The sequence below is a fragment of the Pyrus communis genome, chromosome 16 (assembly GCF_041283825.1).
Source record: "Pyrus communis isolate YQ-2024b chromosome 16, ASM4128382v1, whole genome shotgun sequence".
In the NCBI taxonomy this organism is placed as follows: Eukaryota; Viridiplantae; Streptophyta; class Magnoliopsida; order Rosales; family Rosaceae; genus Pyrus; species Pyrus communis.
Window position 1 is genome coordinate 18,507,802 of NC_142580.1, and position 72,089 is coordinate 18,579,890.

The window sequence follows — 72,089 nt, forward strand, 5'->3', positions numbered from 1 at the left end:
TAATTTCCCAGAAAATAGAATATACACATATAAAGAAAACATGCTCAGAAATATGCCATGTCGAATGCCTCTACATAAAATGTAAGTACTCAGATAATGTCAATCAATGCCATGTAATCTGTCAGCCGGAGTCACTTAACGTGACCTATACAGCTGAATCTAGAGCTCAAATCTCTAACTCACTAACTATACCTGCACAATAGTCGAAACCACCTATAGTGGTCTGTACAATAGGATTGGGTGTAAATAAATACGCTCAAGTGCAACTATCACGTGAAGACTGAGCGAATAATCGCAGGTCACCTACGAGTCGGAACCACCTATAGTGGTCTGTACGACAGGACTGTGCACCTAACTTGGATCCAAGATAAGCATGTGGTGCAGGAGGTGAACATCACGTGAAAGACTATGCCCTACTCTGGAAAGGAGCACTAACACCGGGGGTGCAGGTTATGAGATCTCTATGCATCACATATCACTACTAGTCACAAACATAACCATAACTTACCTGGCACTTACCTGTGCGTCCGCATCACCAAACATACATATATGCAACTACTAATGCATAATTAAATAGGCAAACGCAATGCATGGCATTTAAAACATATAAACATTTCATTTCATTTTCTGGGAAAATCCATAAGTATATAGGTATATACGGAAAACCTAAAGCCCACTCACTGGTATGTGGAAGGGTCGTAACCCCCTGCCTCGAGTGACTATGCTCGTCCTCGAGATAGCTCTAACCTATATGCGAAACAACTATAAAAACGTTAATTTAAAGCACATAACCAAAACTAGGTAATAACTTCTCATACAATGCTCAAATGGGGTGTATGAATACACCAACATGATCTACTCAACCTCACGAACATCCTCATATTTTTAAAATTATTTTTCAACGTCTCACTCGCCCCCACGCACCGGCCAAGGCACGACCACACGCGCCGCCCACGTGCAGGCGCGTGCCTGGCACACTGACAGCGTCAGTTAACGCCGTTAGGAATATTCCGTTAAAAGTAACAGATTCTGTTAAAGTTAACCTAATGCCGTTAGGAATATTCCGTCCAAACTGACGGAAAATTCTGTCGTCTTTTCTGGCCAACCTCCGGCTTTGTCGCCATCGCCGAAAACCTGGAAAATTTTCTAATCCTTGTTTCTCACTCGCTTTTCAACCACATTTCATGAAATTGGTATCAAAATGAAGCTTACAACTAGTAGAACAAAACCTTACCACTTTGGAGCCCTAAAACCAACGGAATCTCACTGGAAAAACTTCACAAAATTTGGCCAAACCTACAACTCACGATCCCGACGTCCAAAACCTTCAAACGAACCACCTTGAGCTTCCTAAGGACCTCACCAAGCTTCCTACAAGCTTCAAATTCCCTGAAACGCAACAATTCACGTGTGCATAAACAATGACCAAATCGAGGATCTCGAGTTCGACGTGAAATCATAGGATTCTTTACCTGAAATGGGTATGGTTGAACTCGTATGAACCTCACGAACATAGAGGTATAATTTTCAACTTCGATCTGTAACGTTTTCGAGTGTTTTGGTCTTGGTCCGTACGAAGAAGAAGAAGAGAAAGAGAGAGAGAAAGAGAGAGAAAGACTTGGGACAGGGCAGAAGATGAGAATGAGAGTGTGGGTGTGTGTGTGGTCCAGATACAGCCAACCAAATCCCCAAAACAACCCCACAACGAAACAAAAACACTAGGGGCAAAATCGTCATTTTACACCTACGATACGAATAATCCGGGACGGGCTGTCACAAATTTGATGTGGGTCCCCTTACTTTTTGGGCTAGATGTAGCCTTAAATTTGATAGAGACTCCCATTGGAGATGCTCTAAGTTATCCTCTCCACCACTGCCTTCGTATTTGAACGGTCAAGATTAAGTCGCGACAACTACTTGTATTGACTTCTTTCTAGAGAGAGAAAGAAAAAAAGGAAAGTGAGACTAAAGGGGACTGGAGGGAGAGACAAAACACTCTTTATCAACCAAAAGATGATGAAAAGACAATCTGATCTTATATCAGAAATTAAAATTATAAGCAGTTACATAATTTTAAACAAACCAAATTTTTGCTTTTTTCTTTCATCATTCACATGTCATTATAGCATATGACCCACAGCTCTCACACATCTCCAAAGGGGATATCGAAACTGCCACATAAACATACAACAATAAAAAAATAGCGACAAGACTCTCTCCAGCCGAGCCATCAGTTTCTTATATGGAGTTAAGTCAATTGAAGGCCAACCCTCTTATGTTATTTTTGACAGCTGCTGCCATCTATTTAAACCATATTTTATAAATTATATGTTGTGGTTATTGATGATTAGATTATTACCTAATTGTTAATTAACATACTTATTTTCTATTGATAAGATATCACATGATTTATAAAGTTGGTCTAAAAATTGTTCTACCTAGCATTACCCTTTTTTATTAGCGGTAATGCAATTCATAATAAATGGTGCTCAGTATTCCAAGTACTTGATTGGTGGTCTAAATAATTGGACCCAACAAAGAGATAAAACAATTATAGAATGAAATTTTCATTTAAATTTTCGGGTGGAGAAAAAATTGTACAAAATATCAAATTGCCACATAAGCCATCAAATATTATTTTTATGTTTTACATTTGACATCTTATGTAGAGATGCTCTTAGGCTACTATATTTTATTTTTCTTTTTTGTTCAAGTAGTCAACAGCCGGCACTCCATTTTCACTTCAAATCCCTATGATAATGAATCATAAATGAAATTGCACAAAAGGTAGGTCGTCTCCCAGAAGTGACGCGCTGCGTGGCCCGACCACAGTGATATGTGAGCATGGGTAGCTGTTTCTCAATCAGCACGGATGTAGTATTAAATATTAACGGTGTTGTAGAAACTTCTTATTGAACGACTCCACTCAAAGTTGTTTGGAAGCATCTGTTGACATCAACTTTAATCAGGACACGCAAAAGAAGCATTTTGACCTTACTATACAAGTCAGGTTAAAGAAGTTAGGGAATGAGGGTAGAGTTTAAAAGTAGGGGTGGGTTCGGTTTTTTGCCAAAACCGGAAACTGAACCGAAATTACTATTCAGTTTGGTTTTAGGTCGGTTTGTATTTAGTCAGGTTGTTTTTAATTCGATTTCAGCCCGATTCAATTTTTTTTTTTTTTTTTTTTGTCTATAAATAAATTCAAAGTTCAATTCCAACATAATCGATATAATAAGCATTCCAAATTTCCAATAGAATCATAGACAATGAAAATAAACATTCAAAGTTTAATTACAATCAAGTCTTCCAAAGTCCAAAACTTTAAATAAACATCATCAAAAGTCCAAAGCTTAAAACAAACATCAAAGTTCAAATATTCCAAAAGTCCAAACTTAAGATAAACATCAAAGTTCAAGTCTTCCACACCTAAAATAAACATTCCAAAGTCCAAACTTTAAAGAAATATTCGACTTAAAATAAACATTACAACTAAGATCATAAATTCAAGTAAACATCCAAAGTTCCATGTCTTGCACACACTTCTTCAAGTTCTCAAGTTCCTAAAATAAGCACTATTTAAAACAAGTATTCAGAGGGAGATGACTAAATACCCTATGGCTAACTTATGCCTTAACAATGCATGCTTGTTTCTAAAGGGATTTAATGCCAAAAATAAAACAAATGCATATGGCACTGAACTTATGAATCATGATCACGAAGTAAAATCCCACTTTCGAAATTTGCGATTCAATGCAAATGGGGATTTTTCAAAAGATATTAGTGTTGTACTGTGAGTGCGACCACACTGCGAGGACAGCTCAAAGAGTAACCCAAGGCCCGAACCCAAATCGTCCACTCCATTCTTACATGTCCTTTTGAAAACGGTGAAGGGGGAGAGGGACCATTTTCTACATCATGGTTGTTCGACTTTGAGATGGTGTACATGCCCCTCAACATCGATCACCATTGGGTTGCTATCAAGATGAACTTCAATGCTTCGAGAATCATTGTTTATGACTCCTTGAGATCAACAACCCACACCCGAAAATCGACGATGAAATTGGCTTCAATCTTTTATGTGTTGCCCAATGTCCTTTGAAGCATGTCTAGGGAGGTGAAGGAGGGACCTTGGCCCATCATTGTAAGTCAAAGGGCTCCACAACAAAACTACGGGTAAGTTCAAAATTTATTGAATTGTTAGTCAAGTAAGTTAAATGATTGAATTGTGTGTGAATTGTTTCTGAAAATTGTTGGTGGCACAAGGGGGACCGCGGGATTTTCACTTTAAAAGTGATAGAGTTCTTGTATGCTAGCCTTCCTCTCGATATTATTAAGTCGATTAACATCCTTGCATTCCGGATGAGGATGGCAGTCGACATATTGCATGGGGTGCACAATGTCTAGGGAGCGTTGGATGATTCACTGGTTGTCCAAGTAATTTGTTTAGTGTAGAGTGACTGGTGAAGAACAATGGTAGTCGATAAAACAATATGTGGTGGTGTATATATTTTTATTTTGTTCAAACAAGTTCCTTTAGTTCGGATGAATATAATTTGTCGTCCAATTGTTTAAGTTGAAAAAAAAAATTAACTGTTGTTGGGCACCATCTTTGATTTAATAACGCGTCATTTGTGACCCGATTTCACCCTAAGCTTGTTTTGATTGATTTGTTTTCCGCTATTTAGATTTGATCCAACCGATCATATTTGGTCCACACCTTGAAAAATGCGAAAAGAACAAGGGTAGACTATTTTTTTAAGGGTGGTGCTAGTCACACACTTATTTTTACTTCTCACATACCTATTTTAATTTTTAGCCATCGAATCAAATGAACTGAAGAATATCATTGACAAAAATTAACAAGGGTGTGTGAGAGGTAAAAATGATTGTAAGTAACACTACCCTTTTTTAACTACAATACGAATATACTTGAAGAATAGTAGCCTAGATTTTTGTCAGAAGCTTAATTGTTTTAAAAAATAGTCATGTGGAGAACAGTGCCCTTGAGATCATCTCTAAAGGATAAGTCAAAATGTCCAAATCAGCAATAACGATAACAAAAGACAGCATTAATATTTTCCAACCGAGAAGCCAAATCTGATGTGGCATGACATGGATTGACATCACTCCCCCTTGCTGCCAAATTTGACAACACCTTCAAATTTTTTTAATTAATTATTAAATGCTTTTTATTAATTTTTTATTGGTTTAAACCATTATCCTTTTGTTTCTTTTCATTCTCAATGCAAAGAAAATACATATGAATTATTATTTTATGTTTAAATTTTGACATATCAGTTGGAGATCAAAAGTTTAAAAAAATGTCAAAGTGCCACGTAAGCCTTCAAATTTAAATTTTAGGTTTAAAATTTGAGATGGTCTGATTACAATAGCTATTAATTTTATGTCTAATTTCTTTAATGAATGTCTTAATGATTTGAATTTGTTTAATTATGTACAAAAATATGAATGATACAATAAATTAATATTAAAAGTTTGGGTCGTTAAAATTTTTTGAATAAGCGCCACAATGCTTCCCTCAAATAAAATTATTTAGAATGTCCCTCAACAAAGGGGCACTATATATATGTACACACACAAAATGGGCACATGATACAGATGACGATCAGGATGTCAATTTGCTGGTAATGACGCGCATATATGACGACTATGTTTCAGGGTAGTTGCTCGGCATTTTTCATGTTCCTATGTTGATGTAGTTTGGATGCATGCATACAAGTCAAAAGGACCGTTATGTGTAAGTCAAACATCTAAACAAAAATACCACTGGTCATTCACGACTAATTGTACCAATGCATTTAAAAAATAAATAAAAAATCACAAACTATGGAGTCCATTAGATATTTTATCATCCATCTAGGATATTGAAAATGATCGATTAAGTTGGAGACAATATATCGGAACATAATGCGCAGTTAGTAGCGGCTACATACAGAAGAGGAAGCGCTTCTTTCATATAGTCTGTTGGTACAAAAAGGCCACACAAAACACATTCATCATGAGGTGCTAATAACGGTAACGAGGTGTTCATATTAGTTGTTAATTTCGGAGTAATTTCCTTGTCATAAAGAGGCATGTGGTGCTCAAGGTCGAAGGTCAAATTAATGATTTAAACGCGACAAGTTTGGTGTGAGAAAAACAGATAAAAATGGATGCATTGGCAAGAAAAACAGAAAGAAAAAAAAAACTGTTAAATTGCGTATTAGACGCTATGGGATGACTGATGCTGCATATGACTGATACTGCATATGGATATTAGATGATATGAGATTACTAATGCTGCCAAATTTTATGTTCCCTTTTTCCATGGGATTTTCTATTAAGTCTAATCCCTTAATTTGAGGAAGATTGACATCTAGATGACTTGTTGATAGTTGTGTGCTAGCTACTTGCTGCACTCCTTTAATTTAAGGAGTGACAGCTTTAGGGTTTACCGGGTTAGTAGGATTTTCCAAGGTAGGGTTGCTTGTAACCTTCTACCTCATTATATATCCCCCTTGTACATTCAATCAATCTATGAAAAATAAATTCAAACAAACTTAAAATTTCCACATGAGGGCTTCTAGGTGATCCCTGCTCATTCCCATTTGTTCTTCTATTTTCACCAAACAAAAAATTAGTTAATTATTGTAAGCATCGTGTATGAAGCATGTTGCTCCTTAGTTTCTTAAACATGAAATGCCATAGGTTTAACCATGCTTTTTTGAATTCTAGTCGTGGTGTAGAATTATGACTACTTGAATTAATATGTGGAAAATATTACAACATATATAAGGATATATTAATTCTTGGATATATAGAAATCCTACATTAATTACATGAGCAATTATATTCTTATAATACATAATATAGTCACGAAGAGGATCCCAGATTAATTAAGGAGTCCATGATGAGGCTAATGAAGGGCTGTAGTGAGAAGATCGGGCGGTTGATCAGCAGAGGGAATATAACAAACATGATGACTACCAAAAGTAGCTTTTTCACAAACAAAGTAATAATCAAGTTTAATTTGACGTGTGCGAGCATGACAGATCGGATTTGCAACAAGATAAGCGGCACTCAAATTATCACAATGCAATAAAATCAGAGAAAGCAATCAAACCCTAAGCCCACCAAGAAGAAAGAAAATACAAGTGGTCTTAACACACGCATGAGCAAGTGAACGATATCCAAACTCAGCATTGGAGCGAGAAACAGTATGCTACTTTTTGGAGCACCAGATGAGATTGGAACCCAAATAGTACCTGGACAACCAGCCCAAATCAGCATCCTAATAAGCAAATAAAGTAGTAGAAGTAGTCTGAGAACGCAAATGAATACCAAAATCTAAAGTATCTTATAGAGGATCATCTTAGTAGCAACCAAGTGAGTAGTATGAGAGAACTCATGTACTGAGCAACCATTTTAACAGCAAATGAGATATCAGGATGAGAGAGAGTAAGATACTGCAGATAGTCAACTAACTCGCGGAAAGATGTGGGAGACACGAGTAAAGTGTTGGAAATGTGCCCTAAAACCAATCATATGATGATACTTTACGGACATTTCACAAAGTTAAACTAATGTAGTTTAAATGTAAAGGGCAAAGATTATTATTTGAGCCGTCTCATATAAATGTTATATGCTTAAACGATAAGTCCAAGGAATATGTGATTGGAAGAATGCGATCTAAAGAAGTTAGATTCATGAGACCATTCTTTCATTGACACATCCTAAACGTTCCTGATCATAGGATTGTCAATTGGGCATTGACAGTCCATTAAGATCAGTACGTGCTATGTCTTCTCTCAGGGAGAGTGACTAGTCTCGAGTCATTGGTGTGTGTGACATCAAGACAAGTACGTAGGTGCTCAATAGAGAATGAGTTCACTGAACACGATCAACGAAGAGTTCTCATATTCATGTCACATGAGAACTCATGGTTGGGATAATGCAAATTAGTCTTTTGACCTGAGGCATCACAGTTGTCTTGTGGTTAGGTCCTTAATCTTTGATTATGTCAAAGTCACTCCATCAGGAGGGTGTCCACGGCATCGTTGGGGTTAAGCCACTTAGCCATGGAGGCAAGTGAATGCGCAACAAGGGATCTCTAACCTTCAAACTGTTTGAGGGAGAATACTCTATGATATGATTAAGAATCTTTGGCCAAAGTATGAATGAGATTTAGGAATGTGTTCCAAATCACATTCAAGGTAATCATATAAGCACAAGACTCACATTGGATAGTAGACATGAATAAACTATCAAACCAAACAATGTGGTCAAGAGTATTGTATTAGAGAAAGACCGTATTGCATTTGTAATCCTAAAACTGAATAGGTTCTCCACCTCTTCTGATTAGCTTGGTTAACCATGACATGCTGCTAGGCGTCAACCATGGTTTGTGGAAGCCCTAAAAGTGTATTATCACTAACGGGAGAATTGAAAGTAAGTTTCAATTGACAATCGATTTGAAAGAGTTTGAATCACCCACTGCCTCGCTAAAAGGAACCTAATGGATCGTACACCGTGTAAGGTAAAGATTGAAGATTCAACGGAGATGAGTAAGAATAATTAAATGGTTTAATTATTTATGGCAAGGATTAATTAATATGTTAATTAATCAAACGAATAAGTTCGTTAAAGACCTCGGGATAGTTTTGGACCTTAAGGCCCAATGGGCTTCGAACGTCAAGTCCATTGACTTAAGTTGTGTGACAACTTAATGAATAATGATTCACAAAGGCCCAAATAGCCCAATGAATACCTAAGGCCGGCCATTTAGAGAAAGAGTGGGTTTTGGACTTATTTACAAGTTTGCCACTCAAATGAATTAAGGTATAAGTGTGACTTTATAGCCAAAATTCATTAAGGGTAGTTTTTGGGGAAATTGGAGAAACACAAACTCTCCTTTCTCTCTAGAAATGGCCGGCCACACTTGAGGAAAACATCTAGCAATCTTACTTCTTCAAGGTCACTCATTTCTTCTCCAATCTTACCTTGGTGTGGAGACTTAGAGGTTCTCAATTTTGGGAACTTGGAGAAACCTTTTCATCCATCCAAATCCATGGATCTAAGATGCAAGGAATGAAGGCCCTCTCTTTGGGTGATTAGCCTTTGCTTATGCAAAGAGGAATCTACAAAGGTATTGATTTCTCAACTCACTTTGTTTTGAGTTGAGTCTTGGTTCACCTATCTACTAGGCTTTGAAGTTCATGGGTTAAGTTTTGTTTTTGAGTGCATATAAACATGATTCCGCCTTTTAATTGTTAATTGCATGTTGTTGATGTTGCTCAAATGAACTTGTTTTTCACAAATCTTCCTTCATAAAGAACTATCAGTAGCAGTGAGAGCAACCTTGGCAGCAAGAGGGGTCGAGGCCGGCTTGTAGGAAATCGTATCAAATTTCATAAGCAGATCATGAGCATATTTAAGTTGGTGAATATGTAGGTCAGTGATGTCATGATTAACCTGTAAGCTCAAAAAGTAATTGACATGACCTAAAATCCTTAATGTTAAACCACTTACCAAGTAGATCAACAAATTAGGTAACCAGATTGGAAGAGCTACTAGTGACAACAATACCCTCCACATAAAGAAGCAAAAAGATAGTGTGAGTGAGGTGCATAAATATAACAAGAGATAAGGCAACAGTACTGGTTGAACAAAACACGAGGAGCTTGTTTGAGACCATAGAGAGATTTATGAAGGTGACCGAAATGGTGAGGACGAGTATGGTCAACAAAGCCACGGGGCTGAGCTATGTAGACAAATTCCTGAAGAAAGCCATGAAGAAATTCATTTTTTACATTCAGTTGGAAGAAAGGCCAATCTTGAGAAACAACCAAACTGAGAGCATGCAAATAATGGTATGTTTAACAGCATGGCTAAATATCTTGACATACCTAGTTGCCGATGAAATCTCTAGGCCACGAGACGAGCTTTATATCTTTCAACAAGTCATTAGGGTTACGTTTCATATGCAATACCTTTTTACATCTAACAGTGTTCTGACTGGATGAAAATGGACAAGAGACCATGTGTCATTATGCAAGAGAGCATCCTCCATCATGGCTAGGCGTTATTGATGATGTTTAGAGGCCTGTGAAAAACATGTAGTTCGTTAATTTCAAGAAAAGCTAAAAAAGCATGAAAAAAAAATACCACACATTGCCATCAGTACGAGTTTTTGGTTGGATAATGTCATCACAAAGCCACGTAAGCATAAGATAAGTGTAGGTTGTAGTCAAGGGAGTTGCTGAGGAAGGAGTGGGCGCAAGTCTAATAGCATCTAAGGAAGGATTGGGCATGGACCCAGTCTGATCTGTCATTTAATGAAGTGCGGGCCCATAGCTTAGGGGAATACAGAAAAAGACAACGCAAGCCCTGATGGAGTCATAAGATGCCCACAAGACCCTAGTTTAATCCAATATTGCTTTTGTTGATAGCAATGTTGGAGATGGATTGGTGTTAGATTAAACTAGGAAAAATGATGAAAATTAAAATAAAAAATAAGGAAAGAAAGAAACTTGTTGCCAGACCAACCTGAATCAACCAGCCGAACCCACGACTCGCTCTAAGTAGTGACCCTGCTTCCTCGCCAACTGGTGCGCTGCACTAGCCAACTCTCTCACATGCTTTAGCCCTTCACCGCAAGCATCATCAAAGCAAGCCCGTATGCCTAACCATGTTCCAACCCAGTGGAGTAGTACCTGCTGCTCTTTGAGCAGCCCAACAACACCTCTGTGAAGCCAAAAATAATCAAGAGGCGACACGTGGATTTTTGAGCAAAAAGAACAAAATTACCCTTGAGGAGCACCAGAATTCCTACGCGCGAGCAGTGGACAAACATCCCACAATCAAGTCAAAAGTAATAGGTATTTATTTTTAAACCTATTTCATCCATCCTCATCAAATCCTCTCCACAAGGTAACCCCCAAAACATTTCTTTTAAATTATGTTAATTGGCTAATTAATGGATTTATTACCTAATTAATCTATTAATGGCCAATTAAATCACCAATCACACCCAAAAATACAGAAAAGGCCGGTCACCTTCTCTCCCAAAGAGACCGGCCATGCACTATATATTCAACCTCATTTCCTCTAAAAACCCAGGTCTTGACTCTTGCTAAACACTAAAAAATTCCCCAAACACTTTTCTCTCAAAATTCTAACTTTGGCATCGGAGGATCTTCGGCCAAAGCCCCCCCCCCCCAAAAAAAAAATAAAAAATCATCGTGGGCACGTGAAACTCTTGGCCTTGACGAAAGGTGTTATTTGTTTTGTAGGTGGAATTTTGTCCAAGATCAAGCAGGAAGAAATTTGCATCCATAACCTCGCGTGGTGCCAGATGAAGATGAGATAGGGGGCCTCCCCCGCTACCCCGTTATATGTGATAAAATTAAGGAAGGCATAAGAATAAGGAAAATTTTCATACCTGGAATTTTTCTCTTTTAATGCTTTACTCAAACCTGAACTTTTTTAGGTATTCAAACAAGGTTATCTCCTATTAATATTAAGTTCTTGTGGGAGAGAAAAAGGAAACATTTTACTATTAGGACTTTAAAACCTACCTTTTCTTAAAAGAAAATTCCTACGCAATTAGGAAGTACATCTCCGTTTTGTTTCCTAATTAAACAAAAGCAAATGTGGGGGCATTTGTGGAACCATAAATTAACCAAATCCAATAGAAGAATGACACGTGGACAATATGCTCGCTATGACAATTCTACCCTTGACGTCATGAGCAAACCACAAAGGCATCTACTTGCCTTTTATGAAGGACTGTAACACATGTATGTCCTGACTCCTATAAGTATTAGGCCTTTGGATGACCATATATCAAAGGTGCTTCAAGCCCATGATATTGCCTGGCACTAGGCTATAGTCGGTCAAATGGTGGTGGAAAGCCGACTCTTCAAAGTCTCCCATTGGGTGTTCGGCTCGTCTACGCTCTTACCAACAAGGACCTTCATGCCTAATAGTTGGCAGGACTGTGGATACTGGTATGCACCAATCACTAACAGAACATTAAGATTTACCAAGTATGGCATGCAACTTCCCCTCACAATTGCTTGTTAGGGTTCAAGTCTATAAATAGGCAAGTCAGACGAGAAAATCGGTAATCGACACTTACTTCTTAGAACTCTCTCAAGTTCTTATTTTCTCTCAAACTGCTTTTCTGACTCAAGCATGGTGGACACCCTCTCCCTTCTTCTGGTGTTCGTTAATTAGGCTAATAACATTTGTTCTCTTGTAGGTAGAAATTTGGCAATTCAACTGCGTACAAAATTTTCATCTACATAGGTTTCTTTTCAAACTTGCTTTCATAAAAGTAGAGCTAATCTTGTAATAAATATTTTTAATTCCTGTAATCTCTTTATTAGATTTTTAAAATGACATTATTATCCTTGTACACACACATTTTTTCTCTTGAGGAACAAAGTAACCACTACCAGCATCCTTACACGACTACTGCCATCACCACCATGATCGTTATCAGCACCACCACCACCACCACAATCACTGCCACATATTGCTACCACTATTGTTACCTCTACAGCCCCAATCACCAACACCACCATCATGCCACTGATAGGAGCATATTTAGGCGACTTACTTAGCTTGTTTTCATGCATTTATGTTATTAATTCATAGTTGTTTTAGTCTTTTAAAGTATTTTCGTGTGTTTTTAGGTTCTAATGGCAAAGGGAGCAATAAAGTGCATTTTGAGGCTATTTGGAGCATTTTTGGGCATGGATTGGATAGCTTAACCATGGAGCAAAGAGGATGGACGAAATTGAAGACTAGAAGAGTTAGGAAAGGCTACAAATCTGGTGGAAGAAGTCCTAATACAATGAAGATAAGGAAGAAGCAAGAAACAAGGAACCTTATCCAACCTTATCTTATCCTATCCTATCTCTAACATTATCCTATTCTATCCTATCCAAATCAGTTGGGGGCTTAAACCTAGCTAATTAGGGGGAATCAATTACACATTTAAACACCTAATTCAGTTCTAGAACACTTATCCATACCAATGCCGCAAGACACCCCTCCTAGTAGGTTTAGGAATTGAAAACCTTTTCCTACTCTTATATCACATGTCCTACGCCCTTTAGGTTTAGGAATCTGCCCTAAACCTTCTATTCTAGAAACCTTATCTCATCCCTACATGTGTGCCGCACCTTCCCTTCTAGAATCCCTAAATCCTAGCCGAAATTCCTATTCCAAATCCCACTTGATTTCTGCCTTGAGTTAACCTTTTTCCAATGGGATTAGGCAATCCTTTTCCTTCACTAAGTGTGCCAAACTAGCCTATATAAACTCCTTTGCCGTGCCATTTAATCACCACCACCCCTTCACACAACATTCATACACTCATTCATCCACCCTTTGCCGTGACCTTGCAACCACCCATCCATCATTCCCCTACTTCCATACCTCCATCCCAACCTCCATACACCACCATCTACCCTTGCCGCACCACCATACATACCTAAATCCATCCAAAAACCCAGAAAATCATCCACAAACCCACCATAGACCCTTTGCCGTGACTTAGCAAGGAGGAGGAGAAGGAAGACCAAGCCTTGGGCGTTTGTGCATTCGAGTTGGAGTGTTGGACGTTTCTAGGTGTAATCTATCCTTTATTGTTAACGTTTAAATCTATGTTGCTTTGTTTTGTCATGAACATGAGAGGCTAAACTCGTTTTAGCCTAGGATGCTTTGAAACCATGATTACATTTATAATATGAGTTGATTAAGTCCAGTTGTGATTTCATAAATTGTGAACGCAATTTACTTAACCGTTTGACGGATAACTTATTCTTGTATGTTTATTAGGGAGGCCTACTTAATTTGCATGCTTGAATTTAGGGCTAGAATATTAGGGTGTTTCACATAATCATCACAAACTAATATTCACAAGTAGTTAAGGTTGTTTTCACAATCATGTTAAGTAAATTCTTGGCATAAGTTTCATGCAATTCATAGTAACGAGTGCTTCGTCAATGCTTATGGTTTTCAAAGAACTTAATGATTCTTGCTTGTATCTCTATTATGCAATTCATGTAGGGAACTTGTGGGGAATGCTTTGGGTTGTCGTATGCAATCATCCAATTCAATAACGTGAGGAAAATCTGAGGGTTAATTAGTGCAATTCACGGTTAATCTGGGGTGTTGAGGTTCATGGTTTATCGGAAAAGCAACTGGAAATCAATTTATGTTAGAAAGTATCATGTGTGGAGAAGTATCCCTTGGCTATCCCATCATCCATTAGTTTTTCTTATTTTCGTCCAAAATCTGTTTTAAAGTTTTAAGTTACTTGTTTTCTTTTAAATTCGTCCAAAATCAAAACCCCCTTTCTTATTTGTTCCAAATCTGTCCAAAAGAGTCTTTTTGAGTCTTTAGAGTCAAAACCAAGTGTATTTTCGTCCAAATTAAGTCCTAGAGTCTAAATTGAGTCTTTTTGGTTGTTTTGAGTTGTTTTGAGTCTTTTAAATTTGTTTTTGGTCATATAAGTTAGTAAGAGTCTTGTGAGGTCATTTAAAGTGTTTTAAAGCATATTTTCACATCCTTGAGTCAATTTTCATTAGATTAGCAATCCCTCCTAATCCCCAGCCTAAAACGATCCCTACTTATATCTATACTACAATTGTCAAAAAGAGGGTTTAATTTGAGTGCTATCTTTTATCACATCAACCACCATCACTATTGTTGTCATCACCATCACCATAACCACCTTCACCACCTTTGTCACCATAATTTTGCCTATGAAACTACCAACCTTACACCACCACCACTATAACCGCTGCCACCACCATTGCTACCGTACCAAACACTTGTACACAATTTTTCGTACTTACATGAGGTTTAAAAGTAAAGACCATCAAACACTCAACTTCCTTATTAATGCATATTTCTCCCGTTGTGCGATAGGCGTGTGGACATTCTCCTCGATCTCACTCAAGGAACAAAAATTTGGAAGTTCCCATCCCAGCCGAATTGTTAGGAAAATTCAAAGCACACGCCAAGTCTTGGTACCAGCCTTATCTTTTTGTTTATTATTTGTTTGTCGTAACCTCAAGAGAGAAAGTTAGGTACGTAGTTTTCAGCCTTTTTATTTGCAGTGCTGTCCTTATTACGCGGCCTTGTAGACCACATTTTCAATTTCAGACTTACAGTGATGACTCACTCATTCGACGGTGTAGATCTTTTCTAGGAAGAAGCATCAGAGCTTCCTCTGTCCCCACGTGTGTAAAATACAATTCCCTCCACCTATAAAATTCATTCACCGTCTCCCAAAATAATACCTCTCTCTCTCTCTCTCTCTCTCTCTCTCTCTACAGTCCGCCATGGACAACATTGGAGATGAGTACAAAAATTACTGGGAAACCAATATGTTCCTCCAAACCGAAGAGCTTGACAGGTATTTACTATAAAAAAAAACAAAAAAAAAGCTTGAAAAATATTACTGTTTTAAGTTTTTTTTTCTTCTCTTCCCAGAATTAAGGAAGTACATGGTATGAATTGTTACATGTATGCTACTTTTGACACCAAATTTTCAGCAGTTGGGGTTTGGATGAGGCGTTTTCGGGGTACTACGATTCGAGCTCGCCGGACGGAGCAGCTTCCTTCATGGCCTCCAAGAATATTGTGTCTGAGAGGAACAGGAGGAAAAAGCTCAATGAAAGGCTGTTTGCACTTAGAGCAGTGGTCCCCAACATTAGCAAGGTAGCCATAGAATAATAAGCACTCCAAACTTTCTATAATTAGAAAGAAAAAGATATTTGTGAAGAGTGTAGAATGAAATTTTTGGAATACTAATAACAATTCTCTAATTAAATTGTTAATCTTAATAATTCATGCACAATATTCTCTCTCCTTAATTATTGCAAGGTTAGCAGTTGATTACTATTCTTTAATTAATTTGCTTCCTCGTATTATAATATGACAATCAAATAACAACATGACCCTATATTTTACTTTATTTTTAAAGAGAATTGTGTTCATGATTTGGGTTTTATATCTCTTTATTTTTATATATTTTTTTACAAATTTGGTTTTGTTGTTGGGTTTGGAGGACAGATGGACAAGGCCTCTATAATCAAAGACGCCATTGACTATATCCAAGAGCTGCATGAACAAGAAAGAAGAATTCAAACAGAGATAGTTGAGCTTGAATCTGGAAAATCAAATAAAAAGTTGGGTTCCGATTTCGAACAAGACCTACCGGTCCTGTTGAGGTCAAAGAAGAAGAAAATCGAGCACCTCTATGACTGTGGAGAATCAAGAATTTCCACAATCGAAATCCTCGAGGTGATTATTAATTAACTCAGTCATTCATCTAAACACAACTTTACAAAAAATGGCTATCGACACCTTAGAAAAGCTTCGTCATTGGGACAATGGCGTTTGAACATTAAAAAAGAGCGAACGATACACATGTTAATTAATTAATTAATTAGTGATGTAATATTATATCATCATATGCAATAATCTATTAGTTAATCATGTGTGACTTTGTTTACAGCTTAGGGTTACATACATGGGTGAAAAGACGTTGGTGGTGAGCTTGACATGCAGTAAAAGAACGGACACAATGGTAAAATTGTGCGAGGTGTTCGAATCTTTGAAGCTCAAAATCATTACCGCGAATATTACTGCTTTCTCCGGAAGGGTCTCGAAGACGGTCATCGTTGAGGTAAATTACTTGTTCCTTACTACTTTTTAATTAATTTACTTAGTCACTTGCAATTTGTTTGGTAATTAACATGAATAGAAAATTCAGTACGTGTTGGCCAGCTTGTTTTTTTTAAGGAGCGATAGTGTCATTGTGACATCAGTTTTTTTTTTCTTTAGAGTGACATCAGTTTTTTTTTTCTTTAGAAACGATAATGTCACTATGACAGCATATGATTGGTGAGTAACATTGAAATTATGGGATACTTGCTAATTAACAAATAATTTGTTTCTATGCGATAGTGACTCAATTAAATTTCTCAACTTTTGAAAAGAAAAAAAAAATTAAATTTCTTAACTATTTAAAAATCTTTTGACCATCCATAAAAAAAAAAAAATAAGAATAAAAATAATATTTAACCCTAAAGATATTTGTAATTTTAACCATATTATTCAACTTATGATATTAATTAGTATAATTAAATGTTTATTGACATATTAGCTTTTACATATATGACATGGTGAAACAAGATGTTAGATCACAAGAATTAGTCGTATACAAATAAGTAATATTATATTTAAATAAAAGGAAAAGAGATAAAGAAAGTGATTAGATGTTAGATTACAGAGTCAGTGGAGTTTGAACACAAACCGTGATGCAATGATAACATTCTTCTTCATTATTGTGGTAAACGATCACTTGCAATATGAAAATAGTGATAAAATGTCATATTTTAATCCAAATAATAGCCAAGATAATAGTAATGAAAGAGGTAAATTTGAGGGTCCACCAGAAGCACAAGCATTGTAAACCAACAGAGAGCACTTTGAATAAAGTGACTGATCTCCATTATGAGATGTGGCTGGTTAGAGCAATCCAGAGTGCCCGAATACAACCAGTCGATGAACAAAAGTGATCAAACGACCCCATTTTGATTTTCCACTTTAACATGTCTTCCACTTTCGCTCTAACTTCATTAATTTCGTGGATAAGTTTTTATTTAAAGTTGAAACAATAATATAGTTTAATTAAATTTATGGACTGGTACACTTAAAAGATCTTTTAAATCATGTGAGTACGATATTCAGTCCAAATCACATAACGATCTATAAATAAAGCAAACTTATCTAAACGATGGATTGCACTATTATTGTGACATGAAATATGAGATCACTTTTTTTATTTCCTCTTTTTCTATTTTTACTCAATTTTATTTTATCGTTTCCTTTTTATGCGTCTTTAAGGAGTTCAAACCTCGTTAGGGCTTAAAACTTTACAATTTTTTACCATATTGTTATGGTTTTATAACTAAGTGACTTCACTCCATTCATTTCAAAACCATAAGAACTCAAAATTAATTATTCAAATTTCTTGGTGATATGAATTGTGTGATGGAGGTGATACGTAATGGGAGGATACATTTTCTCATTCGCTAATTAAGAGAGATATAATATGTTAGTATAGAAGTTGCTTGTATTGGATAAATTTGTGATGTCAAGGGATCAATATATAAATAAATTTTTACTTCTCAAGTTTACATATCTTCATTAAAAGATGCTCTGATAGGCGTGAAATCGAATTAACCAATAGTTTGCGAATGATTTGCATGCATGCACGCAAACAACTTATGAAAGTAAACCACATGAAGTGCTTCAGTGGTAAGGTCACGGATTGTGACTTCCCAATAAACAAAAAAATGTGGACGGATTCGGATTCTATGTTTCTTCGAGCTGGTGAGTCTGTTTGACTGTGGTCCCGGTCAAGGTAAAATTCCTCATAGCCTCTCCAGGCTCGAAAGGGATTGATAACCGTGGTTTGCCAAAAATGTTAAATGGCCGAAGTAGGTTGCCCTAAAAATAGGAAAAAAGGACTTGTGTGGGATAGTGTTTCTCAATCCTTTAGTCTCAACCAAATAAAAACTTCGTTTATGGTCCCAATTTGTACCATCTCTGCTGCAATTTCTTTTTCTTGTTTTGTTTTGTCATATCTCCAAGGAAGAATACAAGACACGACCTGAAAGCTCGATTGTTACATCTTCTTTTGTTTTGTTTTGTTTTGTTTTGTTTGGTTATTTCACTTTTATTTTTTTTATTTTTTTATTTTTATTTTTAAACCTTTCCACCATTTGCTCCTTCCTTTTCAATAAATTTAATTTTAATATTTCGGAGTACTGTTCTGTTTTATTAACAAATTAAATCTCCTTTTCTTCCTTCTTTATTCATAAATTGGTTCTTCTTTTATTTCAACTCCATGAAGTGGTGGTTACTGTCCAAAATTATCAAAACACATTTCCACTAATTTATAATTTATGTTTTTGGTTACGCCATCGTAAAGATTTTCGTTCTATATTATTTATGCAAGTAGTCATGGTTTGTCCACTACGCATTAGGTTAGAACTATCCCATGCATCTCATCATATGCATCATCATCATACTATCTCGACAGCATTCGGAGTCGATGCTTCACATATTGAATTAGTGAATCAAGTTGGAACATCTAATTCGGTTTTATATATTACAATGGATATTATTATTCTAAATTTGTAAGGCACTAGTTAATAATAGTTAATTTTCAATTGATTTTGCAGGCAGACGAAGAAGAAAAGGATCATTTGAAGATAAAAATTGAAACAGCCATTGCAGCTTTGAATGATCCACAAAGCCCCATGAGCATATGATCATGATGAAGTTCCATTTTTCAAATGATCACTGCTGTTTTAGGGTTTGACCTTTAATTTGTCGATCTTGTTTCTGTTGGAAATGTCTTTTCTTTGCTGGGTTTTTTCCTCTGCTTTTTCCTTGATGAAGAAGATCCTTCCCTTAAATCATTTGGTCTTGTTTTTTATGTGGAAAGTAGTTAACTAGTACATGTTAATAATTGCATCATGTTGTAGACTGTAGTAAAACATGTCTATGAATAATTGGTTACCCATATTGCTCGAGAAACCCCACTTTGTCGGAATACTTAGAATTATTCAGATTATGGTGTGGGTGGAGCCAGCAAAACATGAAAGCTACACGACCCATAACAAAAACAACTAAACAAAAATAATACGTGAAGGGTAAAAAGAAAGCAAAGTGTTATTTTAATGAACCCAAAAATTTATTTAATGTTGAAGGAAGATTTAATTAGAGAGTGGAGAGGGACGGCAAAGAAAGAGAAAAAGGGGATCAAATTTTTTTAATGTGTTTTTTTCTCCGCTTTGTATCTCTATTTATACTAATTTTTGGTACGGTTTTACTTGTCCTCTAATTTCTACTTCTAATTTACATATTACCGTGGTAGCAAAAATCCGTCATCTTCGGTCTTGATGAATTTGTACCTGCAAAACAAATTAACACCTTTGATCAAAGGTCAAATCCACATGCCTAAGGAGTTTTTTTTGGGGAGGGGGTGGGTTTGGCCAATGAATCAATGCCTAAATCAGTTTCTTTTGAAAGAGAGAGAGTTTTAGGACTTAATTGCGTAGCTAAAGCTTACCAAAATGTGGGGAGAAAGGGTATTAGTAGGAAGATGGCCGGCCATAGGGAGAGAGGTTCTTGAGCCATGTGTCGTCTTCCAGTTGGCCAAGGTGTGTAATTCGTAGGATGGAGAAGGAAAGAATTATCCCGAATGTTGGAACCGAATTCATGCACCGCCATAGGAGCACAAATCTGTGTAACCTATAAAAGAATAAACAACCATGAGCTAGGCAAAGATCGGAGGGTGTGCCAGTCAAAGGCTTTCAGACGGTCAAGTCAGTAAGTTATATTAAGACTCAAGCAGTGGGCAAGAGAATAAGTATGCAACAATTATGTTACCAGAGATGAGCCCTAGAAGGGTGTATTTATACCAGTCGAGAATGAGACCTTTTAGGATAGTAAAATCCTTATTAAACCAAAAGAATCCCAAAGGATATCTAGGAAGCAGATATTGCATTCGCTTAGGAGTGTGATTACTTACGGCACACTCCAATCCTTATATTGGAAGGATTCCAAAGTTATAGGAAACCTGCTGATTCCTTACTGGATTAGATTTACATATCTTGCGTAACAAGTATGGTCAATATTAGCAAAGTCGTCGAACTTCGCCCACTGATTCTGGAACATGATGATTGTGGCATTGTTGCTCCGTTGGATTAAATGTCGACATCACCCCCCCCCCCCCCCACCCCTTTAGGTTAAACTAATACTCATCCTAGAACTTTCAATTGGCACCAAAGCAAGTCATGAGACATAATTGTGAGATTTGTTGGATAACTAGGATGATTCGTTATGTGGGTTAAGTTTCTCATTCACCACACTTTGATGGTGACAACTATGTTGCGTGGAAGCGAAAATGAAATATTTTCTATGGGCGCAAGAAGATAAGGTGTGGCTTACTATTGAAGAATGTTGGGAACTTCTGACGATTGAAGAAACTAAAGGTGAAGGAGAGTCCTCTATGTCTATAACTAAGCTTAAGCCTATGAAAAAATGGAGTAATCATGAGCGCAGCTTTAGAACTTTTAACCAAAAGGCTCTGAATGCTTTATTCACAGCCATTTCACCTGAACAATTCAATTACATAAGCAAATGTACAACAATGAAAGAAGCTTGGGACATTCTTGAAGTTGCTCATGGGGGTAACTTAACTGTTAAAGAATCCAAGCTTCAACATCTCTTCACAAAATTTGAAAATATCAAAATGTCTAACGATGAGAGTTTCTTTGACTTTTATGCTAAGCTTAGTGTAATTGTCAATGGCTACCATAATCTTGGCGAAAATATTCCAGAGCATAGTATTATGAATCTTGAGATCACTTCATGTGAGATTTTATGCTAAGAGAACATTGATTTGAGGAATCAAAAGATCTAAACACCTACAAGCTTAAGCAAATGATTGGGTCTCTCCAAACATATGAGTTAGAGCTTCCTAATTCCAAAGAGGTGAAAAGAATTACTCTCAAAGTTGTCAAAGAAGAAAACAGCAAGGACTAGTTGAAGTCTTATCTGAAGATGAATTGGTTGAACTCTCTAAGAAAATTAGAAGGTTTCTCAGTATCAAGAATTCCAAGGGTCATGACCAACAAACCAACTTAGGTACAAACTCAATAAGTATTCGTTCTTAAGACGTCTCACATGATAAAGCATCTAGGCCATCTCAAACTAGTGAACGTAGGAGTTCAAACCATTGAGTTCAGTGCCATGAGTGCCATGGACATAGTGCTTCTGAGTGTGCAAACCCTATCAAGAGAAAAGAGAGAAGAAGAATAAGGCAATGAATGTTACTTGGAGCAATAGTGATTCTGGTGATGCATCTGCTAGGAAAACGAAAAGGATACAATTGCTTTCATAGGAACTGTCAATTGATTTGATATAGAAGGCTCATTTGTTGAAGAACCTGACATGGAGGAAGCCTTGAAAAAATATTCTGATCTCTATGACACCACTGTGCAAGTCAAGAAAGATAACTCTATCTTGAGAAAGAAACTGGCACTAGTTGAAAGTGAAAAGAAGGAAGCTAAAGTTGAGCATCAATTTTAGTTGGACAATGGAGAGAAACTGCGAGAATCATTGTTAGAAAAGATTCATATTCTTTAAACCACAATAAACACTCTCACGTCTTGTGAGAAAGCTCTTAAGGATAAACTGGTTGAGGTAAAAGGAAAAGTTCAAGAACTAAGCATAGGTTCGGGAAAATTTGACAACATGCTTAGCTATGCAAAAGAGTTTTGGAGACAAAAGAAGTCTAGGATTCGAGTCTGAAATTACTACTAATTCTTCTTCCATTACAAGGTTTGTCTAAGCCTCTTATATTCTTAGCTTGAAGGTAGGTGATGATCAAGGTTTAGGTCTTACTTCCGAAACACCTATAAGTCAATACTTTAGCTAACCCAATTCCAAAAGGTCTAGAAGTTTCATTCCTATTTGTCATATTTGTGGGATTCATGGTCACATAAGCAAGTCTTAAGAAACAATTTGTAACTCATTTTAAGGAGGTTAATAGGATCACAAGGATTATATATGTTTCAAGTTTGACTGTTCCAAAAATGAGACAAGTTTGTAAAAGAAAATATTATCATAGTGGTGTACTTGTCAAATACTCTCCACCTCTGAGTCATTTATATTAACTAAACTCTCTCTTTGCAAATGTTTTCAGTCATGTATGTTTGCATTTTCATATAGGCTAGATATTGCAATTTTTTCTTCTTATTAAGAAAAATTTGTGTGAGACGAAATGAAAAACTATGTTTTCATGAGTTTTGTTACAACCCGTATCTTAGAATATTGTATTTTATTCTTGAACCTTGTGAAATGATTAAAATACCCTAAGTTGGATGCCTCGAGTAAATATCGAGCCTTGAGCTTAAATTTCAATTTCTCATATTTTCTTGGTTTCTTTAATTGTTTTCGTACTCATGAGCGTGAGCGAAGATCGGAGTTACGAGGGTTGAATGGTAAAACTCAAAGCGATGGAGGGCACTTTTGTAATTTCACATAGGAAATTACTAAGTGGGATTAAACCCACTCTTGGTCCCTCTCTTCCTCTCATTCATGTTAGTCTCCTTCTCGCTCTGAACTCTTTTCTCTGCAACACTCACTCTCTCGAAGTTCACCGAGAGCCATCACTCACAACCACCCTTCTCCGTTCAACAACCCAACCCCAAACCATCATTCTAGCATCCCCGTGACCTCAGGATCCCAATAGTATGCTTGCATGTGTGATCGATGGTCGGGAAGGGACTCAACCCTAGCGTCCTCTCTGCATGCATGCCTAGCTCCGGTGACGAACTCCAATGAGAACCGTCGAGCTCGAAGCCAGCTGGGGGTGTTCTTTCTGTGGATTTGAGTAGTTTTCGTCCGGAGAAGAAATGTGGAGGTTCCAAGTCCAGTTTTTGTGGCTCTAACCCCTGCATGCACCCTGTTTTCTTTTTCTAGAATCCGATGAGCCTTCTCGAATGAAATTCGGCGAATCCGATGAACCTGAAATCGTTGTGCGTAAGCTCCTGCATGATACTAGCGTGTTATTCGTTGAGTTTTGAGTTGTTTTGCACGAAAAAAAAATCTTTGTACGCCAGGCGCAAAGGTTTTAGAAACATAAAGGTGGAAGGGGACGCTGGTTTGGGTTCAGGTTCGATTAACTCCGGATCCATTACATACAAAAGAGACAACCCTAACGCAGAAATCAATTTACCAATCCTTTAGCAGCTCACTAGCAATATCCTTGTAGCTAACTTTCTTTTTCTTTGAAGGTCCTGCATTCGGTATCGGATCCGGTGCTGGTTTCTCATCTCGAGTACTCGTATATGTAGTTTCAGCTTTTTTCATACCAAGACTTGGAATCATGTCAAGCAACATGGCTTCAACAGGATCAGCCGTAGCTTCAAGTTCCTCCCGTTTTTTACTCTCTTGGACGTTTTGTTTCTCCTTCATTTTGATTTCAGCAATCTTGTAAGGCTCTTCAATTCTAATGTCCTCGGCGACATCTTGCTCAACTGCTTTGCCTCTTCGTAACGATTCAGAATCTTTCATTGCTTCATTTTCTTGGATGTCTCTACTTTCCTGACCTACCGTTCCGTGAATTCTTTCTCCCAGATCAACCTCTTCCCCAAGTGATGTACTGTCATGAGAGCCACCTTCTTCAGACTCGTTGCCAGATATTTTAGCTGGCTTCCTTCCAATACGCGCCCGTGCTCTTCTAGCTTGGTTGACAGTTGATTTTCCTTTGTTCAAGCTTGTGCGAGCAGGTCTTCCCCTTTTCCTTTTGCTTCCCCTCTCGGGTGACTCCAACATCTTACAGTTTTCTGGAGCCGCTTTTACTTCAATCTCTTTTCCTTTCCGGTTAGGAAAAGAAGAATTGTGGTTTTCCACCGCATCCACATCGCAGGGTGCTTCTTCTAGACCCATGTCATGTTTCCTACACAAAACAGAAGCAGAACTGAAATGTTATCCACCGTAAAACTTGTTCCTCGTGCTGTGTTCACGGTAGGAACCAAATAAAAAAAAAACAAATACGATTCCCCGTGTATAACTCAAATCAACTAACTTGACTTTCTATGTTTATTATGACAACACTTATAGCCCAATATCCCATAAGTGAAACTGAAACAGCGGAATGCCACACGCAAAATGCAATCATATTTTAAAATAATCGAACTCACCATTCTTCAACGTTGGATTCTTCCAACCCATTGGGTTTTAAGCTATATGTTTCCTCTTGCAATCTTTGGTCCCTTTCCAAGCAGTCTTCCAACCATTGAGATCCAACAATATGCAACCTTTTGGTATGCAGATATCGTTTGTCTCCTTCAGTGAAACTGTAACAGAGAGAGCAATTCAAAAGATAGAGGAGAAAAGGTCGCGGACTGTAAACAGAACAGAACAAACAATTCATGCTCTTACAAAGGTAATATCAAAATCTCATTAACAAAGCCTTATAGTATCATTGAAAAAGATGTAATAGATCATCGGTAGATTTAAAGAAAGAATTAAAACCATAATCTTCCTGTTTCTTAACATGATATTTTGTTTTACTGCCACATTAGCTATTAAGCCTATTATAAGAGAACATGCATATGGCTGTGTTGAGAAAGAAATGACACCACTCAATTGATTATAAATAAATCCTAATACACAAACATTACTTATATTAAAATGGAGACACCATTACTGTATGAATCTTGATTAATTAGTAATGCCAGAAAAAAGCACATCTGACGACTTTTCAGGGAAAGCAAATGAATGAACACATTAATTGATGTGAATATCCTTACACATGATATAGCAACGAGAACCGAAACTATATTGACTGCACACCCATATTTGAATAATAATAAATAAATAAAAGGGAAAACTGGAGGTACCGAGCCTCCAAAATTGATGAAAATAAACATTCAACAGATTCGACAAAGAATCATAAAATAGGTTAATAATGCTTCGATTGCGAGTAATGATCCACATATCTTATTATCAGGAAATGCCAGCAATTATCCTGAACTAAAGAATACTTCCTTTCAGTCACGACTCACAACATTATGAACCATAGTTACCTTCGTAATAAAGTTTCAAATATATCAGGACCCTGCACAGACAAGACTACCAAATGGGTCGCCTGAACAAGACCGTCAGTGACTCTGCCACCACCCCTGAGAACTTCAATCCTCAACCTTCTCAGTGTGAGTCCTAAGACAACTTCCCAATCCGGCTTCCTTCAACCAAAGATTAATCAGAAAGCAATTAACAAAAAAATTTGATTACAAAGGAAATAAAAGAAAAACCTAGTAAAGAAAGCTTAATGTATCCAACAGATCTTACGAGGAATGAATTGAGGATTTAAAGTAAATGCAGCAGTCGTGAAAGCGAGACCATCTATCCACCGGACAGTATTTTTTCTTGTAATAGTCAACAACTTTGGAGTCCTCTGATCTATGAATGTTGCTTAAAAGCTGAAAAAATTAAATAAATAATTACCACGTTGTCTGTTAAAAACTCTATCTGTTAACTCCATCAGAACCAGTACTAAATAAATTAGACATAATACAGCCAATTCACTGTTATGAGAGAAACTAAAAATTCTATGTATATACCTGCTTTATCTCCGCAAGGTCAAGATCCCAGTAGTACGAGTCAGAAAAATCATCAATCTCTTCTTGTAACTTCTTCTTAGAAGAGTCAGATAAGAAGAGATAGTACCTACACGAGTAAAAGAAGAGTAAATAAAAGCATTTACAGTCGGAAAAGGAGGCAGATTTTACAATGTCTTTTCAATACAAATAGATTAGATACTGTCACTAACTTTGGCTGTAATGGAAGGAGTTTCTTTTGAGAACAACAATCCAACACCCAAGAGATATGAATGATATCTCCATGACGCTTTGCTGCCTGATACCTGATCCCTGTCAAACTAACTTAGGATCAATAAAACTAATAGAAATTGTCCTTGTGTGTGCATGTAACTAAGTCATGAAATATATATATATATATATATATATATAGAGAGAGAGAGAGAGAGAGAGAGAGAGAGAGAGATACCTTTGCCATCAGCTGCAACACAGTGTGTAACTGCATTATTTAAATTCATAGAGAAAGTACCCCCATTCTCAACAACTAGCTTGTGCAAGGAATCAAGAGAATGAGTGGGTGGCACATTAACAAAGTCTGGGAAGTTAAGAACAAAACGGCAGAAAAGATGGAACATTTTTAGAAGTCACTGAATAAATGGATGCAATCATATGGCATGCTCAAAATAGCCAATGTTAAGCCTATATAGATTCCAAATGCATACAAATAGTATTCGCCGTTTCTTTTATTAAATTTTTGTCTACAGGTTACTAAACACATGTACATCATCTCTCATCCAGTTAATACACGACCCAAACCCCTTAATGGAAATAAGAGTTAAGTACAAAATGGAGAAAGTATCATCACAAGAAAAAAAAACAGTTGACAACATATACAATAAGAAAAAAAATAATAAAAATTACGTGATGAAAATAAAGACAGAGAAAGATCAGGAAACGTTTTTCAATCACTTGACTCAGATATAAAGCAAATAACTCAGCGATAATCTCACAGGATACAAAACATCATATTTGAAAATAGTAATGTGTCCTCCTTCACGCCCGAAACATCAGTCTGAACAAAATGAGAGGGGACAATAGACAGATTTCTTTTCTCTTCCTTTCTAGGGGACTTCTTGCTTCTCTTTTTAGTATCCTGCAGACCACCATAATCCGTCCCCCTTTGTGTGGTCCCATTGCCTGCTTGTACAAGCTCTATAAATGCTGCAAGAGGAAAATCAAACAACCAAAAATTTAAAGTTTGTGTCCATTAAGAGCTTACTGAATCCTTGAATACTGAAATTAAGAATATAGAGAGGAATCCTAGTACTGAAAATTGAAAATATACTGGTGGCCGAAGTAAAGCTAGAATCCTAAGATGCATTTGGAATAAATTGGATCCTCTTACACTGCACGTCAAGGCATTCATGCCAAGGTTTATCATATCTAACACGATCAATACGTGGAAATCTCAGGCTGTACGGTGCAGCAAAAACCTGCAAGAATGCCACAGCTAATAGATCAATAAAATCACCAAACTCAAAATAGAACCTAAACATATACGGTGGCCTTCCTAGATCTATATGTAGTATCTGATTAATAAATGAATCACAAATGTTACTATAGCTGTTAGGACCCACCTCAGACTTTATAGTTCTGATGTCACTCGTTATAGAAAGTATTATTGATCTGCAATACAAAGGGGGAAAAGAAAAAGATGATTGATATATAAGCTGACAATGAATACATCACAGACCTATTCAGAAAATCATACTAACTTCTCAGGGCTTTCAACCCAAACATCTGGTCTCTCTTTAGAATTGTCTGTTACTTGATAAAAACTTGGTGGTGCCTTTTTTGGGTACTCATATTTCCTGACAGAAGAGAGAGAATCAAAATTTATTTGCAATTTTGCACAGATAAGGAAAGAATAGCACTTAACACCTAGTATTTGTCAACACAAGATCTAGTATTTTCTTTTCTTTACCAAAAAAATAAAAACGATATTTAACAATTGAAAGAATAGATCCCTTGACGTATCACAATGATCCTAACCCATTTCCCCACCCTCCCTCACTACTTTGGGCTAAACCCAAGGGCTTAATAAGGTATTGTATTTCACCATATAAATTTCCCTGTACCAGTAATTAGCCAAAAAAGTCCTATTGGTGTTGGCTCCAAGCCTTATCTCAACTTCTTAACAGAATTCCTGATAAATGAAATTAAACTGATCTGACCTAAACTTACAAAACTACACTAAACAATCACCAAAGATATCAATTTTACAAGCTTCATGGCCATCAATGCAATAGTCACAGCACATAGTGTTCTGGTTGCTTCAATGGCCATTTCATCTTGCTCGTTGGATATTTTTTCGAATAATCCCCTGCAGAGCTATCACAGCGTTTTTAAGTCATATAACAAAATAAAATACCTCAAATACGGCTTTAATTTTGTTGCAACAGCTTCTATCTCTTCATCAGAAAGTCCAGTGCCCACTCTGCAAAAGGATACAAACCTGCGATATGAAAACCTAGTTAGAAACATTCGATTACCCAGAGTGCAAACAAGCATAATAAGCACAATGATTTAGGCAACAATGTGAGACACTTACACAACCTATTGCTTGTTAGTTGTTTTAAGTATCAATATAGTTTAAAATCAATTCCTCTTGATTATGTTATTCTCCAAATTGGAGGATATATATAGCAATACAAACTATCTAGATCAAGTGTGAAACCAAATATAATAAGTCGAATATGACTGCTATGAATCTACAGCCTACAATCTACATTACTCTTTAGAATCAACTCTATTAATTACATGGGATTACTTGTCTGATCTTTAGTCAAGATTGCTTCTTCAATTAATATCAGCCAACAAATATATTAGCAAAAAGCCAACCCTAAGTCAGCTAAATTCATATTCAAGATCAACTCTAAAACAAGCCAGGTAAAATTCCAACCAGATATATAAAGGTCAACCAAAAGAAAGAAACATTGTACCAGCAAACACATTTAAATTAACTCGTAGATGCTCCTCTTTTATACTTTCTCAAGTTGCCAAAATATTAATTTACACCGCAACAGATACATGTTGGCACTGTATAAACATGCATGCAGGTGCGTGTATGAGAGAGAGAGAGAGAGAGAGAGAGAGAGAGAGAGAGGAAAATATGATAATCGCTAATGATGAGAGAATGCTTGGTAAACATTCTCATAAGCATCATTAACAAATCAAGAAAAATTAGATGCTAAACAATATTTTCATATATTGAAGCTAATCATTCTCTGAAAATCAACTAACCAATGAATAATTCTTACCTTCTAGGATATGTATTTGAAACCGGACGCTCAGCAAGACCCACCAAGAACTGAGCTACCTGCAATATATGAGAAATTTATCAAATGAACTAAAATTCAAACACATATATTGGTGCACCCGGTTCTTCTCTCCTAGGGTCCTTAAAATAACATCTTGTTTCATAGCCCTCATGGCAATACATCTCAGTCGTCTGCATATGATCTCAAGGGTCGAAGAATATAAACTTATTTGAGGACCCTAAGATAGTACATGATATACACAGGTGCACAATGTTTATTGGGTGGGAAGGGAAAAGACTAGTATATTAGCAAGGATTGCAAACTGACCACCCCTCCACGACGTCCAGAGCCATAGTATCCTCCTAAACACAGGCATGCAAACATTTAACTAAAAAGCATGGCAGATACAATAATCCAATAAATTTCTTCGTGTATAAGAATTTAAGAAAAAGAAAGTACAGACCTATGATAAGAACGTCCAGATCAGAACCTGCACGAATGTAGTCAGGCTTTAATTTTAACCATTTTCCACTACGATCACTAGGTTCCCATTTCGAACCAAGGTCCTTCAAAACAATCCCCTCATCTCTAACAGGAAGAAAAAATGATAAATAAGCATTAGAAATATCCATGAATAACTCAATTTGGAACAAAACGCAACATTGATTCTGGAATGAAGAATTTAGACGCTATAAGAATATGGGGAAAAGGGCTTAGTTTCATATTTTTCTCATGTGCAACACCATCGATATGAAGGTTTCTATGATTTTAAAGGTATTTACAAGAAGCGTACGAAAAATCACTTTTAACCTTAGCTGCTAAGATTAAGTTCTTGTTGTTTATGTCCAGGGAAACAATTGGAACTCCACAACTTGGTCCAGTCTCACTTTTACAAATCTAAAAATCTGGAGCTAGTGGTAAAATTTCTTCTATTAAATGGAGAAAGATTATAAAATTTATAGAAACTGAAAAACAACGTACAAGAAAAGATGGCCAAATCTCCATTTATGCTTAGGAAACATGATGGAAATTACGAGAAAAGCATTATGAACCTAAGATTAATGCCTAATGGTCCTAATTAAACTCAAATACAATAAAAGGAATATCCCTAAATCTATTTTCCATTGATGCCCATAAACACGCCAAAAATCTGCTTTACCATAGGAAATCCACTTCCACTCTAACGTCTACAAAGATTTTGCTCTCTCTCCATCCAACAATCTAAAGAAATACCAACTGCATCAGAATAGTGTAATCCTCTCTTTATAGGCTTCTACCTCCAAATAGTTTCAAAACTAATTCACATAAAATACTCCGAAAGGCCTGAACCAAGGGCATTAATGCTGCATATTGTAATTTTACTGGGCTTAATGCAATAATGACATGGTCAAATTAAGAACGAGCTAACAGATAACGATCAAACATCAGACATTGCACTTCCAAAACGAAAGAAACAACGTTTCAAAGAGCTGAAAGGAAAATGCATTGATGTCCCTATGTCTTAAGAACATACCAAAAAGATCTTGTCAACGGGACCAAATTACCATCTTTATGCAATTAGATAATAGTATTATATTTACAGTCTTCACATGAGTGGTCCAATATCTACATGCAAGTGAGTTATAAACCAATGTTACCACAACCCACAAAACTTGGCTGGGGAACATAGGTGTAAAGTGTCTTATCTTTTGCACCAATGAAGCCAGAGACATCTAACTATGTGGAAGGATGTATGGATAATGTATCCAGCCTTTACCCACAACTCAATAGATTTTATGAGAAAGCCTAAATAGCATGTAGGATCGACTGCAGATAATGTATATAACTACTACAACTCAGTAGACATTTACAAGAAGGCCACATGTTTCTACCTACCCATTAATGTATATGACAAGATGCTATTAAGGCCTTCTCATAAATGTCATTCACGTTATTCCTATTGAGGCCTTCTCATAAATGTCCTTCACATTATTCCTATTGTTCCACCACATAGATTATTTGATTTTTGCATTTAAAGACACATGATACATCAGAACAATCATTGCATGTTTCTATAAATAGTTCCTAATGCACCCTCATGTTACTCCTATACGAGCTACAATAGTTAACACTCGTACAATAGTTAACCTGAGTCACTTTACTCGGACCTTTTTTTAATCAGCATAGCAATACAAAAGAGAAGAAAAGAAAATGGAACAAGGAATTTGACAGTAGAGGAAATTAAAATCAATCTTATATGATAAAAAGAAACCACTTGCTATTCAGTTGGCCTTATAATACTTGGAAATCTGACCTATTTTCGATGGTATCTTTGAAAAACTTCTCAACATCATCCACATTACTAGCAATAAGCGACCAGCAAGGTTCCCCTGCATTCCCATCACAAGAGACTGATCGAGTGGTAAATATATTAAACTATTTTGCAGGAATGATTAGCTTTCCAGAAGAAAAAAAATATACTATGTTTCTATGCAAAGAATTACCAGTAGTGGAGAGAAGAACCTACTAAATCAGCATTATAATATCAGACAACAATGACGGGCATCTAGTCATTAATTGTGTATTTCATCTTTCTTTTGTTACATATTTCGTAGAAAATACCTTTTACATGAATGAAAATTTTCCAAACCCAGATGAATCACATAGCAAGTTTATGTACATAAATCAACTCAGTAGCAAGCAAATGAAAATATAAAAATGCCAATTAAACTTGCAAAATCCACTGATTTGTACTGGCTTGAAAAACAAACATATAAACAAATTCTGAAATCTCTAAAAGCATTTTTACCTTCATTACGGTGAGCGTTAAGACCACGATTGGGTACTAAAATCTCTAAACAACCCTTCAATGGATTCACAACTTTCTGGAGAAGCTCATGTCGTTCCTTCAAGCTCTGGTGAATCACACTAGTATCTCCAACATAGAGGATATCGAATGCAACATCTAGATAATCTCATGTCAAGGTACACATAATTAACATTTTCATAATTGTCCTCCACATTTTTTATTTGTGGATTCAGTGATATCTTGTTAGGAATTGGTTCGTCAATATTAGTGTCCTATTTTCTTTAGAATTGTATTAGGAAAGCTAAAGGCACACATTATGAAAAAATTAAGTTTTCTTGTACAATTAGATTGGGAATCCTAAAAGTATAAATGGCATAGGAACGTAAATATACTTTCCTATCCCAAATAGCATAGGAGACTTAATCAGAAAATAGGCGTGTAAACCACATCCTATACTTATAAATAGGGTGTGGCAAGGAGCAGAGAATAAGAGACAGTCGAGAGAAGTCGGAGGGATTAGTCCTAGGGTTTACAAAAGCATTGCATGCTCTATTATTGATTCAAAGAGAAATCACGATTAGACGTAGGCAAACGTTCTGCCGAACCAAAATATATCTTGTGCATTCTAATTATTCTCTATTTTTGCTAAGTTTAGTCGATTGTCGGATACATCAAAGAACAAGTTCCATAGTGGAGACGAAAATCTTACAATTGGTATCAAGAGCTTGGTTCGAGGTGTTTTGCGATGTCAAAAGAAAGGAGTTCGCGGACCTAGGAAGCTTAAGGCCTGCATTACAACCTTTTGATGGCAAGGATGATTTCACATACTAACAAAGGATGATGAGAAATTAGCAAGAGTTGGATGATGCACTCCTCAATGAGAAGCCTTCGACCATGATAGAAGCGGCATCGACCATGACTTTCAGGAAGGCCAAGAGTTCCATCAAGATCATCTCACAAAATCAATCAACTCCCACATTTCAGAAACGATGACTGCTAAATGCTAAGCAAGCATGGGACAAGTTGTTGCAGGTTTATATGGGCAAAACCGTGTCCAACAAACTGTTTCTCGAGGATGAAATTCGGGCTTCGACCGGAAGGAGGTGAAATTGAATATCTCGCATGCAAGTTCCAAAATTGCATAGTCAATCTTCAAAAGGTCGAAGAAACTTAGAAAGATGATGATATGGCTACCATCTTGAGGTCTCTACCCTCATCTTTCAAGCACTTTCGTACAACTCTAAGGAGAGCCTGCAGCTTGAGGACACAATTCAAGCCTTTCAGTTATATGCTAAACTAGATGATATAACTTAAAGCTCTCAAGGCCTTTATGCAAAGGCAAGGAGAGGGGTGGCAAATGACAAAGGAAGAGAAGAACAGCAACAAGGGTGGATCGAAATCCATGAAGAAAAAGGAAAAGAAGGAAGGTTCCTTCTTGCCGATCATTGGAACAGAACTGCAAAATTAGGAAGAAGAAGGAAGCTTAGGTTCAGCTATTGCAATCACTTAAACATTGAGTGATGGGGAACTGCAAGGTTTGTACATTCCATATGTGTTCAGTAAAAGAATTTGATAACTACAAGGAGCTCAGCAGTGGAGAAGTTTTAATGGGGGATGATTCACCATGTTTTATAAGGGGGATGATTCACTGTCAAGATCAATATGTTTCATGGGGGTGATACAAACTTTAAGGAATGTCACATATGTTCTTAGATTCAAGCAGAATTTGATATCCTTGGGTACTTTAGACAAAGCCAGGTATGGGTTTGGCTCTGAAGCATGAAAACTCAAGGTTACCAAAGGTCACTGGTGGTAATGAAGGCTGACATACAACACAATGTGTTATAAAAGCTTATCAAGACTACCATAGTTGGGGGAGCAGCCGTTTGTACCAAGCAGAGTACAGAAGACAAGACTAAACTCTGGCATCACAAGCTAGGGCACATCAGGTTTGCAAGAATTACATAAGCGAGGCCTGCTAAAAGGCGTGTCACTTTGCAAACTGGAATTTTATAAGTACTGCATTCTCGAAAAGCAAAGGAAGGTATCGTTCGCAAGTATCAGTGCAGATAACTGAAGCATGGAGCAACTCAACTATATTCACTCAGACATCTAGGCCCTTGCGCCGACAAACTCTAAGGGTGGATGTAGGTATTATGTTACTTTTATGGGTGATTTTTTCTAAAAAAGTTTGGGTTTATTTCATGGAGCATAAATCCACAGTTTTTGCAAAGTTCAAGGAATGGAAGACACAAACCAAGCATCAAACTGGAAGAAACATCAAGTACATGAGAAGTGACAACGGAGGTGGGCATACAAGCAAGGAATTTGTGACTACTGTAAGCCGGAAGGCATCACGAGACACTTCACAGTAAAGAAGAATCAACAACAACAACAAAGCCTTTTCCCACTAAGTGGGGACAGTAAAGAAGAATCCCCAATAAAATAAGATCTGTTGAGAGAGTGAACAGAACTCACATAGAAAGAGATAGAAACATGTGTTATCATGCAGGATTGCCTGATGGTTATTGGGCAGAGACTGTTAATCATGCAAGTTATTTGATTAATAGGTCACCATCTACAATTCTCGGTTTTGGGAGTGCAGAAGAGGTGTGGACAACTCCCAACTCAGGGTGTTCGGTTACAATGTTTATGCACACATCCCAAGTGATGAAAGTCCCAAGCTAAAGAACAAGTTCCATAGGGAAGTCAAAAATCTTACAAATTCTCACCACCAATCAAGCAGAAAAGCTTGGAAAAGCTGGACCTGGACTTCAACTTTGAGTAAGGTCAGACCAAAAAGGATACAGCACAACTGCATGAGGATGGGAGGCAGCATAAGCTGGACTTGAACTTCATAGTTTACGAAAATAAAAAAAGAATATTATAAAGAAAACCTGTCTATCACTGTCAATCCCGTCCCTTGCTGCCTTGGCTGTAAAGTAAAACAAGGAGAAAAAAAAAATATTAAAGCCAATCCAAGCAAGGCAAAAAGAGTCAAAAGATAATAACAAGAAAAATTTAATCACGAAAAAGAAAAAAAGAATAAAAAGAAAACCTATTTCTTGATTTGAACCAAACTCAGCAAAACGATTAGAAGATGTGTCCCAGACCAACATCTCACCATCAAGAATACACCTGCCAATATTGCCAGGGAAGAATGTATAATGGCTTAAGGTAATACAAAAGATTAAACAAAACACTAACTGTGTGCGTTTTCTCATACAAATATGTATGGGGTTAGACTCTAAATGATACATAGCTTGTTAAACCAAACGCCTATGTTAATACCTAGTTTTCACGCAAATATTGCAAAAGATAGTGCTCACACATATTGATTGGTTAACAAATTAGGGTACAAATAAAGGTGCCACTTCGGGCATCTTTTGGTGCTCGCTAACAAGGAACAGTAAAGCCTTTGAGAGAATGTAGCTTTCTAAAATTGAGATGAATCCCAATCCTTGTGATGGAAGAAAAGGGGAGGTTTTCCATTTGACTGATTTAAGTATAGTTATCCCACAAAAACAGACAAAGACACCTTCAATCACAATTGAAAGACAAAAGTTGGTATTACCTATATGCCTGACCAGATTATTACAAATTAGTACAACCTATATGCATAACTAGTTGTTTATTAATGGTATACTAAAGCAACTTGAAGGGTGAGGTTTGAGGGTCTTTCTTTGTTTTTTCCTTCTGCTAAGGATTACTGCAAGCATAAGGGGTTTGTACATCTTTCCAGTGCACATCTGTTTTTTCATAACAAATGTGTCTCTTAACTAATCACTCCAGCCCATTTTTCCCACAAATTTTTTTCTTCTCGCTCCTTCTCCAATTCATTCTGTCCATTCACACAAAATCTATGCAGACATACGAAAGAAGATTATCTGTATTACAGAGAACTTTATCAAGATACCTCACATCGACAAACAAAGCAATAAAAGAACAGCCGAGCTCTCTCACGTGAGCTTGTAACCCGAGTGGGGGCATTAAGATGGTTTTGGTAATAGTGGATAAAAGAGGGCCCTTACCAGGCCTTATGCGGTGGCTTATCCTTTAAAAACTACTAAAAAAAAAAAAAAAAAAAAAAAAAAAAAAAAAAAAGCAATAAAGAACAGAAAAGGGCAACAGAGCAAGACATGTCATATTTAGTGTATATTTATATTAGGGACACAAGAAAATAAGACAAATGCAGCCAAAAAATATCAAGGCTCTTGACAATTTGACATAGATATTACCTATCAGCCAGCACATTTTCTACGATAATGTCTGACATTGCATGTGCGTATTCAGAGTGCTCAAGAAAATTCCTGCGCAAGGGAAACATATTGAGTTAAGTTCTCAAATACTTTTGCTTAAGGAATCACTGATATGACAACGACCCAAGCTTTGCATAATTTCAGAAGGAAAACCAAATTCTCTTATTTGAGTAATCCTACCATATTTTGAGCCTAAACTTTGCAATCAAATAAAGTAATTTGTAATTACAATTAAAGAATGCCCATGAGAATAAAATAAAACATTTCCAAAATAAAGATTGAAGAGATAAGTAAATAAGAAAGAAATTGATAGTAAGGTTTGGGATTACAGGTTAAATTTTCCTCTACCTTGAGAAGTAATGTACTTCACTTCCGTTCTTATGAATTTGGATGCGATCGCCATCAAATTTACACTCAACAACCACTTCCTTACCATGAAACTGTGGATGCAGGGGAAGAAAATAAGAAAGATATGAAACAGAATCACCATTTATGCAAACATGTACATGTGAGTAATTTGTGTTTCTATTATATGAAACCTTTTTCCATGCAATATTTGCATCACCAACTCTCATAGCTAGTTGTGGGCGCACAGCTTTTCCAACTTCAATGTCCTGCAGTTTGATACAAAGTACTGTTCTTAATTCATAAGCTGTATCTTTTGGATACATATGAACATTTTGGTGGAAAGAAAAAAAACTAAAAAGCATTTTGACATTTATAAGATCAGAAAGAGCTTCGTAAGACATGTCTTCACAAGCAACTCCCAAAATGAAAAGCCGTTTTTATATCTTTGGCATGCAACAATAGCTTCAAATAATTTTGTCATAGTAGCTTCAACTAGTGAGTAGTAAATACTAGGAACATGCCTAAATAATGTTGCTAAACCATGAAATGTTCAAAGAGATATAAAAAATTGTTTCAGATTTAATTAGAGACCTGGCGTTTATGGCGCTGATTTCTATCACTGAGCTTTTCACAGACCAATTTCAAGTCGCATGTGACATTAAACAAATCTTCAGCATCCGGATGAAATTCGTGAAAGATGCTCTTTTCACTAGTTCCCAGCTTCAGATCTACAGGAGATATAAGAACATAAAAAATTGGAAACTTAAATGAATAGATACCCAAAAAAACATATCATGAAATTTGTAGACAATACCTTTAAGAATGATCATGACAATCCACTTCATTTCCTGTGCATTTGTCTTGTTTATCAGGGTCGAAAGAACTGAAGTCTTCTCTGCCCTGTTGACATGGTTGTGTCATTTAAGTTGCACCAGACAGATTGCGAAAAAATACTGTCTTCATACAATAAACGTAAAGCGAGCAGGGAATATGGTAAGTTGCAACCACAGACTTGCTATATTAATGTTTATCTCATATCTATACAAACTTGCTCACTTGATGCCTTGTAATTGATATTAAGCATTTACAAGGTCCTATTACAAATTCGGAAAGAAGCATTGTAGTAGTATACCTGTTTTCACTCGAAGCTAAACGATCAAGCAAGTCATTTAACTCCTTGATTGTTAGTCCACCTGAACTCAAACCCTGTCTACGTTGCAACACCTGATTCACAAATAGCGAATGGAAAACAAGTTATAAACATAAAACTCCGGAACCATGCACCAAGGTAAACTACAATGAACCACCAAGGTGGAAAATCAACTCATAATAATTTACTGCATGTAAAATTTACTGCAAGTCATTTGGAAAATCATTCTTGTAGGTTTCATTTCTTCAACTTCATACATATTAACTCATATGAACATCAAACCATCAGAAAATTCAGAAATTATATAAAAAAACATACCTCGCCAAACCCCAAATACAAGAAACACAAAATTCCACCGACCCAGGAGCCAAAATCCCAAAATGAAACGAAACAAACAGAACCCACAAAAATTCCACACACAGAAAGAAATGCAATTTCAGAATAAACCTGAAAACCGTTACCTCCGCCGCCACGAGGGAGAAGTTCCCGGCATTGGCGCCGGTCTTGGCGCCACCCTTGCGCCAATTAATTAGGCGGAGAGCGTCCTCGGAGTCTCTGGCGATGCCAAGGGCGTCGATGAGGCAGGTGGCAAGCACGGACTCCTTGAGGCCGTAGGAGCCGCGCTCGCGGTCGAGGCTGGGAAGAATGAGGCGAATGGAGCTGAAGTAATCGGCGGGTTTGCAGAAATTGTCGAGAAATTTGCGGAATTTGGAGCGCTTTAGGGTTGAGGTTTTGGATTTCTGCATCCAGTTGAAGAGGCTGCAGAGCACGCTGAACTTGGTCTCGTCGGTAGCCATTTTTTTGAAGCTTGTTTGGTACGATGAGTGCTGTGAGTTTGAACTTTGGGGTTTTTATGTATGCGGTGAAGAAAAAAAAGAACCACTAAAAGTGCCTGGACGCCCCTTTTTTTTTTTTTTTTTTTTTTTTATCACGAAGACTTCAATTGTAATAAAAACTAGTATAAGGTCCAAAAAGAATCGGATAAACATCTACAAAGAAAGTAAAAGGTCCAAGTAAAATGAGAGCAACAATTCAAGATACAACGAGAGCCTCACACAAGCTTAGGCCCGAAGGCAGCAGAAAATAGACAATAAAAAACCCTAATCTCCAGCAGCAAAAACTACATTGCCACCGCTGTCACATCCTTGGAGGAAGCTAAACTCCGAATTGAGAAAGTAGACATCGGATCCAAGTCTCCTTCACGAACCCCTGCAAATATATACAAACAAAGTAACATATGGGAAGAAGGTGAGGCTAAGGGGTACGTAAAATATCCAACACTTGGCCTCGATGGAGATCCGACATGCCGGTTGGGGAAGGGGAAGTGGATATGATATCCAATTTCTGATCAGAACCTGCCGATCCGAGCACATGGTGGGATGAGGATGAAGTATCACAGCTAGGGAGGGGGAGGAAGGAAAATAAAAGATAGAAAGCAGTAAAAGCAGGCGAAAAACGCCGGATAAGGGGCAAGATGCCCCGGATAGTTGAGACTCAACTCAAGGTAAACTGAGATTAAACTCAAGGGAGAACCAAGAATTAAAAAGGAAGGGAGAAAACTAGAAAATATGAAGGAAGAGGAGGAGGGAAGCAGGGAGGGGGAGGAGTAGAGGAGATGAGGGGAAGGAAAAGAAGGAAAGTGCAAGGGAAAGAGAACATGAGAAAACTTAAGAGAAAAAGGAGAAGAAGGACAAAAAGAAGAAAAGAAGGAAGGAAGGAACGATGCCTCAGCCAAAGGTTGGGGCCGGCGGCTAAGTTGTTGGGAGTCTTTCACAAAGAGAATTTTAGAAAGAGAAAAAGGGGAGACTTATTAAAGAGAGAGCGTTTTTTAAGTGTCTGGAAGTTTGTTTTCATACTCGTAAGTTTAAACAAAGGAGCTTTCACTGACTATTTCAATTGAATAGAATAATTTGTCATCAAATAGTATTGACTAAATTATTGTTTTTAAGAAGAAAAAAATAATGATTAATGAAAACAACTTGGAGTAACTTTAATTTAATAAAAAAAAATTAAATTAAACTATTATTTAACCAAAAATGATTAAAAATTCATCATAGGAACAAAACTATTCTTAAATAGACCCCTGCAAACACAAATACTCATGGGCCGAATTAAAAGCCCAACACAATAAAAAGAAAATTCCAAACTTGCCCCAAACGAAAACTACCCAAGTCCGTTATCGTAGTAAACATGAAAGTGATGAACTGTTGTCCACCATCCCCAATTTCATTTTCCCTCTCTGACATCCACCATTCCCACTTTCATTTTTCCTTTACCCAATTCTCAAAAACTAAAAATACTACTTTTTCAAATATTACTTATATGGAAGGTTTCTTTTTCTCCAATGTGTTTTAACTTTTTATTTGAATTTATTTATTTCTTCTTATCTCACCTTTTCTACCTAGTACAATTTTTTATTAACTACAAGTAACCCCTTCAACTTATGTCATGTTTACTTTTTCTTTGGTAACTCTACAAATTTGATACTTTGAGATTCTTCAAGGAAAAAATGATCAAATAGCTAAAATATTTCCATAAGTAAACAAAGTTATCAATTATAAACAAATGAAAAGTCTCCAAAATGTAAAATCTTCATATTAAACATTACCACTATTTTAAAAACTAAGCAGTGAGCACTGCCACTACCACTTTTTCTAGAATTAAACACAGATTATTTGTAGAACTGGACAATGACTATTTCTTAAACTGAACATTAGTATTATCTATGGCATATTTGTCAATTTGCCTCCCGAACTTGTATGGAGCTACAAGTTTTCCCCCTGAACTTTAATTTTAGCTGATTAATCCCTTGATCTTTTATAATCAGCCAATTTTCCCCTTGAACTTTAATTTTAACCGATTACCCCTTGAACTTTTATAAATATCCAATTCCCCACCCACCTACCCCCCTCCGGCATCAAATTTTTAAAATTATCAAGATCACATAAATAACACATGACAAATGTATGAGGGCAAAAAGGATGGAAAATTAAATGGATGAAAATTTGAATGAAAATTTTCAAAATCTAACGCCAAGGGGAAAATTTGCCATTTATAAAAGTTCAGAGGGGTAATCTGCTAAAAGTAAAGTTCAATGGGGTAATCGGTTAAAATTAAAATTCAGGAAGGAAATAGGCAGTTCTATACAAGTTTAGAGGGTAAATCAACAAATACCTCTATCACTATTGTAGTTCCAAAAATAGTGTCGATTATTTTGATTCAAAATTAGAAATAGTGTTGGTTATTTTGCTGTAATTTTATAAATAGTGTGGTTGACACACCCCGATCAAAATCAAGGCGTGTTGGCCATCACGTGAGGGTGACGTAGCCATGTGCACGGTGCGGAAGCAAAATATAATAATAAAAGTACGAATAAATAAAAACCAAACTACTAAACAATGTAGTTAACGTACAAGTGCAAGTGTGAAAGACAATATTCAGGGCACAGAAAGCCTAAGTGCAGTCCAGAAGAATAATACTAACTAAACACACCCAGAGGTGGTCCTACACTGGTGATAATCTATCAGATATGCCGTGGATTCCTCGTAAGCCACCAAAAGAGCAATCCAAATTAGAACTTGGAGGGGCGCAAAACAGAAAGTGTGAGTGGGCAAAAACAAAGCATTTCAAAATCATTTCACTATCAAAAGTTCTAACCCCTTGCCGTAAAACCTGTATAGTTTCCCAGGAAATAGAATATACACATATATCAAAAATATGCTCAGAAATATGTCATGTCGAATGCCTCCACATAAAATGTAAGTAACCCAGGTAATGTCAATCAATGCAAGTAATATGTCAGCCGGAGTCACCTAACGTGACCTGTACGGCTAAATCTAGAGCTCAAATCCCCAACTCACTAACTATACCTGCACATAAGTCGAAACCACCTAAAGTGGTCTATACGACAGGACTGGGTGTAAATAAATACGCTCAAGTGCTACAATCACGTGAAGACTGGGCGAATAATCGCGGGTCACCTACAAGTCGGAACCACCTATAGTGGTCTATACGACAGGAATGTGCACCTAACTTGAATCCAAGATGAGCGTGTGGTGCAGGAGGTGAACATCACCTGAAGGACTATGCCCTACTCTGGGTAGGAGCACTAACACCGGGGGTGCAGGTTATGAGTTCTCTATGCACAACACATAACTACAACGTCACAACTATAAACTATAACTAACCTGGCACTTACCTGTGCGTCCGTAGCACCAAACATACATATATGCAACTACTTATGCATAATAAATAGGCACACACTAAGCATGGCATTTTAAAACATATAAACATTCCATATCATTTTCTGGGAAAAACCACAAGTATATAGGTATATACGGAAAACCAAAAGCCTACTCACTGGTATGTGGAACGGTCGTAACCCCCTTGTCTCGAGTGACTGCGCTCGTCCTCAAGATAAGTCTCACCAATATGCAAAACAACTATAAAAACGTCAATTAAAGCACATAACCAAAACTAGGTAATAACTTCTCATACAATACTCAAATGGGGTGTGTGAATACACCAACGTGATCTACTCAACCTCACAAACATCCCCATATTTTTAAAATAATTTTCCGATGCTCCACGCGCCGCCACACTCCGGTGAGTGCACAGACCTACGCGCCCCCCACGTGTGGCCACGTGCCAGGCACACAAACGGCGTTAATTAATGCCGTCAGGAATATTTCGTTAAACCCTAATAGAATTCGTTAAATTTGACTGACTGCCTCAGAATATTTCGTCCAAACTGACAGAATATTCCGTCATCTTCTCCGGCAAGTCGTCGGTCGTCGGTCGTCGGAAAACCTGGAAAAACTTAAAACCTTTGTTTCTCACTCGATTCTTCACCAATTTCAATGAAATTTGCACCAATGGAAAGCTGGAGATGAGTAGAACAACGTTATACCTGTTTGAAACCTCAAAGATCATAGGATCTCGCCGGAAAAATTCAAGAAAAATCGGCCAAACTTGCAACTCACGATCCCGACATCCAAAACCTTCCAACGAACCACCCCGAGCTTCCTAAGAACCTCACTAAGCTTCTATAAGCTTCAAATTCCCTGAAAAACAACATTTCACGTGTGCATGAACAGTGACCAAATCGGAGATTCCTGGTTCGACGTGAAATCAAAGGATTCCTTACCTGAAATTGGTATGGTTGAACTCGTATGGTCCTCACGAACACAAAGTTATAATTTTCCACCTTGATTAGTGACGTTTGCACGGGATTTGGGTCTCGTCCGTACAAGGAAGAAGTAGAGAAAGAGATAGAGTAAGTGTTCGAGGCAGAGAAGGTATATGGGGGAAGGAGATGAGGATGAAAGTATGTGTGTGGTTCAGATGCAACCAGCCAAACAACACAACAACCACCCAAAATGACAAATACCCACTCAAGGGCAAAATCGTCATTTCACACCTATGGTACAATTAATTCGGGACGGGCTGTTACAATGGCCTGTTTTGGTTCAGTTTTAGAAATAGTGTAAGTTATTTTGGTGTAGTTTCAAAAATAGTGTGGTCAATTTGCTGTAATTTTAGAAATAGTGTGTGTTAATTAGGTTCAGTTTTAGAAATAGTATGGTTATTTTGTGATAATTCCAGAAATAGTGTTTATTTTGTTCCCTTCCAAAAATAGTGTGGGTTATTTTGGTTTAGTTTTCAGAAATAATGCGTAATTTTGATGTAGTTTCAGAAATAATGTGGATTATTTTGGTTCAATTTGACAAATAATGTCCATTATTTTGCTATAGTTTTAGAAATAGTGTTTATTTTGTTCTATTCCAAAAATGGTGTGAGTTATTTTGGTTCAGTTTCAGAAATAGTATATAAAATAATTTATGTTAACATGATTTAAACATAACCATTTAAATAAGGGAGGAAATAAGGGCAGAGATTTGAAGGAGAGAATCCTAATCACCTTTCATAAAGCTTGTCTGAGGAATTGGTATGTGTAACTATCTCATTTGCAACACTTGTAATTCTGAAGGAGAGTTTTGTCGAACTTAAGAGGAGTGTTCTGAAGTATACTTACTTGACCTTAATGTACTATTTCTCCCTTTGTTCTGAAGTATTTTTTCCACTTGGTTTTTGCTAACCTAACGAGATTTTGACAAGACACCCACATTGGGATGGCCATACCCTTGTGTGCATTTTTCTTGCTGCTTATATCCTGAAAAAGTAAAGTATCCACATGTTGCATCAGCTCACATTTTTCTCCTTATATTATGGGTTTTTTTTTCCCTTTTGGTTTACCATAGTTAGGTTTTGGAGAGACTTACTCTTATATGCAACCCCTATTTGAGACTCATGATTGCTACTTGTGCCGACTAGACGAGATGACTTCATCAACTACTTCAACATTTGCCTGAAGATTTGATGCGCATACTACTTAAGTATTTACACACTCAAGGGGAAATGTTGTATTTATCACGCGTGATTGTGTAAATGGTAGTAGATTATGTATAGGAATCCAATAAAATATAGAAGATATTTCTTATTAGTGTTTATATTACTTGGAGAACAAGTTTCTCTCTCCCTTATTAGTATAAATAAAGGCACAAAACATGAGAAATATCAGCACATATAATTACTCAAGCCCTTTTTTATCCTTCTTCTCTCTGTCGATTATCCTCTCTTTTCTCTTTCCAAACTTATGCCACGACATTCTTCTATTTATATGTTTACGTATAACTTTTTTTTCTTTTCTGAAATAATGTTTACCTCTAACTTCAGGGCACATTTGGTGGGCTAGACATGATAGGATTTTGTGTTATGCATGCTTAAGCTAGGATTAGATTGGATAGGTTGGGTTTTTGTTTTTCTTTATATTATTTGTTGTGGACTAACTCAACTGTATACGATTGGATTCACAACAACGTTAGCGACCCGCCCACAACGGTGGTGCGACAACCCACTCAAGACGCAACTGGCGAAGTATGTATTCTTCTTGGGAAGTATCAAATTTTATTAGGAATGAATGACAATAGTCTGTTGTGTTCCTGTAAAGGTTTAAGTAATACACAAGAATCTAGGTTATTTTCCATGAAGCTGGTTAGTATACAAAATATTTACAACTAATTCGATATTAATTGTAAAACAAATAAGCGAATGTTGGATTGTCTTAGTTTCTAAAATCTTCCTCTTCAACTTGCTGTATTCCGAGTTCAACCTATTTTTGTTCCCCTAATATGAATTAGTGTAAAATGATAAAAATTGTAACATATACACATGGAATTTAATATTACCTTTGACAGACATTATGAAAATTCTACAAATTTTTGTATATTACGAGAATAGTGTCATAAAACTTACTAAAATTTTAAAATCTTTCAAGAGTATATTGCAACAATTAGACCTCACAATTTCTTGCACTACCCGATCACCCAACACGAAATGACACAAAAAATAATAGGTTTCAGCCAACACGTTAACTAATTGGGGAGTTATTAGGCTACCCGTTAAGAACACGTTAACAACAGATTTACACACGGTTAACCCGTTTCAACCTTTAAGAAAAAAAATTAGTTTGATAATTTTAAAGTACTAAAAAACCTTACTAGTTACTATAATAGCTATAGACACGCAAGTGAGATTAAAAAATTCCAAAGAAAATTAAAACACCAAAGCAATTTAAAAGTACCAAAGCACATTAAAAAATTCATAATAGTTAATTTACAATTTGTGAAAAATGTGAAAAAAACGCACCTGAGCGCATCCTCTATGCTTTGATAATAGGTACATCGTCGTTTGAAATTTTAAACACGAAGACTTGTTTCATCTAATAAAACAACAAAATTGCAACTGAGGGATGAAACAACTAACAAGGCCATTTGCCAGCATCAGCATTGAGAACTCGATGAAAATATTAACAAAAGAAGAGCGGTGATCAAAATGTTGAGCCGTTGAACCCGAAGAAGGACCGCTGCAGCATAATACAGACTCGTTAGTAATAAATCAACATCGGATAATATTTGTTTTAGTCGAACTAGCTATTGAAAGGCCTGTTTACTACTAAACTTTACCTACCTTAACTAAGCGTAATTTCACTACGACAAATGAAAATACAAGAGTTAATCTGGTAAAGCTTCTCAGAACCGGTCCCCTTCTAGTATGGTGGTTTTGCCCTTTGTGAGACATGGCACCTCCTCCTCCCCCCCGTTAGTGTACGGGAAGGGTTACAGCGTTATTATTTATTCTCCTCTTTTCGTTTGATTCGGGAGAAGGGGAAGCACAATATGGAATTATGCATGGATGTGGAGATAAATTGCTCTACCACGAGAACCAGAAGTCCCACTAGTAATTCATGTTGCTATGCAATACGAAGAGTAGTATTCTACATTTCTACTATACTGGTAGAGTGCAGCTGCGAAATTCAGCAATCCAATACAACAAAACAAGTAAATGGGCTCACCTCAACGTCATAAAATTTGATATATGAGCGGGAGCTATCAATGGAGAGCTTAGTTTCCAGAACTTGTGCAATGGTTGAACTCAGTTTCCCGTCAACACCCGGTCCAATGCTCCCAATGGAGATCAATTCTGCATACACAGCTGGCTCTTCTGTACCGGCAAATGCAATCGGCAGAGTCCCGTTGAGCAAAATCATCACATACTGAAGAACACGGAACCAAACAGAAACATAAATACCCAACACCAATACATTATTGAATCGCATGGGAAACAAAACATTACCATTCATTGAGTACTTTCATCGAACGGTTAATGTGCATGCCAACAGCAAGAACAAAAGGGACACACGACAGCGAAGAGAGAGAGAGAGAGAGAGAGAGAGAGAGTTAACGGACTCGGGTTTGCCAATGATTTTAGAAACGGCTTTGGTGGCGTCCTTGAGGATGTCAGAGGCCACCACTCCGTCCACCGGCACGTCCGTAAACAGATTAAATGTCGGCATTGTTCTAAGATTTGAGAGAAAATGAACAAACAAGGCGTTTCTTTTTATAAACAGTCTTATCTATCAATCTATGCTGTTGAGGAATTTTTATGTCGTTTATTTAATAGTTGTTCATTTCCAGCTAAATACAGATGACGGTGAGGATTTCCATGCCACGGTATACTGCACACGACCGTGTGCATAATGATGTGTACAAGTTTCTCTCCACATGTGACAATGTATCATTGGTCTTACTGTCGCAATAAAAATCACCCTGGGAGAATTTTGATTGTATGTTGGCAAATTTGAGAAACTTGTAATAATTTTAACTTGTTTTGTTGGATTTATTGATCATCCAGCTCAGAATATTTATGCCCTGCGGAATATCAACTTTTGTGATCCTCCTGCAAAATTTCGGTTCTTGAGCTTTCATGGGTTAATCGTCTCCTGACATTTTGGTTGTGCTGTACGGGATCGCACGGCTGATGTTTCCTCCGTTCATCACATCCTCTTCTTTTTTATTTTTTATTTTTATTTTTATTTTTTTTCCTGAAGGGATTTGCTTTGCAGGGAAATTTCAAAGAGCCAAATTTTTGGACATGTTAACGACTTTTCTCCATTATTTTTAACTTGTTGAATTCAAAACGCTCGAGGAGTTCAAGCGCTACTCTACTCGAAGGTCCGAGAAATAGTCTCGGACGAAGGGGGCATCTCTTTGAACACCTTAAAACAGTGGAGACTAAAACATTAACTTTAACAAACAGGTATTCATATACATTAGTTTCAATATGTCATTCTCTTCATGGTTCCAGCTGAATCCTTTAAATTAACTATCTGTTCGCTTTTTCGGGTACCCTTTAATTAATTATCTTATTTAATTTTAAATTACAGTTCAGATAAAGAGCATTACAATAAAAATTATTATTATTACAATTGTATTCTTTCTTTAATTTAGTAAATATTAGTACTTGGTCTCATCCCATACATGAAGACAAGCAGAATATCCACAACTGGATTATTTTATTTTATTTTATTTTTTTAATTTTTGTGGTGATGAATAATTTATTAACTGGAGTTCTTAATTTGTTACTGGCCTAGAATAATGCTTTTATTCAAGAACAGGATTACAAATCCAAAGTTTGATAAAGTTGAAAAAATGAAACATAAATATTCAAATGCTCATGAAGCAAACACGAAAACCCCTATTAGTACTATTTCATTACAGTCTTCTATATCCCTTTCAAGCCTTAGTTACCTTGGAAAGCTACCAACAGAATGAATCTGATGATTCAGATAACAAAACGGGACCCCGACCCCTTCTGGCAACTTTATAAATACTACCTCCAACATTATGTTTTCACTGATTAGAATCATTTGGAAATAACTCAAGTCAAAGCAGAAAAGCCACCATTAGTCCTTGCTTACCAATTAATTCAGAGTCTAAACATGCTGTAGCCTCCTCCTGGACCAGACGATCCATAATTGCCGCCATAGGGTTGTGAGGGTAGTGACGATGATGGGTAGGATGGAGCACCTAACTGAGAGTAGGATGACCTCAATCCAGTATCCATCACGCCATAGTTACTTGTAACTGGTTCCTTGCGACTGTTTATAACCTCCTGAAAACACACAAGACAAGATACCAAGTATTCTTAAAATTTCTGAGCCGGGATTCACTCTTTTCCTCCCTGTTGAAATTTCATATTCTTCAATGTGTCTAACTTGCCAAAAATTCATCTCCACCAGCATGCTAATATGCAAGATTTTTTTTTTTTTTTTTGAAAAAATTTCACCTTCTGTAACTAAAACATATGAACTAATCTTTCATTATCTCAAAGAGTCATAACAAGTCTTTATTAAACAAAATGAATAAATAAATAAGTAAAAACTTTGTTTATAGCTTCTTGCCTCCTCAATATTAGAAAGAAATATTCATTGGGAAGCATACCTGAATCAGTTGTTGAGCCATCTGAACCTGTGATGAGGTGCCTTTTATTTCTACAGTAATTTCATCTGGTAGTCCCCTACTCTCTTGCACAGTTAAGATGGCTCCGCTACTGCGACGAATGAATGCAATATTCGACCCTTCAACCCCAATAATGTCCTCAGCATAAGATAGAGGAATTTGCATTGTTTGTGCAATCTGATTATAAAATGAAACAGATAAAATAATATTACCGAGACTGTATAAATGCAAAAATTGACTCACATGACACAGGTCTGATGCAATCTGATACACTTTAGTATTTCCAAATGACAACAAATTTTACAGACGTCATACATCAAGAAATTTTTACTCCGAATAGTAGAGTCATTCGGTAAGACATACAGCCTTAGTTGTATATGCGTATCATCAGACTCTAGTTATAAACAAGACATGTATATTTCTACTGATGCTAAGTAAATCAAGGTCTAGACAGTAAGGGATCCCCCAGCATCCTTCTAAGAAAGCAAGATATACAACACTGTCGACCCCATTTAACTTAAATAAAAGTTAAGAGTCAAGTTCGACCATCCTTGTGTGTGTGCATGCGACCATCCTTGTGTGTGTGCATGCTGTGAAGACCAAAATGAGCTCATTACAAGGCAGTACGAAGTTTAGCTAAAATATGAAACAGCTAGAACAACCAACCTGAGTAACAATAGGAGCACCGGGACGACCAATTCCCGAAGAACGGATAGAAGAAAGAGAAGGATCTTGTCCATAAATAGACCCTTGCCTGTAAACAGAAGGGTCTTGTCCATAAATAGAAGGATATTTTCCATAAATAGAAAGATCTTTTCCATAAAGTGAAATTCCAGCAGAAGGGAGTTGTGATTCCAATTGAGTTTCACGATCAAGAAACAAAGACTCCCTCTTTGATGAGAGAGGGTAATTAGTGCTCACTCCAGTTTGAGAAGCAGTATGCAGCAACGACTTGTCAGCCCAGGTAGTATCTGGTTGGCGCTCTTGTGAGATTGTCGAATGCTAAGGATGCACGATCCAGTAATTAATACACAGCAATGCAAAGAATGAAAATCCAGCAGACATCAGTGGGAATTAGGCTTACCGTCTTCTCAAAAAGCGGAATAACACTATGATCAACCAAAAACTTCCTCAGGTGAGCCACTACCGCTTCTACAGCTTTGAGAACCTTTAAAGCTTCTCCCTGCAATTCAACAATCCTCTCATCTGCGGCAGCATAGGACGGAACCTCCTCTGCCAAAATAAAAATAAGGTATCAGAGAAGGAAGAAAGGTTTATAATTTTATAGCATGGAAAGAGGCAAAGGCACTTGACATGGATAAGGAATGTGAAAAGGGGAAGAAAAGGAATAGACACTAGTTTCATAAACAAGGGATCTGAAGACAATGAATAACGTGACAGCGTATTTCTAGCAGGGATAACAAATATGACCAATGCTTGTTTTTCAAAAATAAAGCTATAGCAATTTTTTTTCAAGTAAAAGCATCATCCATTCCGAAGTTAAAGGACTCTAACATAGAAAACTGATTCACAACCCAGATGCAGGAAAGGAAAAGGGAGAAGAATGTATGTTAAACTCCACACCATACTACAACAACATACTTATCTTCACTAGCATGATCACTTAACTTACAAATTATCAATGGAAAAGCTAAGCCTCTATAATTAGGAGCACAGAAGTAACACGAAACAAAAAAAAAAAAAAAAAAACAAATACGGAAACTTAATTATCATTTCAGTTCCAATTTCCAATAAGCCCTTCTCTCAGTTGTTCATTCTATATAACCAATCTGACCACTTTAGCTATAAATCATAAAAACAGCAATGAAACACATTATCCTTAGAATTGGGGAAACAGTGATGAAATAAGTAGATATTTTCAACCATTGGTATTTTACTAAATAGAAAAAAGTGTATCATGCAACAATAAGAGCATACCTCCAGATAATACTCGCACAGAAGATCCGGTACTCTCTTGTATAGATTTGATTAATGATCCTTGTTTTCCAATTAAATTAATTGCTTGGGTAGATGCTACCAACAACCGGATGGAACAGAATGCAACTCCAGCAGCACCAGACCCCTCACTCTCAGATAATCCAGAGACACGTTTGAATATTCTTATTACAGCATCCATTGCAGGGGACAGAGGTACCTCTGGCTCTTCCCTTGCAGAGATCAGCACCTACAAAGAAATGTGTATTAGAAAGATTGTAGCATAGAATGTTATCACTATAGACAATTTGTGGTTGAATGGGATCACACATTGATAGATCACACAAGCAAGTAGAAGGAAGCTTCATAGCCAAGAAAATAGTGATGAACCACTTTGAGATTAATGTCGGGGGCTGTGGAACTTCAACAGGAATACAAGATACAGAACTAGAGATTGGTTCAAGCATGCAAGGAAAAAAGGTGATATTTGGAAAACTAATCAGGACTAATGCGTTGGTAAGGAAGTTGATATGCCTTCGTGATGTTGATAACCGTGGAAACTTGTTAGGAAGGCATCAAATCTTATAAATGCCAATTAAACAATGCTTAAAAACAAAGATTTAGTATTATAACTAGATGTTTATAAAACATCCCAATAGTTACTCATCTTATGGCCCATACTATATTTTGAGTGTTTGAAATTTGAATAAAATCACAAGCCCGATGCAAAAGAGTTCACATTATAATAGGTCATCTTAACATAGCAGAATACCAGATACTTATTGTCATTCTCATCTTATGCCCCCACTAACAAATTGAGTGATTGAGTAAAACTATGAGATGGATGCAAATGACTTTGGCTAGCAATGAGTCATCTTCACATAGCAGAATACTCAACAATGATCAAGTCTTGTTTCAGATTTGCGATTGTCATATATCTTGATTTCTTTAAAAATTCGAGAAAGTTACTGATCTTTTGCCTGGTACTAAACAATGAATGATTGAACAAAACTACGAGCTGGATGCAAAGGATATCACATAACAGTGGGCCATCTTCACATAGCACCTAATACTACCTATGCCCCGTTCTTGGATTTCAAGTTGTTCCGGTTTCTCTTCAATACCCGAAAACAAAACTTCAACCCCCACCTCAAAAGATCATTCCTGTCATAGCCTTTTCTAAGCAATAACACCTAAGCACCTACGAACCAAATGCTAATATTAAACTAACTTCACTTTTAGGGTTTCTGTTACCTCATGACACAGATACAACTAAATTCACAAAATTCAAACTTAAATTTTCAATATTTAATCTCCCCACCCACTTGTTAGCAACAACAAAGCTTAATTAGTGACCCTAAACAGTCATTAGACCACAATTAACCAGAGGATTACACAAAGGAAGCTGAAAAGCACAAACCCTAGATCCCAAAACAACCATAAAACAGTTAAAACGCAGCACTATGGAGCAATTACAAGAAGAACACAAAAAAGCAAACCGTAGAAAGGAAGAAATCAAGGAAAAACTTACGATGCGATCAGGATTTCCAACAGCGCCGTCCAGTACCCGAATGCGAGCTCGGGTCTCCTCGCACATCTTCTTAATGAGCTCGCCTTTGCGGCCAATAATGCTACCGACCTTCAGAACCGGCACAATTAGCCGAAACACGCAGTCCCCGGGCCAACCCGGCCATCGCTTATCAGCTATTGAGGTGGAATCGTTGCCGACGTTCGTTGGGTTAGTGGCAGCCCCGGTGTCCGAATCGGGACCAGATTCGGGTTCGGGATTTTGGTCCGGATTGTTATTTGTTGTTGGGTCGGACTCGGGCACTGTAATTGGGGCGGGGGTGGTTTCGGATGTGAGTGGCTGCGCGTCAACTTCCGCAGCGTTGACGAAGCCGTTCTTGGTGGGTTGTGCGGTGGCCATATTAGAGAGAGAGAGAGAGAGAGAGAGAGAGAGAAGGTTAGGGTTAGCGTAAAAGGTTTAATAGGGACAGTGATGCCTGAAAACGGAAGAGGGGTTTTGTCGGTAGGTGTTGCAGCTGGGTGTTTGCAAATAAGGACCGTATTGGTGGTTGGACTATGGACTATAAAAATATGAATGGCACGTGATCTCCCTCTTACACTCCAACGAAATCCAAAGCCTCTCCTTTTAGACAAGACGTGACAATTTTGTACACGACTTATTAATCCGATTCAAAACATCACGAAAATAATAGATTTGGGTCAACACATTAACTAACGGGTCGTTATTAGATCATACGTTAAGGACTCGTTTAATAGTGTGTTCTTAACAGTTTTTATCAGCAAGTAACACATTTCAATCCGATAAGAAAAGAGCTTTTTTTGTTTTTTTTTGCTTTTTTTTTTTTAGTACATCGATGTTTTTATACTAAGGGGAGATGGAGTTCGGCTAAACCACACCATGGGCAGCATAATCTGGTATCAAATTTTCCATCCATGAGATTTGAACCTAAGTCTCACTTCCAATTAAAAATGAGTACCATCAAATTGTAGTACTGAGTACTAACCCGATAAGAAAAAAGTTACTTTGATAATTTTAAACTACTAAAAAAAAAACCTTACTTCAATAAACATAGTGAGATTAAAATATTCCAAAGCACATTAGAAATACCAAAGCAATTTAAATATACCAAAATCCATTAAAAAATTCATAATAATTAATCGAGTAAATTATATTTTAATCCCTCAACTTTAGGCCACATAATAAACTCATACCTCATCTTTTAAATACGGAGTGTGATATCTACATACATTTTTTTACTTCTTACACACTCCTGATTAATTTATGCCCTTTGATCTTGTTCAATTCATTCGATCTAAGGGTCGGAAATTAAGAGGTGTATGATAAGTAAAAAAAGGTGTGTGGATAGCACACCTTAAACATTACAATGTCATGCATCAACTAACAAATTCATTGCAATGTTAGACCTCCGCTAAATTTTCTATTAGTTTGGCCAATAAACGATGATGTTGCAAATATAGTGTCAGCACTTTTGCTGATATAGATGTTAAGTATGAGTCATGTGAACACAAAAATATTAAAAAATTAATATTTAGAATTTTTTTAAAAATATTATAAATTAAAGGAAGTGTTATTGGCACTCCAAAAATCTCATTCTACACTCCTCACAAGTGTATTTTTCATTCTAAGTATAGAATGTTTGGAGTGTAGAATGAGAATTTTGGATTGCCAATAACAATTCCCTAAATTAAAAAGATATTTTTCAATTTGGGCCCTTCACCATCGTCCCCTCCACTGTCACCCCACCACCTCCACAACTCCTTATTTCTCTGCCCCTTTCCTCCCTTTGCTCCCTTCTACCTCATCTTCCTCCTTCTACGACTTCCTCTTTTTCCCAAACCAACCCAGTTTCTACAATGACAATTGCTCCACTTCCTCGATGACCCATGTTTTGAGATGCGTTCTCTGAGCAGCACCACGAATAATTGTCGTTAATCAGGTTAAACCACCTCACCTTCTCCTAGATCCACCAGATTCAATCCCACTCCCAACCCCACATCTTTTGGGAAAACTTATCATTCTAATACTTTCAGCTTCCTCAGCCCCAAATCCATCTCGATGAAGCAGGTGAGTTCCTTCGGTTCGCTACCAATACCCACCAAGCTTTGTAGGAGTGTCAGGCAACGTCACTGGGCAAATGGATAGCTAAGATCAGGCTCCTTAAACAGTTGTGTTTGGAGGTCGAGAGGCTCGGCATGGAGGAGGGACCCAACAAGAAGACGATCCAGTTTGTAATACCCTGAAAATTTAAATATATGAAATAGAATATTCATAATTATGAATATGTGGAGAAAAATCGAAAATAAATCGATTTATGGTTATGAAAATTTAATTGAGGAATTTTAAAATTTTGTTACCATAAATTATTATAATTTACGTATTGGTATTATTGAGATTTTATATTATTTTTCAAGAATTTATATTATTTTATTTTATTTGAGTTTTAAATTAAACTAGTTACGAAGTTTGAAGTTTGGAAATTAATTATCTAAAATCCGTAGACCCTTCAAGGTCACAATTTATATGTTCGAATAGAGCTCGATCTCACGAATGTGTAGGCGCAAACCGTTCATGAAACGAAGTTATAACAAAGAAGTTATTAACGTTGAAAGTTAGGGATATTTTTGTAATTTTAACCTTCATCTAGAATACTCCAAATTTTCTGGAACAATGGATGTGCCACATGTGTGGTTGTGATGGAGAGGAAAGGAGAGAAAATGAGGGGGTGGACGAATTAGAAGGAGGGGAGAAAAGAAGAGGACCAATGGAAAAAAAAGGAAGAGGAGGGAAAAGATGGAAGGGAGAACCGGCCGACCCGATTCCTTCCCTTCCACCCGCTGATAGCTACAAACGGGCTAAAAACTCCTATATTACTTGCAAGAATGACAAGGATATTGTAGTATAAATGGTTTTGGCAAGGTCATTGTCCACATGAATTATTAAACAAATCGAAGCAAATCAAATTCCAACTAATTATTGTAAAGCAAAAAGTTGAGATGATTGATTTTTATGACCTAATTTAATAAAACGAATTTAATTAATAAAAGAAACTAATATGCAATATTAAAGATGAAGAAAACGGAAACAGTTTTGTAGAAATCAAATTAAAGAAAACACCAGGGATCCACCGTCACCATAACAATTCTATATAGTTCTATCAATTATTTATGATTTATACATGCATATTTCGAAGGTTAGGTTTTCCTAATATATGCCTACTTGGACCCGCAACATAAAGCGTTTATCAAACATGCAATCTGTCTGTGGTATTCAGATCAAATCTAAACATGCATGACTTATTAAGTTTTGTGAAACCTTTTGAAAACCGTACAACCCTTAAGACGTGGTATTCATCCTAAGTGAACTTGCACATATTAATCACAAGAAGTCTTCGTCAATTTCAGGGCCAAACTCCGACCAAAATTGCATCAAATTACTTTTCGAAACATCTCAATGGTGATCAAGCATCAAGACAATTAGACAATTTAAACCAATGATTAATAACTCGAAAACCTGCATGCATATAATCATAAGCAAATAAAAAAGAAACTACATATTCTTGCTAAGGCTCATGGCCTCACCCTAGCAAAAAGAGAATTAGTTACGCATATTTATAATAAAAATCATAAAGTTCTTTATTGAAATAATAAAAGATCGAAAATACCTAGAATGGAAAAAGTCTAAAAATCTCTACGCTTGGCCAATTTCCTCTCTTCAAGAATGCACGGAGAAGAAGTTTTTCAGTATGAAGTTGGCCAAACTTATTTAACTTAGTAGAAATTAAATCCTCCTAATAAAAAGTTTTCCAATCGAACTAGGAAGCTAAATAACTAAAATAAAATAGGAAACATAACCCTAAATTGAATGGTAAAATTCGCCTAATATCTGAACGGCCACGTTTTGGACCCTAGAACTGCTCCAAAACTGGCCCAATATAGTTGGATTTAAGGTTTGGAATATTCTGAACACTTCTCCAGAGGCCATGAACCTATCAGAGGTCATCTTGGGCTCCAAAAACGCAATTTAAACCCAGAAACGTTATTTTTCAGCACCGCACACTGCTCCGTTATTCCGTCGCTAGAAAATAACCGCTTAGTAGAAAAATCCCAAATTTTGCTATAAACACTCCAAGAGACACACGAACGTCCTCCAATTTGAATCACTCTAGAATTCATTTGTTTGATCATGTTTTGCTCCAGAGGAAGTCGAATGTCCTATATTGAAAATATAAATCAAAGTATTAAAATTCTACCAAAATATACTAAGAATAGGGTTAAATATATAATATAAAATTGACTCATCACCCGCCGACCCGACCTGATTCCATTTCTCTATTCCGGCCACCATTGACGATGGGGCCGGTGTCAAATTACTCCTCACTTCGAACCCAATTGTTCCTTCTCCCATTTGCACCCGAAAAACTGAAGAAATTGGTTTGATTTTAGGAGAAACCGCACGGTGGGTGTGACGGGTTTGGCTTCGATTTGTCAAAACCTGAAGCTAAATCCTTCAATTACCACCACCTTTGGACTCTCCTTGAGGCTTGGAACAAAGCCCATACATTGGTTGGGGCGTCGAAGTTATTTTGGAGTCAAATCAAGAACACCCAAATCAAGCGTTTCCGGTGGTTCGAGGGCGATTTGAGGTGTTTTTCGGCCGAATTGGACTTCAGCCCATGTATGAAAGTTGTTCCTCTCATTGAACTCTACTTTCTTGTAAAATTTGGTAATTTTTAAAGTTGGTCGGAATTCGGGGTTTCTGTTCTCCTGAAACCGCCACCCACGGCGGCGCGTGGTCAGTGGGCCGATGCTGCCATTTTGTGCAAATTTTGATATTCTAAATATGAATTTGGTATCCAATTGATGTGTTTCGATTATTAAACCCAATGTTGGTTATTCCGGTTACTTAAATGTCATTGGAAATGGATTGAAAATGAAAGGTAATCTACGAAAGGCTTGATCTCACATCAAAGGTACGTAGGCAGTCTAACAGAGCTCAGCCTTAAATAATTAAGATAAATCTTTTCTTACGAATTTGAATTAAGAACAGAAATTTGGTGATTAATTGTAAAATTAAATCTTATGTTTTGGTAATAAAGTATTGGTTATAGATTTTGTGAGTGATTCATAAATTTAGATAAAGAATTATGAATTATGGTAGTTAAATAAACAAGAGTTTAATTTGGCCTATCACCTCAATTATTTTTCGAAATAAAAATTTTCAGGTCAGGATGTTACACAGTTGTCGTCGATTGAGTAAACCCATTTGAAGAATCCAACTGCAGGCCCCAGTTCGCCGTCTCATTGTTGAAATCGGCCACCAAATTGAGTGTTTTCATTATGGGTTTGAAGGAATCGCAGTCAAATCTAAACAAGTTGGAAAAACTAGAGAAAACAGCACGGGAAGTTTTTCTTTGTGAAATTCAAGGGGGAAGATTAATTTTAAGGAAAACTAATGAAAATGGCTTGAAAACTTTGAGTTTTAACGAAAATAACAAAATAAAGGGTAAAGTGAATAGTACTAGGATTGACTTTTTAGTGTAAAAATATGGTTTTTCGTTAAAATGAATAGTACCGAGAACTTTTCATTAAAGTTCCCTTAATTTTATTAATATTAATTATTGTAAGTTGTAATCTCTACTAATTAATAAAACACTTATTGTCAACCAAAACCCTATGAAATTACTAGTTTAACCCTCTAATTAAAACAGAATATGAATAAGAAATATGAGACAGAAATGTAATTTCATACAATCAAATTTTACTATTTTTTTCTCAAAGCATCATATACATGTAATCCTAACATATCTCTAATTTAATAATAAAAAAAAATTCCACTTCCACATTCTCTATCACTCTTTTCCTCTCTCCTTCTACTTCAAAAAAAAAAAAAAAAAAAAAATTCTCACACACTCTGTATGTGCCTATATGCTAGTTATATATTTAAATAAACTTTCTTTTTGGCATTCTTAAATAATCAAATGTATTTTTAATTTTTAATTTTTTTTTTACCACATAGCACAAATTTGATGATTATGTCAGCAAACATATGGGACCTAGACTTGCCACGTCGTCAATTAACAGTCAAATTGATGAATTTTATTTACGGAGATCTGATATTGCAATTAATTTGTAAGTTAACATATGACATTGCAATGACCAAAATATGGGGTATGAGTTTATTACGTGACCTTAAATTGAGGTGGTAAAACTAATTTACCCAACTTGCAAGTGTGAAAATGTGAAGAAAAAAAAAATGCAAATGCTCGTGATCGCATCATCTACGCTTTGATGATAGGTATCTTGTCATTTGGATTTTTAAACCCTATAACTCTTTTGAACAGTATTTTTTTATAGTTCAAAATAAATAAAAATTCATAATATTTGATGTAAAATTGCGAAAAATGTAAGGTAAATTACACAAAATCACCTCAAATATGGGTCGTACCACAATCGCATCTCTCATATTTGAAACATTGCAATGTCTTACCTTTGTTAAATTTTCTATCAGTTTGAACGTTAAATGATGACATGGCAGGTGCTGGCCCACTTCCTCACCCAAGATTGAAAAATTAATTGATAAGTTAAAAAAATTAAAAATATGAAAACTAACTAAGCCCTAATTTTACCTCTCGACCCCAAATTGCAGCCAACCATCTTAACTCTACCAACCTTATTCCCTAATCCATATCGCAGTCACAGGGTCCCCCAACCCACCATCCAACTCCACTAACTAGAACTCTAGCAAGAGCGGCGACTCCCCACGTGACTGAACTATAATGGACCCAAACAAGTTCTTGCACTTAGTTTAGATCAAGTACTCAAATTGTAAAAACTCCAACTGGTTGAGACAAGTTATATAAAATCAATCGACAACCTGCAACTATCTAAATTGAATTAGGCTTGAGGCTGAGACAAGTTTTTGCACCTGGTGCTAGACTTGCCTCCTCCGTCGAGGGGGTTTGTCAAAGGGGGATGAGGTTGTTGGGAGACGACAATGTTGTCGAGAATGGCTCAAGAGTTAAGCCAATCGACGCGACAAGTAATAGACTCAATAACTTTGAATGGAGTTGTATTAACGGAGTAGTGGTGCCACCATCATCCTGTTCTAGAGCAGTGGGTGAAGTCTGAGCAACTTCGCTGAGAATGACCATGCTTGTTGCGCAAGACAAGGGGATTTGATTCGGTATGAAATCAGCTAGATCGTCTGTAAGTTTTGGAGTTCTTACAATCCAGAAATTGTCGTGCGCAACAAATAATCATACTCCTAAAGAGGATGCAATATTTACTTCTAGATATCCTCTAGGATTCTCCCTATTTAGCACTAGATTCTATCCTAAAAAGGTCTTTGTCCTGACTGGTATAAATACATATTTCTAAGGTAAAAAGACACATCATTCTCAACAGTCCAAGTCATCAATATAGTCAGCAGTACAGTCAACAGTTACTTAGTGTATAAGTTTTGTTTGTTGTAACTGCATTGTAACTAATCATAACTTAAGGTTAATTAGTTACATTAGTTGACACTAATCCTTATTGACTGACTTGTATAAATACCTTAATGTAAATCATTTTAATCAATGAGAAATATATTTTTAATATGGTATCATCCCTTTCTGCTTCATCGCCTTTCGTTGATCTTCTTCTCCTTTACTTCCTGCAATTTCTGTGATCTCTGTGATCTTTGCAATCTCTGAAATTGTTGCTGCTTAATCGCATTTCTTTGATCTTCTTCTTCTTCGCTTCTTGCAATTTCTATGATCTCTGCGTTCTTTACTATCTTTGCAATCAATCTCTGCGATTTGCAATTTTTCTGCTCTCTGTGATTTCTCTACTCTGTGATCTTCTTTTCTCTGTGATCTGCAGTTACGATAACTTCGTCAAACTCATTTCCGAGAAATCCTGAAGTTCTTGCCCCAAATTCATCTCAGATGAACGCTAATTCCACAGTGGTTCCTCTTTCTTCCTCAATTTCTTCAATTTCACTTCAGAATATAAGCTGTATGGATCCTACAAAGCTCAAACGAGATAATTACCTTGTCTGGAAGGCTTTATTTGCTCCAATTTTTTGATGATACTTTATTTGCTCCAATTTTTTGATGATATAGACTCACAGGAATTGTTGATGGTTCTGAAATTCGTCTCTCACCATTTATTCTTGATGAATCTGGCAGAAATACTGGAATTCCAAATCTGGCTTTTGATTTGTGGTATGAAAAAGATCAAAATATCATAATTTGGTTGAACTCCGCACTTTTGGAATATCTTATTCATTTCATAGTTGGTGTCACATCATCTCGTGAACTATGGGTTAATCTTGAGCAACGCTTCAGAGGTGTCTCAGCTGCTCACATTCATCAACTTTGATCTCATCTTCATTCTGCTCAGAAAAGAGATCTAGCAATTTTAGAATACATTCAACACATCAAGAACATCTCTGATGCACTCATGGCCACTAGAGCTCCCGTTTATGAAAGTGATTTGAATCCAGTCACCCTCAATGACCTATCTAATGACTATGAGTCATTCATTGACTCGATTATACTTCGCATCTCGTCCACTTCCTTGGATGAACTACATGGCATGTTGATTAATAAATGGTTGGTTATGAATCGCAAAAAGAAGATTGTTACCTCTTCTGCCTCTGAACCCTTTCAAGCTTATACAAGTCAATACCTCCAGTCTCAACCTCCTCTTCTTCCCACACCACAAGGCTATACTGCACATAACTCTCGTAGTAATACCTACCGTGGCAAAGGTAACTACAGGGGCAATAACTATAGTGCAAATAACTATCGTGGTAATAATTGAGGCAATTACAGGAAATTCAAATCAATTCCATCACAATTCTGGAGGCTTCAATCGCAACTTTGGGGGAAATTCATCTGGCAGCAACTCTGGTCACAAAATGCCATGTCAAATTTGTCATTCTACAGATCATAAAGCTATTGATTGCTTTGAACGGATAAATCATGCCTTTGCTGGCAAAGTACCTCCTGCAAAGTTGGCAGCTATTTGTGCTCACACCAACTACAAATCTTCTGCCCCTACTTGGCTTATGGACTCTGGAGCCACATCCCATATTATGAATGATATTTCAACCATCCAATCTCCAGTGCCATACAACTATCAAGACAAAGTACATATAGGTGATGGTCAAGGTATGCAAATCCATCACACTGGTACTACCATTCTTAATACCCCTACTGCAAATTTTTGTTTGAATAATGTTCTCCATGTCCCTGCAATGAAGCATAATCTTTTCTCTACCTATCAATTTCTAAAAGATAATCACTGCAGATTGACCCTTGATTCTAATGGATCTACAATTAAGGATCGTATTTCGGGGATGATGCTTTTTCGGGGGCCAGTTAACCATGGCTTCTATCCTTTTCAAGGCACACCAACTGCTTCCATCTCTCCTTCTGCACTTGTTAGTACTAAAGCCTCATTGTAGGTTAGGCACAATAGGCTTAGTCATCTATCCTCTGCCATCTTCAAGAAGATTTTACATAATAGTTCTCTTGTATACGGTGGTAAAAAGTTCACTTCTTTCTTTTGTTCAGATTGTACAATTGGCAAGAATCACATACTACTATTCACAACTAGTGGTAGTTTAGTGTCTGATGCTTTAGAACTTGTTCATTGTGAAGTCTGGGGACCTGCCCCTATATCTTCTGTCAATGGTTATCGATACTATGTTCTGTTTGTTGATGACTTTACAAAGTATAGTTGGCTTTTTCCATTAAAGCTCAAATCTGAAGTGTATTCCATCTTTGTACATTTCAAAGCTTATGTAGAAAACATGATTGGGAATAAAATCAAAGTTCTTAGAACTGACTCAGAGGGTGAATTCCCTAGCTCTATGTTCAAATATTTCATGCTGCAACAAGGTATTATGCATCAGTTTTCTTGTCCTCACACACCCGAACAAAATGGTTGTGTAGAGAGAATACAGGCATCTCATAGAAACTGCTCGAACTCTTCTTACTGCATCAAAGGTTCCACATAAATTCTAAGTTGAGGCCTTCTCTACTGCATTGTATTTCATTAACAGGCTTCCCATTTCTAGTTTTATCACATCTCTATGGGAGTTGTTATTTCACAAGTCTCCAGATTACTCAAAACTCAAGGTTTTTGGATGTAGTTGCTACCATTGGCTTAAACCCTATACACATTCTAAATTTGATGGCAAAAGTATTCATTGTGTCTTTCTAGGATATAGCATGCAACACAAAGGTTATAAATGCCTTGATCCTCTCACATCTAGATTGTACATTTCACGACGTGTTTTATTCAATGAAGCCTCATTTCCTTTCCATGATCTCAAGACAACAACATTGCAAACTTCACAGCCACACATCCTTCATTCACCATTTACCCTTCCTTTCTCCTTACCTTCAAATTCACTTACTCCATCTTTTACCACCTCATCCCCTCTTATTCCTACCACTACTTCCTCACCCTTACCCTCCATTTCTCTACCACAGACACTCATTCTATGATCACAAGATCCAAAGCTGGGATCTTTAAACCAAAAGCCTTAGCAGCTACTAAACATCCCCTTGATGCTTTAAATTTGTCCCTACCACTTATATTCAAGCTTCTAAATGGGTTTTCCGTATTAAAAGGAAACCATATGGTATTATGGACAAGTACAAAGCCCACTTAGTTGCAAAAGGGTTTCATCAACAATAGGGAATTGATTTCAAGGAAAATTTTAGTCCTGTTGCCAACCCTGTTACTATCAGGATTCTTTTGACTTTAGCCGTGCAATTTGATTGGTTCTTAAATTAATTGGATATCAGTAATGCCTTCTTGCATGGAACTTTCAAGGAGGAGGTCTTCATACAACAACCTTTGGGGTTTATTGATCCATCTAAAGCTTCTTATGTGTGCAAACTTCATAAATCTCTCTATGGATTAAAGCAAGCCCCCAGGGCATGGTATGACAAACTATTTTAGACTTTGCTTTCTCTGGGATTTCATAATTCTCAATCTGATTGTTCTCTATATGTTACTTTTGAGCCTACTCTTGTTATTGTACTAGTATATGTTGATGACATACTAGTAACTGGACCTAATACTCAAACCTGTAAAGCATTCATTCATCGGCTCAATCAGCTATTTCTAGTCAAAGATATACGCCCTTTATACTATTTTTTGGGTTTGGAAGTTCACGGAAGCTCAGAAGGCATTTTTCTGTCTCAACACAAATATGCAATTGATCTTCTCCTCAAAACACAAATGGATGACAGCAAACCTTGTGATACTCCTCTTGGTACCCAAAAATTGGATCATAATGGAACACTCATTTCTAATCCCCATGAATACTGATCTATTGTTAATGCATTACAATATTTGACTTGGACTATGCCTGATTTATCTTGTGATGTGAATCAACTCTAACAGTTCTTACCTAGAGACACTCATTTTCAGGCTGTTAAACAAGTTTTGAGATTTCTCAAAGGCACGGTTGATGAAGGCTTTTGGTTCAAGAAGAGTTCTTTACAACTCACTGCCCTCTCAGATGCTGATTGGGCATGATGTGTATTTGACAAACGTTCTACCAGTGGCTACTGTGTTTATATTGGCACTAATCTCATTAGCTGGAGTGCCAAGAAGCAACACACTGTTGCTCGTTCTTCTATAGAAGCAGAGTATCAATCTTTGGCACACACATCTGCTGTGACAGACCGTTCCGGATTTTCGAACCGTAGGGGTGAAATGACGTTTTTGCCCCTAGTGTGGTTATTTCGTTGTGTGGTTGTTTTTGGATTTTTGTTGGCAGATTTTGGACCACACACACACTCTCACACCCTCTCACCCTTTTCCCTGTCCTGCACCCTGTCCCGAGCTCTCTCCCTCTCCCATTTCCATTCTTCTTGTACAGACACACCCAAAAACCATCTAAACCTTCACAGATCGAGGAAACAAATTACATATTCGTGCTCATGAGGTCCGTAGGAGTTTAACCATACCCATTTCAGGTAAGGATACCTTCGTTTTCACGTCGAACTCGGGATACCCCGATTTGGTCACTATTCATGCACACGTTAATTCTTGTGTTTTTGGGAATTTCAAGATTGTAAGAAGCTTGGTGAGGTCCTCAGGAGGCTCGGGGTGGTTCGTTTGAAGGTTTTGGATGTTGGGATCGTGAGTTACAAGGTTGGCTGGAGTTGGTGGTGTTTTCCCGGCGTGATCCCATGTGTTTTGGTGCTTGAAAGTGGTATGGATTTGTTCCTTTTGTTGTAAGCTTCATTTTGGTACCAATTTTGTGAAATTTGGTTGAAAAACGAAGAAGTTACAAGGTTTTGAAAATTACCCGCTTTTCCGGCGCCGGAGCTTCGCCGGAGGAGACGACGGAATATTCCGTCAGTTTGGACGGAATATTCCTAACGGCGTTAACGGAATCCGTTAAAGTTAACGGAATATTCCTGACGGCGTTAACTGACGCCGTCAGTGTGCCAGGCACGTGCGGCGGTGGAAAATTTTTCTAAAAATATGGGGATGTTCCTGAGGTTGAGTAGATCATGTTGGTGTATTCATACACCCTATTTGAGCATTGTATGAGAAGTTATTTCATAAGGTTGGTTATGTGTTTTAAAATTAACGTTTTTATAGTTGTTTCGCATATAGGTGAGATCTATCCCGAGGACGAGCGCGGTCACTCGAGGCAAGGGGGTTACGACCCTTCTACATGCCAGTGAGTGGGCTTTTGGTTTTCCATATATACCTATATACTTATGCTTTTCCCAGAAAATGAATTGAAACGTTTTTTTTCGTTTTTATGCCATGCATTATGTTTGTCGTTCGTTTATGCATTGTTAGTAGCCTATATATATATATATATGTTTGGTGTTGCGGATGCACAGGTAAGTGCCAGGTAAGTTATGATTTATATTTATGTTCAATAGTGATTTGAGATGCATAGAGAGCTCATAACCTGCACCCCCGGTGTTAGTGTTCCCGCCCAGAGTTAGGCACAGTCCTTCACGTGATGTTCACCTCCTGCACCACACACTCATCTTGGATCCAAGTTAGGTGCACAGTCCTGTCGTACAGACCACTTTAGGTGGTTCCGACTCGTAGGTGACCCACGATTATTCGCCCAGCCTTCACGTGATCGTGGCACTTAAGCGTACTTATATTACACCTAGTCCTGTCGTACAGACCACTTTAGGTGGTTCCGACTCGTGTGCAGGTATAGTTAGTGAGATGGAGATTTGAGCTCTAGATTCAGCCGTACAGGTCACATTAGGTGACTCCGGCTGACAGATTCATGGCATTGATTTTGACATTTTTCCTGAGCACTTGCATTTATTCGAGGCATTTGGCATGGCATATTTTTTAGCATGACTTATATATATATATATATATATGTATATTCTACTTTTCTGGGAAGTATACAGGTTTTACGGCGAGGGGTTAGAACTTGTTTACGAAATGGTTTTTGGAAAGCTTTGTTTTTACCCACTCACACTTTTTGTTTTGTGCCCCTCCATGTTCTAGTTGGCTAGCACTTTTGGTAGCTTCCCAGAGGATTTCCCCGGCATATCTGATAGATTATTACCGGTGTAGGACCACCTTTGGGTGTGTTTTTGTAGCGTTATTTTCTCCCGGACTGCATTAGGTCTTCGAGCTCTGAATTTTGTTTTCACACTTACGCTTGCACATGTATGTTCTTACGTTGTGTATAGCTGGTTTTTATTTATTCGTACTTTTTATTTATTATTTATTAGCTTCCGCACTGTGCACATGGTTACGTCACTTCCACGTGACGGCCAGCATGCCCTGATCTCTGTCGGGGTGTGTCAGTTTGGTATCAGAGCCTAGGTTTGGCAGTCCTGTACTTTTGTGAGTATTCTAATGGTTTTGGTGTCTTCTATCAGAATTATGCCGCCTCGTCGGGAACCACGTCGCTCTGCTCAGCCTAGTTTCCCCAATGTAGCTCAGCTGGGAGAAGCTATCACTACATCTATTCATTCGGCGCTCCGCCCTCCCCAGAGGGCTCCTCTGGAGACTATGTATAATCTGAAGTTGGATAAGTTTGAAGGCAACGAGGGTTTTGAGGGTTCGGAGCGGTGGCTAGAACATATTGAGAGAACCTTTCGTGTTTTGCATAATCAGGGGAATCTCCTTGTCGAGAAGTGGGTTGAGACGACATCGTGGTTTTTGGATAAGGATTCTGCATCCTGATGAGAGCAGGAACTTCGTCGTTTGACTCCAGCAGAGAAGACTGATTGGGATATATTCCGAGAGTTGTTCAGGAGAAGGTTTGTGCCTCCTGAGTATATTGACCGCAAGAAGCAGGAATTCACTGAGTTGAGATAAGGGAAGCTGACAACAAATGAGTACTACCGGAGGTTTACTGATATGTCTCGCTATCATCTGGATGTTGCTGGCAATCCGGCGGAGATGCTTCGTCGTTTCCGTTTAGGCACTAAGAAGAAGTGGCGTTCGATGGCGACCACTACCCCCTGTGACACCTACTAGGAGTTTTATGAGATTCTGTTGAGAATTAAGGATTCAGAAAATATGCCGAGCGAGAGTGAGGAGGAAGAGAAAGATGGTAATCAGAAGAATGATGATAAGGGCAAGGGTCAAGCGTCGCTCGGACTTCGTAGGACCCAGAACTTCAAGAGGGGTGACACTAGTTCTGGCTCTTCTAGCGGTGGTTTTAGCGCCACTGGTCAGGGTCGTGGTGGTAGGTTTGCTGGTGGTGCTAGAGGCCAGAGATATGGTGATGCTGGTAGAGGTCGGGCCCTAGTTTGCCGCAGGTGTAATAATCGACATTTTGGTGAATGTAGGCGAGGCAGTAGTGGTTGCTTTATTTATGGGCAGATGGGACATCGGGCTGCAAATTGTCCCCAGAGTCAGCAGAAGCCTCAGCAGATTTTATTGCCACCACCTGTACCGATTCCGCAGATTCCTGATCCTGGTAGTTACGGGCAGACAGGTCGAGGTGGTGCCTATTACTATCAGGGCGATGCTGTTCCTTATGCCCCGAGACAGTATCAATATCCCCATGACCCATATTCTCAGGGTGGTTATCCCTAGTATTCTGGTGGCTATATGCCGTATCCTCTAGTTCCAGCAGACGGGTCTCAGTGGTTTCAGGGATGACAGATCCAGCATGAGGAGATTGCTATGAGTAGTGCGGGGTCTTCGAGGCAGTCTGGTCAGCCCAATCAGGGGCGTGGTACGCAGAGTCATGGTGGCCAGACGAGCAGAGGTCGAGGTGGACGGCAGCAGACCCAGGGGCGTATTCATAACATTTCTCTGTAAGATGCTCAAAACAATCCAGACTTGATCATAGGTACGTTAAATATCCTTGGTTATTTTGCTAGAGTATTAATTGATTGTGGTGCTACACATTCTGTAATTTCTCATACATTTGCTCAAGTGACGCAACCTCGCCCTACACCTCTAGGGTATGATTTAGAGTTTGCTATGCCTAGAGGGGAGAGATGTATTGTAGATCGTGTGTACCCAGGATGTCCAGTGATAGTGGAGGATGTTGTTATGCCAGCTGATCTTATCCCGTTGGATATTGTTGACTTTGATGTGATTCTGGGCACGGATTGGTTGCATTTCAATCGTGCCAATATTGATTGTTACGAGAAAATAGTTACGTTTCATCGTCCTGGATTACCTGTGGTTACTTTTGTGGGTGAGCAGAGTGGGGTGAGACATGGCGTTATTTCTGCTATGCGAGCGAAAAGGTTGTTATCTAAAGGCTGCTCTTAGTAGAGTGGAGGATGTAAGGGTAGTCAGACATTTTCCTGATGTTTTCCCTGAGGATTTACCTGGCTTACCGCCAGATCGAGACATGGAGTTCACCATTGAGTTGCTTCCAGGTACTAATCCTATTTCCTTGACTCCCTATCGTATGGCTCCCGCTGAGTTAAGGGAATTGAAAGTTCAGTTGCAGGAATTGTGGATAAGGGTTTTATTTAGCCTAGTACTTCACCTTGGGGAGCTCCAGTGTTGTTTGTGAGAAAGAAAGACGGAACTTTAAAGCTATGTATTGATTACCGACAATTAAATCGGGTAACGATTAGAAACCGTTATCCATTGCCACGTATTGATGATTTGTTTGATCAGCTTCGAGGTGCTTGTGTATTCTCCAAGATTGACTTGAGGTCTGGATATTATCAGCTGAAGATTAGTAGGGGTGATGTTCCTAAGACGGCGTTCAGGACTCGTTATGGTTATTACGAGTTTCTGGTTATGCCATTTGGATTGACGAATGCACCAGCTGCTTTTATGGATTTGATGAACCGAGTATTCCAACCATATTTGGATAGGTTTGTTATTGTTTTCATCGACGACATTCTAGTGTACTCTAAGTCTAAAGCGGAGCATGTTCGACATCTTACTTTGGTGTTGAAAAGGTTGAGGGAACACCAATTATATGCTAAGTTTAGCAAGTGCCAGTTTTGGTTAGACCAAGTTGCATTTTTGGGGCACGTCATTTCAGCTCAGGGTATCTTGGTGGATCCTTAAAAGGTGGTAGCTGTGGAGAAATGGGAGCAACCGCGAACTGTCACTGAGGTGAAGAGTTTCCTTGGTTTAGCTGGGTATTATCGACGGTTTGTTAAGGATTTTTCTGTGATTGCTTTACCACTGACGAGATTAACGAGGAAAGACGTTAAATTTGAGTGGGATGATAAGTGTGAGCAGAGTTTCCAGCAGTTGAAGTATTGTCTCACTCATGCACCTGTTTTGGCGCTTCCGGACGATAGTGGTGATTTCGAGGTTTATAGTGATGCTTCTTTGAATGGTCTGGGTTGTGTGTTGATGCAGCATGGTAGGGTAATTGCTTATGCTTCATGACAACTGAAACCTCATGAGTTGAATTACCCTACACATGATTTGGAGTTAGTAGCCATTATTTTTGCGTTGAAGTTGTGGAGACATTACCTTTATGGAGAGAAATGTAAGATCTTTACAGATCATAAGAGTCTTCAGTATCTTTTTACGCAGAAGGATCTTAATCTTCGTCAGCGGAGGTAGATGGAGCTGCTCAGTGATTATGACTGCTCGATTGATTATCACCTTGGTCGTGCAAACGTTGTGGCTGACTCACTTAGCAGGAAGCCTCAGGGCCGTATCAATGCATTGTACACTAGTCGTATTCCTCTTCTGGCAGACTTAAGATCTACGGGAGTGAGGTTGGAGGCAGAAGATCGAGAGGTGGCTTTACTTGCTAATTTTCAAGTTAGGCCAATTTTAGTTGACTGGGTGCTTGAAGCTCAGGTAGCTGATAGGGAAACTCAAGAATTGATCCAAGCTCGAGATCCAGGGAGGAGAGACCTCAGAGTTCGTGATTCGGATGGCATGCTGATGCAGGAGGGTAGGATGTTTGTGCCTAATAATTTGGATTGAAAGAAAGCAATTCTTGATGAAGCACATATCTCGGCTTACGCTATGCATCCAGGAGCTACTAAAATGTATCATACCATTCGACCATTTTATTATTGGCCGGGTATGAAGAGGGAGATAGCTGAGTATGTGAGTAGATGTGTTGTTTGTCAACAAGTTAAGGCGGAAAGAAAGAAGCCGTTTGGGTTGTTGCAGCTGCTTCCCTTTCCAGAATGGAAATGGGAAAATATTACTATGGATTTTGTGTATAAGCTTCCGCGTACACATAATGGTTTCGACGACATTTGGGTGATTATTGATCGGCTTACTAAGTCAACACATTTCATTCCAGTAAGGGAGAAGTATTCTTTGGGTCGATTAGCTGAGTTGTTCATCTTGAAGATCGTGAAGTACCATGGTGTCCCAATGAGTATTGTCTCGGATCGTGATCCAAGATTTACGTCTAAATTTTGGGTGGCGTTTCACGAAGCTTTGGGTACGAGACTACTTTTTAGTAAGGCGTATCATCCTCAGACGGACGGAGAGTCAGAGAGAACTATTCAGACTTTGGAGGATATGTTGCGAGCTTTGGTGTTACAGTTTGGTGATGCTTGGCACCAGCGGTTGGATTTAATGGAATTTGCCTACAACAACAGCTTTCATTCGAGTATCGACATGGCACCATTTGAGGCGTTGTATGGTAGATCTTGTCGCACACCCTTGTGTTGGTCAGAGGTCGGAGAAAGAGTTTTGGTGGGCCCGGAGATTGTAGAGGATACTACTCAAAATGTTCAGGTAATTAAGTCTAACCTGAAGGCGGCCTAGGATAAACAAAAGAGTTTAGCGGATCGCCATGCTACTGACAGAGTGTATGAAGTTGGCGATTCGGTGTTTCTGAAGCTTTCACCTTGGAGAGGCGTTGTTAGGTTTGGGAAGAAAGGTAAGTTGAGTCCCAGGTATATCAAACCGTACATGATTACTGAGCGAGTTGGCGAGGTGGCTTACAGGCTGGAGTTGCCTCCGGAGTTGGCTAAAGTACATAACGTTTTTCACGTGTCCATGCTTCGACATTATGTTGCTGATCCGTCTCATGTGATACCTCCTCAACCCTTGGAAATCTGATGTGAAAATTAACTTGACACACAAATTAAATCCTATTTGTGACAATTGTAGTAAATATGTAAGTAGGGATCGTTCTAGACTGGGGATTAACTAGGGATGCTAATCTATGTAAATAAGACTCAAAAACACTAAACTAGACTCTATAGACTCAAAACTACCTTTAGACACTTAAAACAACAACCAATACTAAAAAAGACTCAATTTTAGACTCAATAAAGGTTTTGGACGAAAATAGGACTTGACTTGACTCAAAAGACTCAAGGAAAACAAGTTTTGACTCAAATATGAAGACTAAATAACATGGGGATTGTTTTTGACGAATTTTAGACTCAAAACAAAAACTTTATAGAAAACACTTTTGAAAAAACGAATTTAAGTAAAATAAATAGGTGGAAGGCTAGTTAGAGGGTCCTTCTCCACACATGATATATGCATACGAACCAATGTCCAGTTATTACTCCTTTAGACTATGAATGACAACGCCCCAAATTAGTTGCATCGCACAACTAACCCTCAAGTTTTCCTTATTTCATTGGATTGAATGAAAACGCATTACAACCAAATTATCTTTTTCAAGTTCTTTATATGAGATGCATAACAAAGATACATATCGAAAGTCATTAAGTTTTGTGAAAACTATAAGCATTGACAAGGCATTCATCACTATGAAACGCATGAGACTCATACCAAGGATTTACTTAACGCGATTGTGACTAGCAACCTCGACTACTTGTGAATATAAGTGAATAACAATTACGTGAAACCCCCCTATACTCTAGCATCAAGTTTATGCATGCAAATTAAGTGTTAACCCCCAACCCACATACATAACCCAATTTTAATAACTAAGATAAGCAAATCACATTCATGCCTTAAGAAATAATAACCGGACGTAATCAATTCATATAAAACATATAATCATGGCTTCAAATTCTCCTTTAACTAAAAAGAAGTTAGTTCCTCATGTTCGCAAAACAAAGATAATTAAATTTAAACATTGAACTAAGACTAAGGATAGAAAGAACCAAGAAAAACGCTCCACACTCCAATGGCATGCACGGCACTCCCTTGGATGGCAGATTGCACAAGTCCTCTTCTCCTTGCTTCCTTGCTTGTGGCACTAGGGTGGTGTAGAATGGATTGTGGTGTTTGATGGATGAAAGTATGAATGAATGAATGAGTGAGT

General features: G+C 37.5%; 3 protein-coding genes, 1 long non-coding RNA gene and 1 pseudogene across 11 annotated transcripts; 1 reads left to right on the plus strand and 4 right to left on the minus strand.

Moving 5' to 3' along the window:
• The first annotated feature begins 15,306 nt into the window (after nt 1–15,306).
• Nucleotides 15,307–19,511, plus strand: LOC137730575 (transcription factor bHLH35). Of its 2 annotated transcripts, none has more exons than XM_068469558.2 (5): nt 15,307–15,433; nt 15,573–15,738; nt 16,093–16,323; nt 16,538–16,708; nt 19,275–19,511. In XM_068469558.2, the coding sequence occupies exons 1-5, from the start codon at nt 15,360–15,362 to the stop codon at nt 19,362–19,364; spliced, it is 732 nt and encodes a 243-aa protein (XP_068325659.2). In that variant the 5' UTR covers nt 15,307–15,359; the 3' UTR covers nt 19,365–19,511. The 2 variants fall into 2 exon arrangements, with proteins under 2 accessions (XP_068325659.2, XP_068325660.2); XM_068469559.2 differs by having other exon boundaries at nt 15,316–15,433; nt 15,576–15,738.
• Nucleotides 19,512–23,694: 4,183 nt separating this feature from the next.
• Nucleotides 23,695–38,977, minus strand: ATLIG4 (DNA ligase IV). 5 transcript variants are annotated; one of them, XM_088687601.1, is made up of 27 exons: nt 38,537–38,977; nt 38,058–38,149; nt 37,740–37,825; nt 37,517–37,653; nt 37,117–37,191; nt 36,926–37,017; nt 36,557–36,628; nt 35,377–35,456; nt 35,216–35,253; nt 35,041–35,096; nt 32,319–32,437; nt 31,824–31,920; nt 29,994–30,118; nt 29,858–29,892; nt 29,531–29,589; nt 28,642–28,725; nt 27,986–28,081; nt 27,848–27,896; nt 27,616–27,703; nt 27,228–27,431; nt 26,680–26,805; nt 26,444–26,543; nt 26,235–26,340; nt 25,963–26,093; nt 25,698–25,856; nt 24,810–24,965; nt 23,695–24,565 (listed from the first exon to the last, which is right to left on the minus strand). In XM_088687601.1, the coding sequence occupies exons 1-27, from the start codon at nt 38,870–38,872 to the stop codon at nt 23,839–23,841; spliced, it is 3,525 nt and encodes a 1,174-aa protein (XP_088543727.1). In that variant the 5' UTR covers nt 38,873–38,977; the 3' UTR covers nt 23,695–23,838. The 5 variants fall into 5 exon arrangements, with proteins under 5 accessions (XP_088543727.1, XP_088543725.1, XP_088543728.1 ...); XM_088687599.1 differs by having other exon boundaries at nt 35,051–35,133; nt 38,537–38,963; XM_088687602.1 differs by having other exon boundaries at nt 31,824–31,899; nt 38,537–38,962.
• A 6,795-nt stretch (nt 38,978–45,772) lies between these two features.
• On the minus strand, nt 45,773–46,231 carry LOC148690095 (uncharacterized). Its single transcript, XR_015957815.1, has 2 exons — nt 46,104–46,231; nt 45,773–45,999 (listed from the first exon to the last, which is right to left on the minus strand). It is a non-coding gene; the product is annotated as an uncharacterized LOC148690095 (long non-coding RNA).
• Nucleotides 46,232–46,410: 179 nt separating this feature from the next.
• Nucleotides 46,411–46,989, minus strand: LOC148690096 (uncharacterized; annotated as a pseudogene).
• LOC137731979 (RNA-binding KH domain-containing protein PEPPER) lies at nt 46,551–52,995 on the minus strand. Of its 3 annotated transcripts, none has more exons than XM_068471252.2 (7): nt 52,401–52,931; nt 50,873–51,119; nt 50,019–50,167; nt 49,601–49,936; nt 48,917–49,111; nt 48,394–48,587; nt 46,551–46,689 (listed from the first exon to the last, which is right to left on the minus strand). In XM_068471252.2, the coding sequence occupies exons 1-6, from the start codon at nt 52,794–52,796 to the stop codon at nt 48,402–48,404; spliced, it is 1,509 nt and encodes a 502-aa protein (XP_068327353.2). In that variant the 5' UTR covers nt 52,797–52,931; the 3' UTR covers nt 46,551–46,689; nt 48,394–48,401. The 3 variants fall into 3 exon arrangements, with proteins under 3 accessions (XP_068327353.2, XP_068327354.2, XP_068327352.2); XM_068471253.2 differs by lacking the exon at nt 46,551–46,689 and adding an exon at nt 48,051–48,305; XM_068471251.2 differs by lacking the exon at nt 46,551–46,689 and having other exon boundaries at nt 48,051–48,587; nt 52,401–52,995.
• Between the last annotated feature and the right edge of the window lie 19,094 nt (nt 52,996–72,089).

What these genes read in the sequence shown, in the direction of transcription:
- LOC137730575 (XM_068469558.2), top strand. Translation starts at nt 15,360, where the DNA reads ATGGACAACATTGGAGATGAGTACAAAAATTACTGGGAAACCAATATG. An exon ending in CAAACCGAAGAGCTTGACAG is followed by an intron (nt 15,434 to 15,572) that starts GTATTTACTATA and finishes CCAAATTTTCAG; the next exon opens with CAGTTGGGGTTTGGATGAGG. An exon ending in CGAAGACGGTCATCGTTGAG is followed by an intron (nt 16,709 to 19,274) that starts GTAAATTACTTG and finishes TTGATTTTGCAG; the next exon opens with GCAGACGAAGAAGAAAAGGA.
- LOC137731979 (XM_068471252.2), bottom strand. Translation starts at nt 52,796, where the DNA reads ATGGCCACCGCACAACCCACCAAGAACGGCTTCGTCAACGCTGCGGAA. An exon ending in TTCCGCTTTTTGAGAAGACG is followed by an intron (nt 49,937 to 50,018) that starts GTAAGCCTAATT and finishes GTGCATCCTTAG; the next exon opens with CATTCGACAATCTCACAAGA. An exon ending in TGGCTCAACAACTGATTCAG is followed by an intron (nt 48,588 to 48,916) that starts GTATGCTTCCCA and finishes GTGTGTTTTCAG; the next exon opens with GAGGTTATAAACAGTCGCAA.
- ATLIG4 (XM_088687599.1), bottom strand. Translation starts at nt 38,872, where the DNA reads ATGGCTACCGACGAGACCAAGTTCAGCGTGCTCTGCAGCCTCTTCAAC. An exon ending in TGGTTCAAATCAAGAAATAG is followed by an intron (nt 35,254 to 35,376) that starts GTTTTCTTTTTA and finishes TTTACTTTACAG; the next exon opens with CCAAGGCAGCAAGGGACGGG. An exon ending in TCAGAACTATAAAGTCTGAG is followed by an intron (nt 27,704 to 27,847) that starts GTGGGTCCTAAC and finishes GCATTCTTGCAG; the next exon opens with GTTTTTGCTGCACCGTACAG.